The 67455-nt window shown below is 37.4% G+C and overlaps 2 protein-coding genes and 1 pseudogene across 2 annotated transcripts; 2 read left to right on the top strand and 1 right to left on the bottom strand.

Annotated features, from left to right (window-relative positions):
• Positions 1-301: 301 nt before the first annotated feature.
• LOC137048677 (junctional adhesion molecule-like) lies at positions 302-7926 on the bottom strand (annotated as a pseudogene).
• A 6105-nt stretch (positions 7927-14031) lies between these two features.
• Positions 14032-23681, top strand: sstr5 (somatostatin receptor 5). Its single transcript, XM_067456336.1, has 3 exons — positions 14032-14600; positions 18258-19363; positions 22829-23681. The coding sequence occupies exons 2-3, from the start codon at positions 18284-18286 to the stop codon at positions 22907-22909; spliced, it is 1161 nt and encodes a 386-aa protein (XP_067312437.1). The 5' UTR covers positions 14032-14600; positions 18258-18283; the 3' UTR covers positions 22910-23681.
• Positions 23682-38612: 14931 nt separating this feature from the next.
• Positions 38613-46959, top strand: LOC137050444 (lipopolysaccharide-induced tumor necrosis factor-alpha factor homolog). The gene is made up of 6 exons (XM_067428760.1): positions 38613-38717; positions 40326-40587; positions 41850-41882; positions 42013-42045; positions 44046-44193; positions 45992-46959. The coding sequence occupies exons 2-6, from the start codon at positions 40338-40340 to the stop codon at positions 46095-46097; spliced, it is 570 nt and encodes a 189-aa protein (XP_067284861.1). The 5' UTR covers positions 38613-38717; positions 40326-40337; the 3' UTR covers positions 46098-46959.
• Positions 46960-67455: the final 20496 nt, after the last annotated feature.

A 67455-nucleotide genomic window follows, 5' to 3' on the forward strand; every position in this document is an offset into this window, starting at 1 on the left:
CGGGGCTACAGAAGCAGGAGTACACATTTAACTGTATAGGCAGCGTTTCTCCTTGTAATACAACACTGATCCTTGTTTTTGAGCCTGGTGTCTATAAAAAGGTTTTCTATTACTAACAAGGACGTTTTCAGCTCCGAAACTTACAGGATATTCTTATATTACCATGACCTTCTATATATCAAAGGCTCAAGGTAAAGTTGATTTCTCAATTCATCACCCCTATAAAAAAATGTCCTCGGTTCTGTGTCCTGGGATTTAGTAAAAATGTATACTCAAATCGCTTGGGTTTTTGAACCCTATGCTATGAGTTGATCTGCTCCTCTTGCTCCTCACAGTTCGCACCTTCGTCCAGAGTTTCCATTCCATTGGATTCACCTGTCCTCTGGTTCATGCCTATACTGGTGTACTCTGCAGGAGGCCCATTCGAATCTGGTGACTTTAGAATAAAGAATAAAACATGTATTTATACATGTATTTATTTTAACAATATCTGCAGGACTACTTTTGATAATTGACCACGTAGCCTACTTTTTTACTTGGTTCACTTTCAATCCCAGTGTTTTCAAAAATTGTGTATTCATGTAATTTATTGCTTATGAAAACATAAATACTCACCTGAGAATCCTTCTCAGACTGTGTGCTGTCAGATTTCCCTGAGATATGAGAGAGGAAAATATTTTAGAATGAGTTACAATTGATTTGTCTCAGATAAAGCACCCAGGCACCAAATGCAAAAGTCAGTGTGATGAATGAATACTATTTTTTACAGGCTCTTGGGTCTTATTTATATTATGGGAATGTACAGCACAAGATGTGTTGATCTCGATGTGAGAATAATGTCAGCCTTTACATTCTTTATCGTCAATGTTTGTTCAAAGTTAACAACCTTAACACAGACGTGCACAAAAAAAGCTGCGTCACATATCAGACTTTTGACACTTTACCTACAACTACCTTAGTAAAAAGCTGCCTGTATAGAGATGGGTCACACGTGTCCAAATTCATTCTCAGCCAACATAATGAACAATAACTTATTCATCAAATGTGCAAATTAGGAAAAATAAAAGCAATAACATTAAGAAGCAAGAATCAGTGCCACAATACCAGTTTTCAAGTAGCAAAACAAAATATTAGTCTGCTATAAGAAAAAAATCAATTGCAGGAAAAGGAGATGTTTATTTATTTATTTATGTGTAGCCTACACATTAAATGACATCACATTGATAGTATGATAGACTGCTTTTTTTATCCGATCGACCAAAGCACATCTTAAAGGAAAACTCCACTGTTCTTGAAAATAGGCTTATTTTCCAAGTCCCTTAGATTAAAACTGTTGAGTTTTAACGTTTTTGAATCCATTAATCCGATCTCTGTATCTGGCGGTAGCACTTTTAGCATAGCTTAGCATACATCATTGAATCAGATTAGACCATTAGCACATGGTGCACCATCGTGCTCAAAAAAAGACCAAAGACTTTCACTATTTTTCCTATTTAAAACTTGACTCTTCTGTAGTTACATCGTTGTGGAAAGGGGGGCGTGGTTCAGCGAGGTCTGCAGCGGGAGAGAGAGCCGCAGGACGAGCGGTAAGTGAGTGGGTTGGACGCAGATTGATAACACCTGTATCTTGTTCCAGTAATGGGCGTGGGGAGAGGATAAAACGCCTGTGGAATCGGAGGCATGGGAGAGAGAGAGGGACTGCTGACGCGAACCACATGACCCTGAGTAAACCCGAAAACGGAAACAGAGACCGGAACCCGGAAGTGATCTGAGACTGAGAAAGATACACTTTGATGTGTTCATTTGTTTTGAGTTTATTGAAGAAATAAAGATTGAGCATCAGCAGTCACGCCAACCCCTTGTCCTCTTCCTTCCTTATCTAAAGAACTTGTTACAATCGTGTACTAAGACCAACGGAAAATGAAAAGTTGCAATTTTTTTAGACCGATATAGCTAGGAACCATTTTCTCATACCTGCAAAAGAATCAAAGAATTTTGCGGCCATCCTATGGGTGCAGAGGCACAATGATCTTACACAGCGCCTGAAAGTAGGCTAACTTCCGTCAACATAACCAACATGACAATCTGCTTGCACAGAGAGCGCCTTGTAACCATGGAGACGTTTGTGAGAGATGATTCAGAAGATATTTCTTGAACCGTATCTATTTGACCCAGAAAAACAATTACACTCAAGATGAGCTTTTGAAACGGGAAAGGCAAGTAAGTGTGGCTGAACAGACTTGGGCAGAAAGGATGAGGAGAGCATATTCTAACTGGTGAGTCAGAGAAGAGTCAATTCACACGCAGTGGAAATTCAAGGAAAAAATAGTCCAACATGGTTTCGGTCTTCCGACCTTTTGATTTTGACAAACGTAATATGTCAATGAAATATACTAAGACAGAGAGAGTCCGCGCACGCTCCACTCTTTCTCTCTGTCACTCAGTTAACATGCGCCCTGTCATCTACATCAATCATAAATCACAATAACTGATCAAAAAAGGCTTTGACGGGACAAACATTTTTTTGCCGGCCGCAAAATAATTTTCAAAGCAGAAAACCGAAGCTCCGAAGCCTCGGCACAGAACGTAACTATTTTGTACCATAGCAACTGTGTAATGTCAATGTCAATGTCAATGTCAGCTTTATTTATATAGCACCATTCAAACAACACACGTTGACCAATGTGCTTTACAACATCTATATATAAAAGAAATAAAAACAATATTAGTAATGACAATACACATATTAATAATCATAATAAAAATATTCTCTATCTATGTATTAATATCCATTTCAACACTAGGGATACGCCATGGAAAACAAGTGTGTTTTAAGTTGTATTTTAAAAACGTGTACGGAATCAGCATCCTTGACATTTATTGGTAAGCTATTCCAAAGTCTAGGTGCTACTGCCGCAAATGCACGATCCCCTTTCCGGCTTAATTTTCCTTGGAATTTTAAGCAAATTTTGAGTTGTTGATCTCAAAGTTCTTCCTGATTGATGTTTAATTAACAGGTCTGATAAATAAGACGGTGCAAGGCCATGCAGGGATTTGTATACAAGTAGAAGTAATTTAAAATCAATTCTGTATTGTACTGGGAGCCAATGTAAAGAGACTAGCGACGGAGTGATATGTTCATGTTTTTTAATATTCATTAATAATCGCGCAGCAGAATTTTGGACCTTCTGCAGCCGTGCAATAGAGGCTTGACTAATTCCTTTATATAAAGAGTTACAGTAGTCCAATCTTGAAGATATAAGAGCGTGGATTGCAATTTCGAGACTCTTAAATGTCAGGCAAGATTTCATCTTTGCCAAATTTCTCAAATGAAAAAAGCTAGACCTTACAACATAATTTATCTGTTTGTTTAGATTCATAGAGCTATCAATAAAAACGCCCAAGTTTTTCACACTTTGGTATTGTGTAGATAAACAATACCGAAAATTCCACATTCTATGTTAATCAAACTATACACTACCTCACCAGAAATCTACAACAAAACTACTAACGTTATATACTGTTTAAACCAAATGGCTGCGCAAACACCCACACTTGCATTTAACAAGTAGCTAAAGACAACAGCAGTGCTTTTCAATCTGGTCGTTCAAGCTAACTAAAAATAATAATGTTATACTTACAGCCATGGGAGATGATACACTTCGCCCTGTCTGGCCAGGACTTTAGACACCGTACCGTGGTAACACTGTCCATGTTTTCCAAATAGTAATCTGGTCCCAAATGCTTTAAGCAAACACAAAGTTTCTTGTTTGAATCTACCGGTGTTTTGATATCTATGGCTCAGAGCAGTCAACCACTAGCCTGACAAGCCAGACCCATATCAAGATGTTTGGTCTGGAAACTCACCATTGACAGCTCAATCCGAGAGGCGGGATAAACGGTTGCCTTTCAAACTCCCTCTGCACACGATAGGATAGAGCTACCTGTGCTACAACCAACCACAGCAATGAAGCAGAGCTCGTTGATAGATTAAACATTCACCGTATCCGGTTGGCGGACACATCTTCCCTTCTTAAGAATGACTTCAGTGTCGTTCTTTGTTCTTTTCCCAGAGAAAAGCTTAACTCCAAGTCTTCCAGAGTCGCGGTCAAAGCTGATTCGAATGACCGCCATTCGCTAGTTTCTGTGTTTACTAGAAGCACGCAAACGCAACTCTGGTGTCATTATGTTAAGCCCCATTATGTTAAAGGGTCAGTTCACTCACAAAGGAAAATGATGTCATTAATTACTCCCCTTATATCATTCCACACCCATAAGACCTCCATTCATCTTCGGAACACAACTTAAGATATTTAAAATTTTAGTCTGAGAGCTTTCTGTCCCTCTATTGAAAATGTATGTATACTGTCCATGTCCAGAAAGACCAGAAAGGTAATAAAAACATCATCAAAGTAGTCCATATGTGACATCAGTTAGAAGTTTTTTGAAGCATTGAAAATACATTTTGGTCCAACTTTATTCAGCATTGTCTTCTCTTCCGGGTCTGTTGTCATCCGCGTTCATGACTCCGCAGTGACGTTGCCGACGTGTTATCTTGTGCGCTCGTGTATTTGGGTTCAAATAAATATGGCTGGGCAAAAAAATGCAAGTCTTCCTTTGTGTGGAAATCCTTAGACATGTTTGCGAAGGTTGTTTTGTTAAGCGCGCGTCTCCCTCAGACTATAAGTGAAGCTCGGGCGCACCATATAACGTGAGCAGCGTCACTATGGAGAACAGGGCAGGTGTCTCAGTGAGAGACCAGTGTTAGCTAATGATATACGTTATATACGCTAGCTAACGTTATAAAAACTGTGCTCAGATTACAATACTGTACAGATTATTATCATGTATCAGGCAATAGCAAAGCTGGTATTGGTCATCTAGGAGTATTGATTCTTACCATAAGTAATATTTTGGTTATGGGTTTTGGGTTAATTTTGCATTAATTAGTTAACAGTCAAGTGCCTCAACAAGTCATAACATAATGATACCTTCATTACCTTCAAATCATTAGCTAATGATTCATTCAAACTGGAAGTTGAAATGCATGGCTTTGACCTGTTGTGATAATTAACACAGGAATTTACACTGTTACATTGTGACATTTAACTAATGAGAATTTATTGATTACTTAATCTATTAATCATGTAGAGCCTTCATTAGTTGCTGATGCAGTAATCATTAATAAATGAGTTGGTTCTGCATGAGTCATACATTAACTCATGATTATCTGTGCATTAGTTAAGCATAAATTAATGAATTTAGTGGTTCCTGTAACATGAGGTGTGTGATCAGTCCTTTTGAGTGATCAGTAACCATTTCTTCAAATAATATTTGTTACTCACCCAGTCGCTCCAGTTGTACAGTTGCATTGGCTGATAAATCTCCAGCAAACACTTGACACATGTAAACTCCTTTGTCTTCAGTTCTGACACTCTTCAGTCTGAGAGAGAAGTTTCCTTTGGGGATTTCATCAGTGAAGAACTCAACTCTGTCTCTGTATTGCTCATCTGATGAAGTCTCATTGGTTTGGTAGAGCAGAACCAGAATATCTTCATCTTCATCTGTTTTCTTCCATGAAAGCTCTTCAGTGTGTTCAGGTGTGATGTGAGAGTCTACAGAGCAGTTCAGAGTGACGTCCGCACCATCATACGCAGAAAGGAAGCGACTCAATCCTGATACTAGCAAGTACTCTAAAAGAAAGAAGAGTTGAAATAACAGAATGATATTTTACATAAATTCAATAGTTTATGTTTTAAAAATAAAAATAAAGAATAAAAAGATTCGCACTCACCAACATCTTTTATTTCAACCAAAGTTTTGTCAGCAACCTGCTGACTGTAAACTTTACATCTGTAAATGCCTTTGTCTTCAGCTCTCAGATTGTCCAGATGGAGGGAGAAGTTTCCGTGTTGAATCTGATCAGTAAAGAAAGGAGCTCTTCATGATAATTTTCTTCCTGTAGTTCTGGTCGACTTTCACCATCTTGATACAGATGAACCAGAGTCTCTAAGTCTGTTCTTCTTCATTCAACATGCAGCTTCTCCATTGCTAAAGGTGTATCAGTATAACAGGGCAAAACCACTGAAGATCCCAGACGAGGACCAGAACCTCAAACAACAAACTCCAGGGTATCTAGAAAGAAAATAAATAAATAATAATAATTATTATTAGTATTATGCATGCTGTTGTTGTTATCATCATCATTATTAAAGGGGGGTGAAACACTCAGTTTCAGTCAATCTTGAGTACCTATGGAGTAGTATTGCATCCTTCATATCTCCGAAAAGTCTTTAGTTTTATTATATTTATAAAAGAAATATGGGCTGTACCGAGTCTTTCCGGAAAAAAACGAGCGCCTGGAGGTGTATCGTGTGGGCGGAGCTAAAGAATGACGAATGCGCACAAACCGGTGACGTCCTCAAGCGTGGAGAAACTCATGGCTATCGATCCAGAATCAGATTCGGAGGCTGAAATAAATTGAACAGGAGAAACAGCAGCAGCAGGTCGTCAGTCTCTGTGGTATGTACTGTATTTAGTGGCCTGTCAACATTTGTGTGTCTTTACTCGCAGTTTATGAGGACATGATTCGGTTTATGGACTATTGTATGCGACTAAACCTTAGCAGTAGCAAGCAAAACGGTTTCGCACGTCAGACTAGTGTAACGTTATACAGAACAACAATGGAGTAACGTTAGCGCATTTGAATGACGAAGCACGCGATCGTGTCGTTTAATGATGTTTACTCACGTGACGATAGCCAACAGCACAGACATTTTTACTCAGTTTTTCGGCAGTTTTACTCACCGGCTGCTTCCAAAGCAGGACCGAACCTTTATCGCTGGGACCGCTCCGTCAAAAACACACTTCTTTGGTATGATTTGGTGAAGTCCTGTGACAGCAGTGGCGTGGAAATCCACTTTGCGATGCGACTGAAGCGATGTTGTGAAGCTTCCCGTCATTTCTGCATTCAAATCGGTTCAAATGCAGCTCTGCCTTCCCCGAATGCTGTGCTGAAGCGTTGAAGTCGCTCGACGTCAACCATAGGAATAAAGTGGAGCGCGGCATGGACTATAACAACATAAGTGTTCACGGACGACTGGATCTGCAGCTTGAGAGCAGTGTTTACGGGCATGCATTTCCTCTCTCGCTCTAGTCGCGCACGCGCACCCTACCGGGAGAAGAGCCCGTACGGCCCATACAAGGACCTTCCGCTCTATTAACGTCAAGCCGACCCATACTCTAAAAAAACTCTCCGAAACTTGTGAGAAACCGGAAGGAGTATTTTTGACACAGAAATACTCCATCAAACGTCCAACATTAGTTTTTGAAACTTTGTCTATGTTTAATAGACAAAGTCTTTAACAGATCCAATCCAAGTCTTTAACAGTGGAAAAAGCTCAGTATGCATGAAACAGCATTCCCCCCCCCCCATAATAATCATGACATAATATTTCAGAGATTCATTTAAATAGACATTTAAATAGTCTACAATTTATAAAAGATATAATCTGGGTCTGACCCCATTAATGAATTCTTCAGCCCCTCAGACATTGTCAAAAGTGTCTTGTCCTCAATTTCCGGAAACATGAAGGACATTTAAACATTTAAAAGCCTTAAATGTTGTGGTCTTAAATGCTGAAAAGTCAATTGGAGAGACGCCTATATAGAAAATACATTTAAAAAAAGGCAAATAATTATATATATAAAGAGAGAGAGAGAGAGAGAGAGAGAGAGAGAGAGAGAGAGAGAGAGAGAGAGAGAGAGAGAGAGAGAGAGAGAGAGAGAGAGAGAGAGAGAGAGAGATTAAAAGTGAATGCAATTTTCTTTAGGATACTTCCTGTTAAACATAAACGGATAAAATGCATATAGCCTACCCTCAGACACCACGAAGATAAGCATGAAAAAGCTGTACAGAAAATGCATCTTCAAAAGTTTTCTGAGGAAACTCTCATATAATTTGTGCTGTAGCTTAAATATAGATAGACCTGATTTTAAAGGGATCAACAGAAAAGATGTGCGCAACTTTCGTAGGATTTTTTTCAAAGATATTAGGAAGATTAAAAGTTCACTAAAACTCCTTAAAACTGTGTTCAGTTAGTTTTAAAATTGGAATATTTCAATTAGTTATCACAATAGGTTGGCTTGATAATGTAGCCCAGCTGAGACGTTATAAGAGCGTTAGTACATTGATAGAGAGTTGTCTAATAGTGCCATCTAGTGGGTAACAGAGTGGAACTCATCTGAAAGTTTTTGGAGAAACGAAAGTGGAAGTCTGGGAATGCCATCGAAGACCAAACCTTGAGAGACCCTTATCTACGACAATGAACCTAAACCACAAGAAATAAGAAAATTATGCTATTACAGTAGGACCTACCTGTCAAAAGTTTGGAAACATTACAAGTTTTTAATGTTTTTGAAAAAAAAAAAAATCTCTTCTGCTCACAAAGGCTGCATTTATTTGTAAAAAAGAAAAAAGAAGAAAAAAAAGTGGTATTGAGAAATATAAGTATAAGTATTGAGAAATATAATTGTTTTATATGTGAATATATGTTTAAAAGAAATTCATTCCTGTGATCAAATGTAAATTTTCAACATACTCCAGTCTTCAGTGTCACATAATCTTCCAGAAATCACAATAATATGCTGATTTGCTGCTCAAGAAACATTTATGACTATTATCAGTGTTGAAAACTTTCAGGATTATTTGAGCAAGTTGCATTTTTTAAATATAAAATTAAATAATTAAATAAATTTTAATAAAATTAAAAGCATTTATTAATAGACATAATTTGTAACATTATGTCTTCAGTGACTTTTTATCAATTTAATGCATTCTTGATAAATAAAAGTATTAATTTCTCTCTTTAAGATTTTTTTTTAATGGTAGTATTTTTTTCCGCAAAAATTTACAAAAAAATGTTAAACTGCAAACTTTGTTTGAAACATTAATAATATTAATCATAAATGTTTCTTGAGCAGAAAATAAGCATTGCGATTTCAGAAGGATTATATGACACTGAAGATCAGAGTAATGATGCTGAAAACTTTGATCACAGAAATGAATGACATTATAACATATACACATGGTAAACAGTTATTTTAAACCTTGGTAAGCAGAAGACACTTAGAAAATGTATGTTTCCAAAACTTTGACATGTACTATATATATGTGCAGTTCTATTTAATAAATTCCATTCAAATTGATTTTTAAATATTTAACTAGGCATTGAATCATATCAATACTCTTATCAGCAAAAGTAAAAGAATAAACTAGATGTCTGCTGTCATCCCCATTCTACCTTACAGATGTCATTTAGGTTTCCTGAGGTTGGGACTGAATTCATTTAAGCGACATTAGCATCAGCCAGAGTCCAGAGTTTGGAATGATGCGGGACAAAAGCAGCGCAGCATCCAATGAGAAGGAGGAATAATGCAATAAAAAAACTGATAAGCTCAAAATGGCTCTAACGATGTTTTTATGCTTGTGTCAACATGGTCAAAACTAGCCTGATGTCACATATATCTCAGAAGAGAGATACAGGGACGAGTGTATTGATGTCCTTCACTAGAGGAATAGAAAGGCTGATGAGGAATTTTTGCCACATCCCTTGCATTCCTCATTCTGCAGCTTACCTTAGTGCACTGCTGTACTAAATGATGGATGCCTGCCGTTTGGACTATTGTAATGGTTTGGTGTTAGGCTACTCTGAAAAAAACAACAACATTTAAAATATTTTTTTATAATTTACCATGCCATAAAAGGTATTCATTTACATAGCAATGCAAGTTGAAAATGTTTTTGAAAAAGGATTTATGCATTTGGTTGATGTTTATATACCTATATTATACATTAAGTCTATACCCGGCCTTCAGCTGTGACTTATACACAATGCAGCCTCGAGTACCTTATTGCTTTTATGGTTACCACACAATACAAATATTAAAGCCAAAAAAATATGTATCAATGCAACTTTCATAAAGTAAAATCACTAAAAGAATTCCTTCTGTTGAAAAAAAAAGTCCCTGACCATGAAACGCATGGCGTCAGTTCTGGCAGGTCACGTTGGTCAAGCTCATATCAGCTGATCACGTCTACCAATAGGAATACGATGTCTATCACCGCATACATACAGGTGCTGGTCATATAATTAGAATATCCTCAAAAAGTTAATTTGTTTCACTAATTCCATTCAAAAAGTAAAAACCTGTGTATTATATTCATTCATTACACACAGACTGATATATTTCAAATGTTTATCTCTTTTAATTTTGATGATTTTAACTGACAAAAAAGGAAAATCCCAAATTCAGTATCTCAGAAAATTTGAATATTGTGAAAAGGTTCAATACTGAAGACACCTGGTGACACACTCTAATCAGCCAATTAGCTCAAAACACCTGCAAAGGCCTGAAAATGGTCTCTCAGTCTAGTTCTGTAGGCTACACTTGCATGGGGAAGACTGCTGACTTGACAGTTGTCCAAAAGACGACCATTGACACCTTGTACAAGGAGAGCAAGACACAAAAGGTCATTGCTAAAGAGGCTGGCTGTTCACAGAGCTCTGTGTCCAAGTACTTTAATAGAGAGGCGAAGGGAAGGAAATAATGGCAGAAAAAAGTGTACAAGCAATAGGGATAACTGCACCCTGGAGAGGATTGTGAAACAAAACCCATTCAAAAACGTGGGGGAGTTTCACAAAGATTGGACTGCAGCTGGAGTCAGTGCTTCAAGAAACACAACGCACAGACTTATGCAAGACATGGGTTTCAGCTGTCGCATTCCTTGTGTCAAGCCACTCTTGAACAACAGAAAGTGTCAGAAGCGTCTCGTCTGGGCTAAAGACAAAAAGGACTGGAATGCTGCTGAGTGGTAGAAAGTTATCTCTGATGAAAGTAAATTTTGCAGTTCCTTTGGAAATCAGGGTCCCAGAGTCTGGAGGAAGAGAGGAGAGGCACACAATCCGCGTTGCTTCCTGATCTCTACTGCGCAGACTCAGATCCCAAATCAGTGCAAGATGTCAGCGCCATATTCAGACATTGGTTTCCCATCCAGGTACGGACAAGGCTTAGCCCTGCTTAGTTTCAGTGGGAAACCAGCCTTAAGCTACAGGGTGATATGGCTTTTCGTAGCCTGGAAGGCATGGACGATGACTGAACGCAGTTCTTGCATTACCACAACATAGAGAAAACGCTTCACAAGATGACTTAAAAAAAATTGAATTTGAATTTGAATAATGAACTTCCTTCCACTATGAAGAACCTTTTGTGGAAAAGATTTGGAAAGATTCCATTGATGTAAAAACTTCTTTACAGATCCAAAAATGAACCTTTATTTACATGATCATATTCAGATACTATGACCATTTACATCATGATTTTCTGTAAAGCACCTTAAAACAATGTGTATTGTGAAAAGCACTGTACAAATAAATTTGACTGGAATATGAGAGCTGTGTTGTGATCATACATGCAGTCAAAATCATACATGTGGGATAATTTAGATTCTCATGTGTGTTTGACCTTTCTTGAAGCCTCATGCTGGGTAGGAAGGAAGCTTATCCTCCTCTTCCTGTAGTTGTACATTTCCCTTCTTTCCAGATCATCCTGCTTTTTATTTTCCCATCTTTATGATCCCCATTCTCTATTGATCTACAGATGTGTCTGTCTTTCTGTTTTATATTAAACAAAACATATTCAGATCTATGAACATTTGCAGATCAGAAAATGAAATAAAAGGAAAATTTTACTTTGATAATGCAGCTCTAGTAAAGTAAATTATGAGAGAATTTTCATTTTTGGGTAAACTATCCCTTTAAGACTTCCAAGTCAAGCGCAGACTGATTAGAAACCACAGTATGTATGATATGAAACTTCCATTTCCTCCTTAACTGCAAGAAAACTACCATTGGAAACCCATTTATGCCCACATAAGAAATTGGTCATTCATAATTATGACACAAAAAGTCAACATTATTACATAAATAGTGTAAATTTTGACATTCCAAATCAAAATTATGACATACACTGTAATAAATAAGTTATGGAAACATATGTTTTTACGTTGCTTTAACTCATCAAAATAAGTAAAGCAATTTTCAACTTTTTTGTTATACAAGATTCAACACATTTTTTGTCCGTTTAATGTATTTTAAGTTGCAATTTCTTAAAAATTCAAGATGTTTGTACAAAGGCAGATTTTTTTACAGTGTACATCGTAATTATGAGATAAAGTTACTTTTATGTAATAATTTCAACTTTATATCTCAAAATGATGTAATATTTGTGAGATAAAATGTCATATTTGTGAGATAAGTCATAAAAACGTCAGTTAAGACTGCTATAATTATGACTTTTTCCCTCATAATTATACGAAATTAATAAATCATAACTATATGACTTAAATTCCACTTTTTATCTCTTAATTTTGATATTTAATTTCATAATTGTGACCTTTTTATAAGACAATAAAGCTTGCAGATAAAATGTCAAAATTAAAGTTAATTATTGGAAATGATGACATGCAATAGTTAAAAAAAGTCAAAATTGTGATTTTTTTTTAATCTTAATTTCTTGTCATTTTTCCCCATAAGTTTATAAGAATATTAGTAGGCCTAGTATGACCTTTTCACATGCCTGACATAATTTAGAATTTTTTTTACTCATCCAATTTCATAATTTACATTTATTTTATAATTTTGACTGTTTAGCATATTTTCAGCTTTATATCTCATAATTTTGATGTCATATTTATTCACCAAAACATAATTTTTGGCCTTTCATACTTTCACCAATTTACATTATATAAATAAAAAAAGAAGGAAATAAATTTGCTAAATGTCTAAATATGTCCTTTACAGAAAGAAAGCACCTCTGATGGACACATTGTTGTAAAATGTCCTCTGCCTCTCAGATGTATCTTGCCTTGTGGGATTTAAGCTCAGCGTGTGACTTTTATTAGTATTGCTACCTGTAGATAGTACCACTTATATGTAATTTGTGCACTTTCACGGAAGTCACTTTGATAAGAACGAGTCTGAATGGACCACTGATGAAACTGTGCTTTCAGAGTCTCACATCACAGATCATGGGGTTCAAACTGTGAGGAAAATGCTCTTATAAAGCCTACCAATCACATCCTATAGCCTACATTAGCCCGTTCTTTCTTTGCTGAAAAGGGAATAAGTGTTATCAGATATATATATATATGTAGTATATGTAGTATATGCTGGTTTCCAAGAAACCAACAAGTCCACATCAAAACATCAAAACAGCAGTTGCAACAATCACAACAACTACAAAATTATTAGGGAAAATGTCTCAAAATGAATGATCAAATTCAGAAACGTTCAAAAATGGCCTTCCGTATGCAAAAAAAAAAAAAAAAAATGCTATTGCTTAACTGACATCAAAGCTTTGTAAACTAACAAAAATACAAAGCATTTATCTTTTACTGTACAATAAACATCATATTTGCTATTAGATCTGTAGGTCTATATTGTGAAACTGGAATGCAGACATGCACACCCTTGTCATTTCACGATACCAGTAAAATATGCCCTTAAAGTTCACAGACAATAGAGGTTTTCACTGGTTTTGCACACCGGGCCGTTCACCCTGGCAGTAAAAATTTACTGAGACATTCTACCTTCTTAAAAAAAAAGACAATCACTGAAGATCTTACGAAACGAAACCCAGCAAGAACTCTAAATACTCCATCATAACTCCATAATAGACTTTAATTAACGTAAATAACAAATATTAAAGTCACTTAAGTACAAACATTTATATTTGAAACAAAAAATATGCAGGTTGTATTACATATCATTCTTAATGCAGTGAATAACACATTTCTCGTGTAGCCTAATTCTGGTGTAATTTAGGAGAATGCATTTTTTTTATGTGCTGCGCAGCACACATGTACAGTAGTGTGTTTTCAAAGGCGTAGGGGTCATAAAAAGACAATAAAATTTTACACCGCAACGTTTTCGTGCAAGACAGTTTATGAGCTGTCACAGGGAATGATCCTGACGCATTAATACTCCAATCTAATCAATAAATCCAACATAGTGTAGTCCGTGTATGACTAGGATATAGTGTAGGTCAGAAAAACAGAAAGTCGCATGTGCCTGTGTGACGTAAGAAGTCCTCTGCTCTGAGTCTGGTCCTGTTGCGCGCGGGGGACCGGCCAAACCCATTACAAGCGCGAGCGCATGGAGAGAGCAGCACCTCTCCACCTGAACCGAGCTGGATAATCCAACCTTCTCACTGAGGAACACACGACAAGCATACTTTTACATTTATAAGGTACTTGGGAACCAGTATCCGCGTGAATATTTTGCCGTATGTCAACGTTTTATCCATAAGTTGTGAGGTTTCTCCTGGAAAAACAATGCGGATTGTGTGTGCGCCGCAACATAACGCGTTATAGTGCAGTCGTTTCAACTGAAAACGGGGATGAAGGTGATGTGCTGGCTCTTGATGTTGGATCTCAGACAAAGAGACATTCAGTCATCAAATCTTTATTGATTACTGAAACTGGGAAGAGTCGATTAGTGGAAGCGCGCCTGGAAACCAGAGGACGATGCGTTATGTTTGAGGTAAGATCACACACACACTATTACCAGTCAAAACATGTGGTTACTACTTAACAAGACAATTTCCACGAAAAAAGCTTACATTTAATCGACTACAACTGCAACCTTCCAAAGTTTTTTTTTTTTTTTTTTTTTTGAAAACTTCATCATCATATTTAAAAATCTTAAACTTGCAGTTAAATCTGCTTTTGTTAGTTTAATTATTATAAATAATCAGTTAGTTTGACCATGAGGTATTTTGCCTCATTTGAACAGTGACATTATATAGTTGGAATATGAATATATTATTTTAAAATGTTTAATTCCTTATGGACTGTTATATTATTAAAAGTCCAGAAGTGTATGAATTTCAATTGGTCATTTTTTAGGAGCACAACGGAGTTGTTATTTGGTAAAAATAGCCGTTATCTAAAAGCCAATTATATATATATATATATATATATATATATATATATATATATATATATATATATATATATATATATATATATATATATATATATATATATGCATTTAGATTATGTAAAACTCGCGGTGCCCTGTTGCTATGGCTACTAATTTATCAATTCACTGTCAAGTAAATCAGCAGGTAACTAAGTTAGCGAAACGTTTGAAACGCTTGAAACGATATATATATTTATATACATTTATATAAAATGTGTAATATATATATATATCGTTTGTATATATATATATATATATATATATATATATATATATATATATATATATATATATATATATATATATATAATATACACTAACGATATATATATATTACACATTTTATATAAATGTTACCTTTTACACCTTTGTACACATTGTACATGATGATATTGTCATGGTGTACATGACAATATAACAAAGATGTTCTGCGGACAGGTTTGATTCATAAGATGAGCAACAGAGAACAAGGGCTTGTGAATATATAAACAGTCTGTATACAGTTGCAACATTATTTGTAATTCGTCAAGTCTCTCAGAGACTGTATTGGAAAGCCACATATTTATATAATATGCCCGCATCTGACTGTCAGCTACACACTCAGGCTGCTGCAGCATGTGAGCACATTATGATAATTAATTAGGTATGTACAATTTGAATAGACAAAGTCAAATGTTGCAATTGACCCCATGACAGGGGCGGTGTCAACATTCATTAAAATGTAATAAAATAATACTTAAACATCTAAGAAAACACTCATTAAAATGATATTACTTCACAATGCTTCATAGTTTAGACAGAATGACGACATTTTCATTAAAAAAAAAACATTTTTTAACTTGAAATGTATCTTTTGCAGAAGGAATGGTCACATGTGTCTGCTTTCTTCGAGGAAGAGGGGTTAACCAAGCAGTGTAATATGAACCCCGTCTCTCTAGCTCATTCCTGATTGGAGTAATACGACATGTTGCAACCGTCCACACTCTCCCCTATATATTACAGCTGTCGTTTAGGGACTGGAGACAGAAGATGGAAAATAAGTAGATGTGTCGGGACATCAACATGGCCTTTTGTCATGGTCACGCACTTGCTTAATGAGAGCGTGTGGCATAGAAGGCCAGTTAAATATTGACCGGTGCGGTGGAAATACAGACAGTTCATATGAATGGTGTCCAGTGGACTGTTTGTACTCATAACAGTGACATCGTTACCCTTTGTTTTCGATTTATGGTTCAGAGCGTTTCTGAGGCAGAGCTTTATTTGTGCAACACATCGTGTCGCTGCTCACTTTGCACGCCTCATATCCAGCGCGAGTGCCACTTAAAGTCAAGGTCATGCTCCACACTCAGGGGTGATACATTACCTAGACAGAGATTAAACCTAGTCCTAGATTTAAATGGTCAGATTAACAAAATAATGCTTTCGCTGTCATTGCTTTAAATAGTCCTAATTCAGAATTTAATAAACTGATGTCCTGTAGGAAGACTTGCGCGACTAAATTGTGGCTTATATTAAGCCTACCTGACCTGCAGGTTTAACTTCAGTTTAATGTTGTGATTGAAGAAGACATATGGATTACTTGAAGATCAACACACACACACACACACACACACACACACACACACACACACACACACACACACACACACACACACACACACACACACACAAAGCACGCACGCACACTTTTATTTTAGGTCAATAGTCCAGTTTATCCATAGTCCAGGTGTAAATAACCTGTATTTAATCCGTGTTTTAACTCCGTTTACACGGCAATGATTGTATTTTTCGCATACAGACAAGCACATTGTCAAAATGATCCCTGTTGGGTTCACGACAATGGCTATTTATTATTAGTTTATTATTATTAGTGTAGAGAGAGTGAGTGGGTGAATGTGAGGCAAAGTGTAAAGCGCTTTGGATGGCCATGGGTCTGTTAAAAGCGCTATATAAATGCAGTCCATTTACCATTGCGCATGACATCACTATTTTCACAAATTTGTGTTTTTGTCGTTTAAACTTTACACAGAGACAGTGACTGTATTGTTTTCAAACCCATTTTCAAAAGTTTGCATTTCCATTTTTGGTTAAAAAACGTATTATTATTATTTTTTTACTTTTAGTATGAATACGTTAACCTCACTGATATCTATATACTGGTGCGCTCTAAAACAATGACACAATTCACATTTATAAGATATAAGCCTTTAAAGCTCTCACTTCCACCAATGTGGATCAATAATGTTGATGACATCACTCTGCACTTCAACGTCTCAGATTTTCTGTCCAATCAAAAGCTCTCTAGAATCTCAATACCCGCCCCCTACATTATAAATAGATGCTAAATCTGCAGCCGAAATCGGTCACTTGTTCACACATTTACTATTTTCTACCTGGTGAATGGCACATAGTGCACTATATAGGGTATAGGGAACGATTCAGACAGAGAAAATATGCTTTTCATTCACGTGAATGAAGTCTGGTTTCACGTTAGTGTCCGTTCCAGAGACACGATAGCACAGAGCGGATCATATGCGTGACTCGCCGCAGATGAAAAACATGCATTTGAATTATGCACAAGGTACTGTATTTTAAAGCAATATGGATGAGATTAGGAGGAGAAACGGTTCGAAATTAGAGGGAAACTGCATCTTTACCAAGCTCAACGGCTCTGGCTGAGCTGTGATACAAACAAAACACTATTGGTTATTTAAAAAAAGGGGGAGGGGCTGTTTGATATGTCCCGCCCTGTCTTTCTGTTTCAGTGGAAATTATAAACGCATTGAACAATGCTGCGCATTTCAAGGCACTTTAGTGGACCTTTTCTTGTCCGGGAAACCGGCCATCAGAGTATTGCTTGACAGTGTAACCAATTGTTACACGGCAACGCGGTATGAATTTGTTTTTGTTTTTTTGTAGCAATACAATACAAATTAATTGAGAAAAAAAGAGAGAAGGCAGGCAAAAAATTATGAGAATAAACAGTTATTGTCCAAAGTCTTCACTACACCAACAACATGCTGTTGCCTGTGTGTATGTTTTATGTGGGGAGATTTTCATTTCCAGTGTTCACCTTTAAAATCCACAAAGAAGAGAGGGACACTGCAGCATTAGTGTGTGCAAAAGAGTCAAGCATACACGTTTAATGTGACATTTTTAATGTTGTGCATTTGAGATAACCCACTATTTTGGCACTCTCATTTTCTTGTTTTTTAGCTCTTCAGTGACTCAGTAATCTAAAAATGGAAACCCATAAGCCCATGTGGAACACATCGGTCTTGAGCTACGCAAACCAGTCTAATGAAATAAGCCATTGCCTGAATGAAAGCTCGCTGGCCGAGGAAGACAGCACGAAGGTGATGGCCGTAATATACCTCCTCGTGTTTGTCGTGGGTTTGACAGGAAACTCCCTGGCCATTTTTGTGGTCCTGCGCTACACCAAAATGAAGACGGTCACTAATATGTACATCTTAAACCTGGCAGTGGCCGATGAGCTGTACATTCTGGGACTTCCATTTCTCACCACCCACAACGTGCTTAGCTACTGGCCATTTGGAAACTTCCTCTGTCGTATTCTGATGTGGGCGGACTCCATCAGTCAATTTACTAGCACATTCTGTCTGACAGTAATGAGCATTGATCGCTATATGGCTGTGGTGCATCCTATCCGCAGCGCGAGGTGGCGGCGACCCAGTGTTGCCAAGGTGATAAATAGCATGGTATGGGCACTGTCCTGTCTGCTGACACTGCCAGTCATCATTTACTGTGACGTTCAGCCCGAGCTCAACACCTGCAACCTGAGCTGGCCTGAACCGCGAGACGTGTGGTCGACTGCCTTTATCCTCTACACCGCCATCCTAGGTTTCTTCTGTCCGCTGCTGGTCATCTGCCTGTGTTACCTGCTCATCGTGATCAAGGTGAAGTCCGCCGGGGCGCGGGCCGGACTCTCCCGCCGCAGGTCCGAAAAGAAAGTGACGAGAATGGTGGTGATCATCGTGGTGGTGTTCGCCCTGTGCTGGCTGCCGTTTTTCATGCTCAACATCATCAATTTGATCAGCACACTCCCGGAGAACGGCATCATGACCGGCATCTACTTTCTCACCGTCATCCTGACCTACGTCAACAGCTGCGCCAACCCGCTGCTCTACGGATTCCTGTCGGACAACTTCAAGCGGAGCTTCCAGAAAGTGCTGTGCATCCACAGGGTCAACGGGGTCAGTGACGGTCTTCCTAGTCGCGCACGCCTCAGCAGGAACCAGCATAACGAGCCCTTCATCCCTCCGAGTAGCTTTGACTACAACGGCCATGTCCAGGGCTATCAAGTAAGCGCTTTTCATTCAATATATTATCATTATTAAGTTTCTAAAACACCTAGGCCCTGTTTACACGTGGTATTAAGATGTGTTTTGGTCGATCGGATCGCAAGTAGACCCATTCCTATCTACATCTAGACTGGGTAAACCCAGCCTGATCTGCCGGCAAATTGATTTCGCCCGGCAACTCAGTCTGGAAACCCCTACATTCATTTCTACTGCTTCTGATACACTTTTGCGGGAACCAATCACAGACTAGCTTATCCACCTAGTGCGCTATTGGCGGGTTTAACATGATGACATAGAGAAACGATGGGTCGTTCCATGTTGATCACGCCTCTTGTGGTCTGATTAGTTGAAGCACTATCCAATTGCGTACAGAGTCATTTGAATAATGCTCGTTTATCACGCCTCTTGTGCAGCAGAAAATATAGAGCAGACTCTACAGACTAATGTTCAATCTTAAATTGAGCTTGGTCTGGTGATTGCCAGACAAATCTAAACCTGGTGTTTTAATCCTCTTTTGACTTTTGTCCACTATCAACCACTATGGGCGGGTAAACAGTGGGACACTAAAATTATGATTAAAGTTATTCAACTAATTATACAAATAAAATGTATGAATTAGGTTTTAATTAATTCTATAAACTGTAAAACAGATCTGCCAAAATTGTTGCTAGATGATAAATTAAAACGAGCTGATAACATCACTGTTTTCTCCAGAACGACTGTACAGCCAAATCTAATTTTGTTGCAATATTATCCTGTTTGACACTGTGAAGCTGCTTTGACACAATCGTGATTGTAAAAGCGCTATATAAATAAAGTAGATTGATTGATTGATTGATTGTAAAGGTATGGGTTTTTTCAAATCTTTCAATTTAATGAAAGAGAAAACAGCTTGCGTGAATGGAGACGACAGAAAAACATACGGAGAGAATCAGCTTTCATTTCTGCTTTGATATCCACACAAACGAACTGAACGTGGAGAACGTGCGTTAAAAATCAGGAATGGTGAGAGAACAATGCGCTTGTTACGTTTTTTGTCTTCAAACGAAACTTGGGTCTCCATCCGAAACTTGGGTCTCCATCCTAAAAAGTTTAAATCCTGTCTGGCTAGCGCTTGTCCCGTAGTGTTTCCGCATTAGGTCAGTGGACAGAGAGCAGAAGGTCTTTTGTGGCTGTTCGAACACATTCGACCACATGAGCATTTATACTATTGAAGCAATCCGGTTGAATGTGTTTTCGACTGCCTCTGGATGTGGTCGAAAGTGGACAAACTCAAACCTCGTTTTTTTGTTAAGACCCCACTTGTGATCTGAATCGGATCAACCATAATGCATTTTAATGCCAGATGTAAACACGGCCTAAGAAACACCTTCTTAGTACATAGCATTTCAAAACAATGCATATTCACATATTATGAAGTCCAAGTTCAGCGTTGTTATTGTTAACTTAAACTACACTGTAAAAAATGTTTGTTGGTTTTTGTTGGTTTAACTTAAAAGGGTAAGTAACCTGGTTGCCTTAAAATTTTGAGTTTATTGAAATTAAAAATTTGAGTTGATACAATGAAGGAAATTTGTTTAATAAATAGAAACTCAAAATATTTTTGTATCTGAAACATAAAAAAATTGATAAATCATGAAAATAGCACTATTTGGCATGTTTCACTGCGTGATCACAAATAAAAGACACACAATTACCCAATATGCTTACAAAATCTTTTAACAATATTTTAATAAAGGTTGTCGAATCTCAAAAAATTGTCATTGTATTAACTCTAAATTTTAATTTCAATGAACTCAAAATTTTAAGGCAACCAGGTAACTTTTTTTCTAAAGAATTTTTTACAGTGTATTAAAAAACTTTTTAGTTAATTGAAATAAAGCTACACTGTAAAAAAAGGCAAATTTTTAACTTTTGCAGTACAATCGACTTGGATGTTTAATTTATTTTAATTTAAATTATGTTAAACTGACTTTAAAAAATGAGTTACATCTTTTATAACTAATAAAAAAAAAGTTTAACATTTCTTAACTTAATTTGATTAGTTAAAACAATGTAAAAACATATGTTGCCATAACTTATTGAACATATAATTTGTTACAGTGTATAAAGTCTGAAAACACCTTGTGGATTACTTACAGCTGTAAGAATTTGATGCAGATTTACTTTTTTTATGTGTTTGTAATGTTACCTGAAAAACCAGTAAGGGAATTAAGGGAAGCAGGTGGCGGGAACCGGCAAACGTTCAACGTAAATTTGAACCCAAAAATAAACAAACAACATAGCGAAAGTAAAGAGCAGCCCCTCGCTCCATTCCCATGGTTCTCGGCCCTTCACTGCTTGCAACACAATCACTACAATTATTCAGTTTCTCTATAGACCTTCATTTTATCACTCATTAGCGATAGCACTGTGAGTGAAGAAGGAAGGATGCTCATTGATTACGGTCATAAACGTCAGGCTTATCAGAGCAAACAGCAGAGAACATCACAAGTAGAACATCACTAAATCTTCTCGAATCACACCGGTCTGACCCATTCACACCTTAGTCAACAGATTACGAAACACTATCCCCAAATAAAGCCTCTTTCACACTGCGATTCCGGCAAATACACGGATAATGCGACCCGGCATTTGTTTCCGGGCCGCTAGATTTGGCCCATTCACACTGCCAGCGAAATACCGTAATATGTGCGCTTTCACACACAACCCGTAACGGTCCCGGAACGAGTTGACACATGACATCCTGATGTGACGTACAATGGCGAGTGATCTCAGCTTCAGCGCGGATAGTAAGGAGCTCCGTGGTCTCGACTTGTGTCCAGTTTGCACACATTTCTGCTTGTTTAATTTTAGTTTCTTTTGTATACGAACACTCTCTGCGTTTAAAACACTGACTAGCTCTTCTGGCACTGCAGGGTTGTATTATTTTGGCTTTTGTTCACACAGCGCTCGTCCCGGGTCGAATCCCGCAATGTTACTAGGTCCCCGACCCGGGTTCAATTCGGTAATCAATCCCGGGACGTGGTTGCTTTCACACAGAAGGCGACCCTGCAATGTTCCGGGAATATTGCGGGTCCGACGTGCAGTGTGAAAGGGGCTTAAGTGATTCGGCATAACACAAACCAGGGACAAACCATGTTAATTTTTCATACAGCACCAACATTCAAAACATGGAAGCTGGAACTTTTGAAATTTGGTCTTTGTATGGACCTTAATAAAGAATATTTCGGTATTAAACTTTTGACCCTACAACTCTACTGAAGGCATGCATATTTCACCTGGTTGTTCTGTAAGTACATCCCCCTCAAAAGTAGATCTCAGGGAAAACAAATCCTCAGATTACATCTGAACTGCACTTGAAGTGTCCAATTCTTAGAATAGCTGCTATGAGGCAAAAACGCTTTATTCTTACCATTGTTTTTTTTGCTTTCTGTAATTCTACACCTACCTTTTCCTTTTCAGTGTATTGGTTTGGAGACCGAGCCCTGTGCCAAAACGGAAATCCAGCGACCTGGACCACAAATGATCAGCCAGTCCATATAAAAGTTCTGTGGCGGGAACGTTGGGTGGATTTTACACACATGTACGCTTTTTGTTCTGTTCAAGTATGTCGTCTAAGTGAAGTCATTTCTGCATACAAAAATACTGCATATATGGCTTTATGTGTCGTCTATGCCTAGATCAAACACTCTGTGGTGCACAAAGACAATACATTTACATATAAATACAATTCTTCTGTGAGAAGAAATCTGTAATGTTATATGTGACTGTAAAAATCAGTGATGTTATACGTGACTGTAAATATGTATTATATTGGCTCATCATTTAGTTCAGCATGACTGAATGAAACTGGGAAACTGTTCATCCACGACCTTTGGACCAATTTGGACGGTTAAGAGAGGAAGTGTGCCTTCTGCTGTTACATTTTGATGGATCACTGATCATTTGGTGGCGGTTCTGAAAATATTCACTCTCAAATATTTTGGTGTATTCCCCCCTCAAAGCAGAGTGATGCACAAAGAGACAAAGCACAGACTTGCATTTCATATGAATTTGGTGGAAATGCCAAATAGCTTATTTATTCAAGTCTGTACACAAAGCTATTTATGATGGATGAAGAAGTTCCCTAGTTGGAGCTGAAGAAATGCCCCAAACATCCTCAGAGCAGTAGAAATCTGCACAGACAGAAACTGAGATGCCTTTCTTTAATTGGGGTGGTAAACGTGTACCTGTATTGTGCTATAATGTTGATGTTTGTATCATTGTTAATAAACCTGAGATACAGAAACACAATCAGTTTCAAATCCAAACATGGGCATTTTATTACATCATAATGTGTGTAATTGTAGTTAAATACTGTTTGATTATTATGTGCTGTATATTGTAAACAATCTTGTAAAGTGAATTGCTTGACATAAGAGTCATGGCAAAATGGTGGGAGGGGCTTATGTGTCTAATCACAATGCAAGCACGTCTAAAGGTACATAAACATCTGCTTACCTTCCAAAATTTCAGCTTAAAGCTACACTGTGTGATATTTTCCCCCATCTAGCGGTGTAAAGGTATATGACCATCCAGTGAATAATAGTTTCTTTTCCTCTCAATTCTGATTTCGTTTTAACTTCTACGGTGGCCGATTTAGTCCAAGATTAACATGGCAATCCCCCTCTTCACATTCGACACGGTGCCATTGAGTGTTAAAACGCGAAAGGCGAAGCTTGAATTTATGGGTATGTCCCTCTTTGGCTAATGTACTTTCAAGATGGAGGAGCAACATGGCGACCAGCATTTGAACCCCTCACCCGTATGTATTTTCAATGGCATATTATAAACTTACGAGAATACTTTATTACTTGAAAGAAGTAACTATACATTAATGAGCACATGTTTTTGAAAGAACTAAGTGTTTTTAGCTAAGAATAAGCTAAAAAAAGTTACACAGTGTAGCTTTAAACGTTAACACCCCATGACTCATTTTAGCTTTTTTTTTAATTGCAGACAGATCTTATTTTATTTCTGACTCAGCTCAACATCATCCAATTCCAATTTTGTGTCCAGGGACAAAAAGGGCAGCTGACTTTTCCGTACTTTATTGGCTTTAGATTTACAGAGACTGTACACATTAATAGACACTTCTGTTAATGGGTCAGTTTAGCCAATTTTCAACTATAATGCCCCAGGCTGGTGCAATGAAACAGAGAGGCACACAGAGGTGAGAATACTTAAAACATGAAGCATACAGACAAAATGTTACGTAGATGAGACAGTCAACATTCACTAAATACAAAACAATGGTGAAGTGGAAACATTTCCACTTAGAAATGGCTGGTGAATTTAACAAACAATTACAAATAAATTACATGTGACATTATATTAAACATTACATTTTTAAGTAGAGAAAAAAATAGTAGCCTATTTCTTTTATCATAAAAATATTTTATTTTATTTATTTATTTACAAGGGTGCACTTCACACCTCATAGACAAACAGTGTTAGGAGTAAGATGTGGTCTGTAACATGAAATGGCCATTTCAAACGGTAAGCAGCATAACTGTGCTTCATATACACTATATTGCCAAAAGTATTTGGACACCGCTCCAAATCATTGAAGTGATGTTTCAATCCCTTCCATGGTAGAGGTGTATAAAATCAAGCACCTAGGCTTGCAGATGCTTCTACAAACATTTGTGAAAGAATGGGAGCTCAGTGAACTCAAGCGTGGTACTGTGATAGGTTGCCACCTTTGCAATACGTCCATTTGTGAAATTTCCTCACTACTAAATATTCCACAGTCAACTGTTAGTGGTATTATTACAAAGTGGAAGCAATTGAGAAGAACAGAAACTCAGCCACGAAGTGGTAGGCCACGTAAAATCATAGAGCGGCGTCAGCACATGCTGAGGTGTACAGGGCGCAGTAGTCACCAACTTTCTGCAGTGTATAGTTACAGACCTCCAAACTTCGTGTGGCCTTCAGAATAGCTCAAGAACAGTGTGTAGAGAGCTTCATGGAATGGGTTTCCATGGCCGAGCAGCTCATTCAAGCCGTGCATCACCAAGTGCAATGTAAAGCGTTAGATGCAGTTGTATAAAGCACACCACCACTGGACTCTAGAGCAGTGGAGACCTGTTCTCTGGAGTGACTAATCACACTTCTCTGACTGGCTATCCGATGGATGAGTCTGGGTTTGCCGGTTGCCAGAAGAACGGTACTTGCCTGTAGTTCCAGTGAAATAAACTCTTAATGCTTAAGCATACCAACACATTTTAGACAATTTCATGCTCCCAACTTTTTGGGAACAGTTTAGAGATGGCCCCTTCCTGTTCCAACATGACTGCGCACCAGTGCACAAAACGTCAGTCCATAAAGACATGGATGAGCTAGTTTGGTGTGGAGGAACTTGAGTCCTGACCTGAACCCGATTGAACACCTTTGGGATGAATTAGAGCGGAGACTATGAGCCAGGTCTTCTCGCCCAACATCAGTGCCTGACCTCACAAAAGCACTTCTAGAAGAATGGTCATTTCTAAACACACTCCTTAACCTTTTGGAAAGCCTTCCCGGAAGAGTTGAAGCCGCTATCGCGTGGGCCAACTCCATATTTAACCCTACACTCTAAAAAATGCTGGGTTGTTTTAACCCAATGTTGGGTCAAATATGGACTAACCCAGCAATTGTGTTGTATTAACCGAGCGATTGGGTTGTTTTAACCCTGTGGTTGGGTTAAATATTTGCTTATAACAACCCAATCGCTGGGTTAGTCCATATTTGACCCAACATTGGGTAGTTTTTACCCAGATTTTTTTTAGAGTGTACAGATTACGAATTGGATGTCATTAAAGTTTTTGTGCATGTAAAGGCAGGCGTTAAAAAACTTCTGGCAATATCGTGTATTATTTTGCCATATTCTGGGCCTGATTGATATCCCTGATCTTGACATTTTTTTTATTTTCCACAGAAGAAATGACATGAGAGTCGACAGAGACATATTTTTTGTTTGTTTTTTGCCTGAAGTGACCCTTAAAGATGGTTACGCAACTTAGATAATGTATTTTCTCCAACTAAAGAAACTCCAGCAAGATCAGATCTGGTTACATCCCCACTTAGTAAGATTTTCTTTAAAAAGCGCACAGATCATGTTCACTGCTTTTCTGAAATGCTATGCTCAAAAAGCAACCTGTACAAGGGTTTAATACATTTCTATTAAATGGTCACCATTAAACTTTGGACTCTATAAGACTTCTGAAGGAATGCAACACAGTGCCCTGGCCCACAGGTGAATTCCTGCAAATCTACAGATCGTACCGTCTTTACAAGTGCATAGCTTTCATTATATATTTTTTACATCTCTTAAAATGTTTCATTATGCTGAACAATGAGGCTCAATATCAGTGTTTATTGTTAATGGATCATCAACAGGCTGTGGCCGTTAGTGTTTCTGGTCATATGTTTTCTAGTGTTTGTTTTGAGTAACTCATTTGCAGATGGAGATTCTAGCTTGACTTGTTAATATGAAAGACATGTTTACCAGCCAGTCTTGACAAACCAGTTTGTAAGCTTCAACACAGTCTCCACTTTTATCTCTTTGTCCACACGCCCCCCTTTCTTCTCTCAATTTTGCCTTCTCTACCCCTATCATCATGTTGTTTACTGACAATCCCTGTCTCAGGGTGCAGGATTTTGCTTGTGTCACTTGTCCTTTTTTTTATATGTCCACACATGTTGTAAACAAACTTTCAATGTCAAAGCAGAGGACAGTACCCAGCATGCCCTGAACAAAAGTGCTTAAAATGTACCGTTTACATAACAGTTCATTACAGTTACACAAATCAGTGAAATAATCAAGCTATTTTTTTCCTTTCTCAGAAAACTATTTGTTTGCAAAAATTCAATGTACTGAAAAAAAATAATTATAAGTGACCAAGTTAGTGATTCTACACAGTAAAAAAAAAAAAAAAAAACTTTTCTTTTGTCAAATCAACTTAGATAATTGATGTGGTTCAGATTACATAATATCTTGAGTTTCTGTTGATGAAACCAATCTCCTACATTGTATTAACTCATTTTTTTTATTTCGTTGAACTCAAATTTTGAATTCAAGGCAACCAGGTAACATACTTTTTTAAGTTCAAGTTTTTAACTTCTTTACATAATCTTCCATATATATATATATATATATATATATATATATATATATATATATATATATATATATATATATATATATATAACATTTAAACACAATATATTGTGAAGATTAAGATTAGTGAAGATTAATGAAGATTAATGAAGATTAAGGGGAAGACCAGAATAATCTAATCGTGATGTCTCAAGTCCACCAATCACAACTTCTAAATCTTTACTTAAAAAAAACTGAATATGCTTCAGCTTTGACTACCAATACATCTCAAATAGAAAAAGCTTCCTCTAATTACAGCACAAATTTGTTTATCAAATAGTAAAGATTCAAAGATCACTCAAGGTTTTTTTTTTTTTCTGTAAAAAAAAAAAAAAAAAAAAATGTTTTTTGTTGGTTTAACTTAAAAAAGTAAGTAACCTGGTTGGCTTAAAATTTTGAGTTTATTGAAATTAAAAATTTGAGTTTATACAATGAAGGAAAATTGTTAATAAATAGAAACTCAAAATATTATTGTATCTGAACCACAAATTTTTTGTTTGATAAATCATGAAAATAGCACAATATAGCATGTTTCACTGCGTCATCAGAAATAAAACACACACAATTACCCAATATGCTTACAAAATCTTTTAATAATATTTTAATAAAGGTTGTCGAATCTCAAAAAAAAAAAAAAAAAAATGTTCATTGTGTTAACTCAAAATTTAAATTTCAATGAACCCAAATTTTTAAGGTAACCAGGTAACTTTTTTCTAAGTAATTTTTTACAGTGTATAAATTGATCCAAAGTGCTGTACAATGTAAAAAGCAGGTGTACGCAATAAGAACAGGCTAAAGTCCCTCTTTTTAGACCCAGTAAAAAGTCTTGTGGCTACATTTCGAAAACAACAATTGTGATAATGAAGATTAAGGGGAAGACCAGAATAATCTAATCGTGATGTCTCAAGTCCACCAATCACAACTTCTAAATCTTTACTTAAAAAAAAACGAATATGCTTCAGCTTTGACTACCAATACATCTCAAATAGAAAAAGCTTCCTCTAATTACAGCACTAATTTGTTTATCAAATAGTAAAGAGTCAAAGATCACTCCAAGGTTTTTGATTTGTTTGCATACACTGGTTGAGAGAGGGCCTAACTGGGCTTCCTAGAATTAAAACCTCAGTTTCATTCTCATTTAGTTGTCATCCACCCCTTGATATCAATTACACATTTCAATAACACATCGAATGAAACAAAATAACAGTTTAATTCGACATGAAACGACAGTGATATGACATGTTATAAAAAATGTGTGCCATGGGAAACAAAAAAGGTCCCAAAATTGATCCCTGGGGCACATCTCACAAAACAAGTGCGCAGATGATGAGGGGAAAAAAGAAGGAAAAATGCCTGCTAACTAATAACACAGTAGCATGTTAAAAAGTAATTTCTCAACCATTAAGTCAGAACATGTCATACTGTTCATGTGTCTCCTTTCTCTAATGTACATAAAATAACACTTAAATTCAATGCTCACTTTATATTCAACATACATTCTCCCCATTAACTCTCAAACAAATCATGCTGGGAACGAAGGCTTCCCTGCCCGGTTTCACTTAATGCAAAAACAAATTAATTTGTTTATAAGATGGATAAAGTGAACTTCTGTTTTACCTATTTGAACAGATTGCATGCAATGTGATTAGTTTTCATTTCATTTGACTAAATTCACGGAATGCATTGCATTTACTCTTTTTAATTACACTGAAAAACAGCCAAAAGAAACTGATATATTGGCGCTAAATATCACTTTGTTTGCATTGCATTTTGCATCAGGCCAGCCTCGTGCTAGATCTATTCAAATTTGGTGTGACGTGTTTTTGTTTTTTGCCTCTTCTTAAGGGTTATTCACACTGGTTCCTCTCATTGGAGTTGTGCGATTATACTTTTTTCATTGATGCAAATAAACATGACATTTAGCACCTATAGAGTTTACTGAAAATATTGTTTTTTAAATTATGAAATGTATATGGATACCTACAGAAATAATGGTCAAATTACATAAAAATAATGTATGAAATTCCATTTTATCCGGTGCATTAACAGTAAAACAAATCTCTGAACACACAGGGTTTCTCTTTACATATTTCTCTGTGAGAGGTGAGTCATGTGGTGACATAATTTGCAGTTAAAGTGTTGCTGAGTGAAGCAAAACAGTTGGTGGTGTACAAACAGCATGAGCAGAATTAAGAGAAATAGAGTCTTTCACACGAATACTGGATGAACAAATAGTGAATTTGAGGATAATGGCATAGATAAAAGCAGAGAGGGAAAAATATATAGAGCAGATCTAAAATTATCGACAATAAACTTAGTTTAAAAAAAGTAAATGTAATGTAGGTGAAATGTAATGATAGCACACACATTTTAAACATGGTTTATAGATCAGTGATTGAGATATCACATATGGTACAGTAATTTCTGAACACAAGCAACATTGACTCCAGCTCATTTTTTTATTTTATGAAGAAAAAAAAATGCAATTGCGATATTTAAAAATATCTTACTAATCCCCTTTACTCTACTTTTGAAATGCATCCATTTGATATATATATATATATATATATATATATATATATATATATATATATATATATATATATATATATATATATATATATAAACCCTACTGTTCGGACCGGGACTCGAACCCAGGTCCGCCGGCATGAGAGTCGGACAATCTAACAAGGAGACTAAAGGCTGCAATCTCTAACGTCAGTCGCTAGAGTGTCTCTTGAGGTCAGAGGAGTGAGGTTTACTTGCACAGCAAATACTACTAGCTGGCCTCTGTTACACTCACCCCCCTAAACATCACTCCTATCCGGGTCACGGCACCAATGTAACCCCTTCTGTTCGGACCGGGACTCAAACCCGGGTCCGCCGGCATGAGAGTCGGACGCTCTAACAGGAAGGCTAAAGGCTGCAACTACTACTAGCTGGCCTCTGTTAACATTTTGTCCTCAAAGTTAATGTGTTAGAAGCAGGAAAAATGGGGAAGTGTAAGGATTTGAGAGAGTTGGACAAGGTCCAAATTGTGCTGGTTAGACGACTGGGTCAGAGCATCTCCAGAACGACAGCTCTTGTGGGGTGTTCCCGGTCTGCAGTGGTCAGTATCGATCAAAAGTGAAGGAAGGAACAGTGGAGAACTGGCCACAGGGTCATGGGCGGCCAAGGCTCATTGATGAACGTGAGGAGTGAAGGATGGCCCGTGTGGTCTGATCAAACAGACGAGCTACTGGAGCTCAAATTGCTCAAGAAGATTTCATAATGACCAACACAATCTACCAAGAGCAGCGGAACTTAGCGCCTGCTTTAAGTCATGCTTTTTTAGGCCGGTAAATAATGCTGCAAACACCAGTAACTTGATGAGCGCAAACCTTAGTAACTCAGTTTAACGCAGTTCTTTAAGAACCGGTGAAACAAAACTAAAAAGCCAGTTCTGCCAGAAAGACTCGGGAGAATAAATACTGTGACAATTATCGATTTATTAAAAACCCAGCAAGCAATAAAGTACTTTGGCATAGGCCCCGTCCATAGCTCGCAATCTGAGGGTCCGGACTCTGCATATCCTGCCTAAAGACGAAGGCAGAGGCCCAGCCGACCCCCCCGTGAGGTATGGAAGGGACCGTCCTGGTGGCGGTGGGGTGGATGTAGGGAAGGATTTGACTTGGAGGTGGTGGGGACAAGGGGGTAATCTAGCACTCGAAAAGCTTTCCACCCATAGGGGCGGCCATTGCTATCCAAGCCATCACCTGCTGTTAGCATCCCATTGACTCCCATTCATTTTTGAGTCACTTTGACAGTGAATACCTTTACATCTGAGGCATTTAAAGACTCCATTGGTCCATTTTTTATTTCTAAAGAAACACGACAATGCATAAAAGGCTCCATTACCTTGTATCTTACACTATCGCCCCGTAGAAGCTGTATTTGTAAAAATAGGCTAACGATTGCGTCATAACCAACGCGACTCTGTCGCACAGTTGAGAAATTACTGTATAGACAGGAGGAGACGCTCAGAAGCAATCTTTTACTGTCTATGAGGCAGTCGGGGGACGTGGAAACATAAAGTCCGATAAAGTCAAGGGAGAATGGGGAGAAGCCGATAGTGAACCAAAAGCAACGGGAGAAAATATTTAAACAACGTGATTCAGATTTCACTTTCCACGACTACTAGAAGACCTACAGCTGTCAGACAGGTTGCTCACGTCACATCTACGTCCTCAAGCTCAGTCATCTGAGCCTGCGCAGTTCGCTCAGCCATCAGGAAGTGAGTGCCTCTGATTGGCCTCATTTTCGGCCGTTGAAGTCAATGGGATAGCTCTGTCCATTTCTTTTACTGTCTATGGGTGGGGAGGATGGCGGTGAATTGGAGCGTCAGCATCTGCAAACTCAAACATGAGTAAGTACCAATCTTTTATACCCAAGTATTAGAATGTGATTGGATAGATAAAAGTTGAAGTGACATAACAATTAAGTCTTCCCGGCAGAACTTATGCTAAAGCTTTCATTTACTTTACTTTATAAAGTTTTAAAGTGGATATTTTTCTCACAAAAACACATGGCTTCGCTTCAGAAGGTCTCTATTAACTCTCCGGAGCAGTGTGGAGCACTTTTGTGATGGATGGATGCACTTTTTTATGGACTTTATGGCCAAAACAGAAACCGCCATTCACTGCCATTATAATGCTTTGAAAAGACAGGACATTTTTTAATAAATTAAAAAAAAAAATTCTATAAGCACATGGAGTCTTACTGTTCAGAATCGTTACGGTAATTACGACACAGCGTGCGTGAACGCACCTTTAGTTCCTCTAAAGTGGACGAGGGAAACGCCCTGCTGGAGAAAATTGCATTCGGTCACCTGAAACCCTTACACACACACAAAGACAAATAGATGGGAGAGCGAACATAACATTGTCTAGTGCCCTTTAAGTCCCATTGTATTTAAATTGGACAGTTTAGTGTGGTGTTAAGCCCCATTGATAAAGGTTTATGAGAAAATGCAATTTCAGGTACTATTCAACAAATAAGACATTTTACCTTCCCTTCATTTCATTTGAATAGAGATGGATTGTAGGTTATTTTGGGAAGCTGTTAGCAAATTGCATTTTCTTGAAGGGATTGAATTGGAAAATCAGTCGACTTGCCTCAGACCCTTCAGCTCAAAATCTCATTTGGTATTCGTTTTCATGCTGACGGCTTCACTGTGAACTTTACCTAAAGGGCAGAAGATCGTATGTTTGTCTCACATTTATGTTTCTGTATTGACTATTGATAATATCTGATACACGTGTCTCCACTTATCAAAGCAAAAGATCAAAGCGGGTTTGAGGACTGCTCATGCGAATCATTCCGAGAAAACATTGATATTTTCCAAGAAGCACCTGAACTCATTAAAAAAGTATCAAATATAAGGAGGCCATACATCAATATGTCCGTCAAATGGCAAGACATTTCCTGGAAACAATTTCCCCTCATAGGAAATAATCATAAATTGTCTGTCATTATTTCACCTGTGCATCAAGGTCCACATGCAAGGGATTAAACTGTTATGGAAAATGACTGCAGGGTTGCAAGGACAAAGAACAGAGCATTAGAGAGGGGGGAAAAAAGAACTAAATAATTGGCTTGGTAGGCGCACTTTAAACGAGGAGACTTGGAAAAACAAGGACAAAAACATATTTTGATAAATTCTATTTCCGTCTCAACAAAAACTGAAAGATAATATGCCACTGTTTTGACCAAAATAAAATGTATTCAAGCAAGCAAATGTGTTAACATCCAACTGCAAGTCAAAAGACATGTCTGTTTACCACACATGCACTGTAACGGAGCCCCTATACATGTAAGCAGAAAAAAAACACACACAAAAATGATGTAATGTATGTAAACAAAACTTACAAACACATCTGAACATTCATGGATTTAATCTCATGTTTGCTTTGAAGAAAAGTAATGTACTGTTCGAAATATATTTTTTGTTTTAAATGCAGAAAATAAAGAGAAAAAAAAACTTAAAAAAAATTATCATTGTCATTGTCTGAATTTCATTTAAAGGATTTCAAGCGAACACTGTAATCTGTTTGTATAATTAATAACTGAGTATCATTTAATTTAAGGATTTAAAGTGAGTATTGAATGCTGTATGTATATAACACTCAAATAAAATTAAATTAAAGATTTAAATGAGCTTTGTAAACTGCATATATAATAGAAAATAAACCTTGGCCTGCAGCCTACAGACATTATCTGGCAGTGACATCTAGTGGGCAACAGTGAAAAGTGTGGCTGCTCGGGCAACATCAAGGTGCAAAGCTGTCATTTCTAGCCTGTTGTTTTTTATCGGGAAGATTTAAGCAGTGAGACCCAATCAAAAATAAACAAACAAGCCAAAGTTATGTACGGTGTTTTTGGATTGTTTTGCTGATGAATCTTTCCAAGAAACTTCAGTAGACATAAAAGTCCAGACAATTTGTGCAGTGGATCTCACGAAAAATGCGTATAAATATTACGAGTGTGCAATGTCGTAACGTATACGCCAAAACTCATTTTGGCGTGCATATGATACCCTGTTTTTCGCGTGCATATGATGCGCACTTTATGGCATATTATACATACGAACCCCCCACCCCACCACCCTAAACCTACCCAAGAGAGCGTGTCATATAGACGCCATAAAGTGCGTATCATATGCGCGCCAAAATTATTTTTGCCGTATACATTCCACGACATTGTACACTCGTACTATTTATACGCATTTATGTGTGATCGAGTTGGAAATGCAATATAGTATACTGTTTTTTCAGTGGTGTATATCAATAAAGTCCGTAATAAAAGTCTGTATAAATGTTTTTATTACCTTAGACGGAGCCATTTCTATCTCCATACACTATGGGTCCTGCGTTCACACCAAATGCGAATTTGGAGTGAGTGATTTCCATGTTAAGTCAATGTAAAAACGCCTTGATGTGCGTCTGGAGGTCCTGCGGCGCGTTAGACGCATTTAGCCATTTTCGCCTTAGTCACGTGTCCATTTTGTGTGAAAGAGGCGAATTGAGTTAGCCTGACAAGCCAGACCCACATCAAGATGTTTGGTCTGGAAACTCACCATAGACAGGGCTCAATCCGAGGGGCGGATAAACGGTTGTCTTTCAAACTCCCTCTGCACGCGATAGGATAGCGCTACGACCAACCAGAACAACGAAGGTGAAGTGGAGCTCGTTGACAGATCTTTCGCCGTATCCGGACGGCAAACCTCCGAACACATCTTCCCTTCTTAAGAATGACTTCAGTGCCGTTCTTTGTTCTTTTCTCAGAGAAAAGCTTAACTCCAAGTCTTCCAGAGTCGCGGTCAAAGCTGATTCGAAAGACCGCCGTTCGCCAGTTTCTGTGTTTACTAGAAGCACGCAAGAGCAACTCGGCCTTCATTATGTTATGCCCCGCACATCGAGAGTTAGGCGTTTACAGCTCAGAAGTGTATTGAGAGTTGCTAGACGACACTCGCGGCAGATTAGATTTGTTGCCGCTAGGGTGCGTCTAGATTTCTAGGCTAGAATTGTGTCTTGCGTGTGTAAATTTATTTAGTGCTTTTTGTGCATTCACACATTTGAAGTAAATTTGAGTTGGAAATCTGAACTTTGAAACAGACAACCGCCAAGCAGCACTTGCCAGTTTAGCCTCGAACATGCTACCAATTCGCTTTGGAGCGTGAATGGATTCAAAATGTTCACGCGTCTAACGTGTAAGAAGCATATTTTGACACTCAATATATGTTCGGTGTGAACGCAGCATTACAATGAAGCCGCCATTTTGCACCGTCATGTTTCTACAGTAACCCCAAACAGACAAACTGCTCTAAAGAGAACTAGCTACTCTCTGCTGTCTCAGATAACGACATAGCTTCTCTATGTCCTTCGAATGGGAGGGGCGAGGGGGGAGTGGTGGGCGGTTGCAATTCATAACCTCGCCACAAGACGAATTTTGATACTGAGTGTGCAGGAAGAGTTGTTTAATAACACTTTGAAACTTAGCAAACTGGCAGCTCCAATAGTAAGATGAAAAGATGTATCTTGAACTCTTGGCTGTCCTTAAATAATGGGATATATTGCCTTATTTAAGGGTAAATATAGGGGTGATATCAGACACAGCCATGTAGCAACACTGATGAAATGAGAGGTCACAGGTGTGCGTTTAATAAAGCAATAAGCCCTGTGAAGCCATGGTTTACAGCGAAGAAAGAACAGCTGGGGCATTGTTAAAACCCACTTGTTCTAACTTCACTGTAAACGGCTTCGCGTAAGCTACAAGACTCTAATAAAATACCGGATGAAGTAATACTGATAGGTCACAGGTGAATATTTGTGGCTCAACCAATCAGAAACAAGGACTGGAACCGTCCATTTTATAATATCATGGACCGGTTTCACAGACAAGATTAAGATTAAGTCAGGAATTTAATGCCGTCTTGTTTGTGAAACCGGAGGAAAGAGTATTTTACAACGCCTTCAAAAATGAATAAGTCAAACATAAATTAAGGACTGGAAGCAACATCGTGTCATATTTCTATTTCTTATGGATCTGTTGATTATTATTTCTGGTTAGGGCTGTCTGACTGGAAGAGATTGGGAAAAGAAATCGCTTCTTTCTGCCTGTGGTAGCAGAGAGGGTAAAGAAGCGGACTCAAGAAAGGGGAGGCCCTGCGGGGCAAAGGTAACGTCCCCTACAGGAGCCTGTCTTGTCCCCTACAGGAGCCTGTCTTGGACCCACTTGTAAGGTCCAGGAGACATTTCGAACCAGCTCCATCTCAGATAGGGGTACCCGAATTTACAGAATCAGGCAGATAGGGATCTATTTCTCACCATTTTATTTTATTTTTTTAATTATCCTGTTTTTTATATTTATATTTATTCTTACACATGGTATTCTTATTTTGTATGCATATGTATCACTATTTTAATTGATTTCTATGTAAAGCACTTTGATTTGCCATTTGGCATGAAATGTGCTACAAAAATAAACTTGCCTTGCCTAGTGTCACCCAGATCTGGGACGCGTGCCATCCACATCTTGCTGTTTGGGAACCGTTAATATATATATATAAAAGTAGAACAGTCAATTAGTGGAAGCAGGCTGGTTTTAGAGGCCAATGAATCTACATAAATACCAATTAAACAACAACAACTGCCGGTCATCCACTTTACAGAAGACATCCTACCTCAAAGTTCAAGAGAACATTCTACAGCTAACTCTAACTGCCCATTTTTTAAACCCATTATCTTACTTACTTACTTGCTATGATTCAAAAACATTTTGAAGGTAGTTCTTAAGAAAGGTTTTGGTCATTGCTTTTTAAGGCGCCTATGTTTTTGTACAAAGTGGAAAGGACCCTGAATATTTAGATTGATTGTGTGAAATGTTAACATATAACATCTACAAGCTGGTATAAAAAGGAGGTGTCATACATTTTAACAATGGAAATTCTGTTTTATCTTATAGTACGTCCAATCTTGCAACAACAATCATCAATCTTGCTGACCGTGCTGGAATTCATTAGTTAGATAAATGGACTGGTGTCAAAAAACAAAACGAAAGCTTAGCAGCCAGCAAGAATTAGGAGAGAGAGAGAGACATCTAGTGGTTAAAAGAGTGGAAACATTTAAAGGGTTTGGTTCACTTTACAATGGAAATTAGCCCATGATTTAATCGCCCTCAAGCCATCCTAAGTGTATATGATTTTCTTCTTTCTGATGAACACAATCATATTTATATTAATAAATATCTAAGTTGTATAATGGCAGTGAATAGGGGAACATGCATTTTAATTAAGCTTAAAAAAGTGTGATCCATCATAAAAGTGCTCCACACGGCTCCGGAAAGGCCTTCGGAAGCGAATCAACAGGTTTAATTTTCTTTGTAAGTTATGGAAGGTGGTCTGGCGGGGGATAGATATTTTACTTTATAAAGTTTGAAATATGGAGATTTTTCTTCCAAAACCCATCAATTTGCTTCAGAAGAGCTGTGTGGAATACCTTTATGATGGATGGATGGATGGATGGATGCACTTTTTTGAGGTTTAAATTTGTGGGCCCCATCACTGCCTTTATAAAGTTATGAAGAGCCAGGACATTTTTTTTATATAACTCTGATTAAATTCATCAGAAAGAAAGAAAGTCATATACAACTATGATGGCTTGAGGGTGAGTAAATCATGGGCTAATTTTCCTTTTAAAGTAAACTAATCCTTTAAATTCCATGTAATTTGTTTCTAAGTCATTGGCTAAAGGTTAATATAAAACGATTTGATTGTGGCTGTGAGGAAGAGTTTAATCATAACATCAGTTATACAATAAAAAATACAGACTTTTGCTTTAAACAAAATATTGCCGACAAGATAAATTAAATACCACACAAGTCTGAAAACAGTTATTTGAACCACACACACACACACACACACACACACACACACACACACACACACACACACACACACACACACTAATATTTTCCATCATCTCAAACACAATAACAACTACATGACTAAGCGCTATATTCACTTCTTTTAGCAATTTTGTCAAACAATTTGTGAATGCAAAGATATTCAAACAACTCTGCATGCAGTAAAACGAATGGCACGGCAAGAACAGGAATCAGAAAGATCAGGAAAAACAAAACAAAACTAATGCATAGAAGCATGAATAAATAACCACAGAGCACAGGCAAATCATATAGAGCATAAATATCAAAGGTCAGGGGTATGTAGTACAAATGAAGAAAATTAAATAAGCAACAACAAATAAGCACAAAAGCAGATGACCCAGAAATACATGTTTATTATGAGACCTTCTGGATAAAATTCATAAAATATTCCAGGCCTCTCGTCTCCAGAAATAATGTCCAGGCCTACCGCGTTCACCCGATTGAGTATGTTGATTGAATTAGAATTCAGCCACCAAAAAACAATCTCAGAGTCATCTGAAGTATCACCGGAAGTGTACATGGAGTCTGGAGTCGGTCTAGAATCTCCTCCCTTTTTTGCTTCCTTTCTTTCTTCCTTTCTCCTCTAGAACTCATACACACCCGTTTCTCCTTTTCCTGAACTTCATTTCTTCTGGTCTCCAAGAAAATACAACATCAACCTCAAATTTCACTGCCCTCTCATTCCCGTAGGTAAGTTGGTCTGGAAGCGGATTTTATCATTGTGAGAAAGAGATAAAGATGAATATACAGAAGAGAGGTATCTGTGATAGTTTCCTTTGGTTGGTCTTGAGATATAATCCAATGACCAACATATAAGTTAGCCAGTCTATATGCATTAATTTTCAATTATTTAATCATTACATTTTTGAAAATATATTCAGCATCTGTGGCTAAGAGCTCAGTTTTCTGCCTTTGTGTGAATGATAACAGAGATAATTATTTGACAAAGCAGGAGAGAAACAGTCTGGAAGACTCATTGTTGGGCAACAGTGTTCTTGAAATGGTAACACAACCAACATTCGCAATTAGATAATTTGTAGCTCACCATTTAGGGTGTGTTCACACTTGTGGTTTGCTTGGCTCGGACCCAAAAAAAAAAAATCTAGTCTTGGTCCACTCAGTGTTTCGTTCACACTGGCATTTTAACACCAGACCTAAAGTTACCAAAACTAGGAATATGTTCACAACAGCAACAGAACTTACCAAACATCTGAAACAATGTTGTGTTCTGGCCTAAATGCGCACGTTGTATGTGTGTAGCTACTTATGATGGTATTTTGACCAGCTGAGAACTCTTGAAGAGCTTATAAAACGTGTAAAGGAGTCAAAACATTACACACAAACCAAGATCTGGAGTCAGGAGACGAGGTTCTGACGCCTGTACTAAACGGTGATGGGCAACAACGTGACTATTGGTACAGGTATGATTGAGAATTCTGTTCTTTTTAGGGTCTCATCTTCCTGTTTTTGGTTCTTTTACATGTCTTTGGTCTGTGTTGCGTTCACATTTCAGTCGAACCGCACCAGAGTTCGATTGAAAGCGGACCGAGATCTATCTTTTCGCTACCATCTCAACCAGGGCAGCGTTCACAATTATTCAAATGAACCGCACAAATAAAGCAATCTCACCAGGGTTCGTTTTAATCCCACCAAACGTGTGTGAACACACACTAAATCAGTGTTGCATGTACATGTATAATGTAGGTGAATTCAATGTGATTGGGAAACTATTTGCCCTTGAATGGAGTGGGGAAAAGTCTGTAAAGAAGGAAAATTGATTATTGCTGTCATTCTTTTGCATCATCTAGTATTTACTGTAGTCACTAGTTTAGCCCCAACAACACAAAACTAGCTGGAATAAGTCTAACTTCTTCAAAACAAAAACAAGTTTGACAGAAAACAATATGTTCGTTTTTCAGGACACAATAACCTTAACCATAAATGAGGGGAAAATTCTGTGTAACTCAATTTGATTTTCAAATGGAAGACTTACAGGTTGTTTTTTTTACAAGCTATACCTCATATGTCTTCCTTTTCTGGTCTTGACGATGTGGTGGAAAACTAGAGTCTATTTCCATGACCAAAAAAAAAAAAGGAAAAGCAACGCAAAATACTTTACAAACAGAACATTTCCATGTCGGAAAGAAATTTGGATGGACTGTGGAAATTTGAATGGGTCTTGTCAACATTTTTTTTGTTGGCATTTGCATTGATGTGTGTGTAGTCCAAGCACCTAAGAACTAGTGAACCTCACTTGTGACTCATTTTCTGTGTCATTCTGCTATGACTTATCTTTAGGGAACCAAGAATATGGATAAGAACGAAGATGCCGCGTCGGATGACTTGGAAACGGAGGAATATCTGGAGGATTTGGAGGCTATAGAAGCTTTGGAAGCCATTGGCACTCTTGAAACTGCTCCACCCTACCCAGGTCCTCCAGTTGATTACGGAGGAAAGGATGCGACCCATAACCCAGGTTGCCACTCATCTCTATATCCCAATATTAATATGGCATACACCTCGTACCCAGAGCCCGGAGTCAACCCAAACTATCAGGGAGGTATGTTTCTTCTGATAAACCTCAGGGTGCTTGTTGCATGCTATAATTGGTGTAGTAAATTACACATTGAATTAAACATGAAAGACTGAAAGAGTATTTCCATGTAAAATGTGTTTGATTAATATTTTTCATTTCCAACTTTTTTTTTTTTTTTTTTAAATGACATTTCACTTTTTTTAACAATTTGTGCTGAGCACAATGGAAGACAATGGTAGCACATTATTTAAAGAAAATACAATTCACTTTTTTCTTAATGAGGCAAGGATAATCTATGATTTCAGTTGTGAATATTATGTACACACATTAGATTTGCACCAGACACATACATTGGTGGAAACAAATTATTATTCATGAGAAGGTGTGGTCAAGCAAGTGCTTAAGCGCCACTCGATCATTTTAGACGTATGCAAATGTGAAATGTGAACGTTTGTTGAGGAAGTGTGAACCAGCTTTAAGGCAATGTTTTTCTTGTTTCTACCCCCTCCTGCCTTCATGAGAACTGAATTGAGCTGATGAAGATCAGTGTTTTTGTCAGAACCGAATCAACAATGAACTGTCTTCGGCTGAATAATAACTGTTTACTACTGTCTTTTTAGATTTGCTTTACGGCAGAATAAAACTCTGTTTGTATCGCTGAATTTTTCCTGTTTATTCCTGTAAAGCTGCATTAAAACAATCTATATAGCATAGAGAGCTATACAGTGCTGGGTTGATTTACTTACAAATAGTAGTCTGATACCAAACTACATGACACAAACTGTGATTAGTATTGCACATTTGCGGTAATATAATTGGACTACTGTTGGATTACTTTTAGATTACTTTTGACTAGTGCTGCCAAAATTAGCAAGTTAACGCATGTGAATTTTTTGTTCATCTTAGCCCGTTAAAAATATTTAACACAATTAACACAGCATCCTTTTTTCTTCTTTTTTTTTCGCATCCTTAGGTTAGCGTTACATTATATGATCATGCTCTTATTCAGGCAACTTTTAAACCATTCAAGCGCAACAAGCCAAAAGAGAACGTGCTGACTGTGAATGTTAATATTTTAATTAAATAATAATTTGGTTAAGACATTAAGACATTTCTTCTTATAATCTGAGCTCAAAGATAATAGTGTGCCTAACGGTCACTTGAGCTTAATAGATACCCTATTTACTACACTGGTACTGACACTGGTACTGTGGTACCCTAGTTACTGAACTGGTACTGACAATCTTTCAATCACAGTAACAATCTTTTTTAATGTTTTTCTAAAGCTCCACACCCTGGGATGTACCCTCAAGCTACCGGTAAATTACAGTTTTCGATGATCAATCTAAAAAAGTTATTTTAGTAGATAAACTACCAAATTACTCAATATTATATACTGTGAATCATTGCTCTTAGTGCAATAACACCTTTTTTAAATATTTCTAAAAGGTCCAAACCCTGGGATGTATCCTCAAACTAGAAGTAAGTAACACTTTTCAACTATCACTTCCAGACAAAAGCATCTTAAATTATTTGTAATGTTTTAATGATTTTTACAATATGGGAATTCTACCATTTAACTCTCTGGTATTGTTTGCTTGTTAGTCAAAATTGACAGAATTTGTTTCTGTTTTTTTCCAAAATGTTTTTATTTTATTAAATATTTTGTATTTGTAGGATTTTTTATGATACTAAATTATATTTATTCTGTAGTTATAATCCATTTATTTGCTTTCTGAAAATGGACCTGAAAATGACATGTCCAACTTTTGCCAACAGTTTTGATTCTTTTTAGAGACGTCACTTAGCAGAATATTGCTATAGTGAAAAAAGTTAAACAATTAAACTCTTATTTATTGTTAAGAAAAATTCACAAAAATATTTATTTTTATTTTTATATGAAACATTTTCCTAGACACAATTTACTTTCACAATTTACTTCCATTAATTTCCAATGCACTCATTTTTGACTGCAAACTATTCAAGTGTGACTATTTTTTCAGGACAATTTAACCTTTTTGAATCATGTCCATGTTTGTTTGTTATGTGTTCATATAGCAAGTGCCAAAACCTTAAAGGTCCCGTTCTTCGCGATTTCATCTTTCAAACTTTAGTTAGTGTGTAATGTTGCTGTTGGAGCATAAATAATACCTGTTAAATTATAAAGCTCAAAGTTCAATGCCAAGCGAGATATTTTATTTAACAGAAGTTCCCTTTCAAAGCCTACAGCGAGCGGCTGGTTTGGACTACACCCCTGCACTTCCTGCTGTAATGACGTCACTAGAACCGTTTGTTGACTAACCCTCCGCCCACAAGAACACGCAAAATAGGGGGCGTGGTCTCGTTGCTCTCCCACGTGGAGAAGAGCACACATGCAGCACTTGCATCTCCCCGTTATGGTAAGAGGCGGGACCTTTCCGGGCAAAGTGCGCTAAGCTGCTGTCCAATCACAACACGGGAAGCGCTGGTCCAATCAGAACTCGTTACGTGTTTCTGAAGGAGGGACTTCATAGAAAAAGGAAATCATCAGGTCGTTTTTAGGACAGAGAAAACAGCGCTGTACAGATAAGTAAATTGTGTGAAAAATACTGTGTTTTGAACTCATGTTATATTGCACACTGTAAACATAATCAAAGCTTCGCAAACACGCAAAGAACGGGACCTTTAACCCGTACACACACAATTGCTTGTGACATGATGCACTGCAGTCACAAGTGCTGTATGACTGATCTACTTTTATTTCATTTTTATTAAAAATATTCACAAATTTGTTAACTATAGCATGAAATATCCCATTAGTTGAGATATGCACGATGGGCGCCGCCATTTTAGTTTGTGCCACACTTCAGTGAATCTGATCTGTTGGATTTACAACACGTGAATTCATCCACTTCTCCCGAAAAACATGAAATTAGGTGGCCGGTGAAGTGGGAGAAGAAAAGAGTAAACTTTAAAGTTACTTACATAATAATAAAACTTGTCTAATTATAATGAAAATTAATATTATTGCTGCTTCTATAGACATCAGTTGTATTTTAAAAACTCTAAATGCATGGCTTTGCTAGTACTTGTGTGTATTCAGATGTCTGAAACCATTTGAAAACACTGAATAGTTGTTGTATATGACAAGCGCTGAGCGTGTCTGCCTCAGTGCCAGCCGTTTGAATTTTGGAGTTGATTGTGTGATGCACAGATCATTCTAATCACACCGGTGTGATCGTGCATGCGAAAGGGTTAACCAAGTTTTGTACCATTCAGATTAGATAAAACATTATAATAAACAAAGAAATTTGGTCAAAAATGACCGAACAACACCAGAGGTTTAAGTTGTTTAATTTTTCTAACACATTGTCAATAAATTATTTCCCATAGCATCCGAAACTATTAGGATAAATGCATTCTATGCAATTCTAGAACTAGTTTAGCAGCTGTTTGATTATCAACAGAGAGGATGTGGTTTATTGTGTTTATGTGCATTACAGCTGTAACAACCTCAGTGATCCTGCCTAGCCTGCGTGAATTACCTGGTCAGACCATGTGCCCTCACTGTAAAAACCAGGTGATCACTATAACAGAGCACTACTCCGGACTCATGGCCTGGCTGGCCTGCGGCTGCCTTGCCCTCATCGGGTAAAATTCAACCTTCTTACTTCTTGATAATTTCAAAGAACTTACTACACACTCTTAAAAATAAAGGTTCTTAAATGGCATTGATGGTTCCACAAAGAACCTTAAGAAGAATGGATCTAAACAGTGCCAAATCAGGGTTCTTTGGCTTGTAACAGAACCCTTTTTGGTGCTAAATAGAACCCTTTTTATAAGGTTCCATAAATAACCATGTTTTGAAAGAATTATAGGACCTTAATGGTGTTAAAAATAAAAGTTTATTTTCATTATTATTAGTATCTTAATATCATTGTTATTATTATTATTATTATTATTTTTACCTCTTTATCTGCCTGCTCTTATATCTTATTGCCTCTATTTGGGTTTTACATAAAAAACAGGATGTTTCATGTGTCATTCAGGTACTTTTATTTTATTTTTTATTGATATGGAAATTTGTAGCAAAAATTACAGTCCTCTAACAACAGTTGTTTAGCGTTACAATTAGTCTCTTTCACTTGATTATGCAAAACAAGTATGTTTATGAAGGCCAAAATGAGCAAAAATACCAGTATATGAGCCCTTTATAACATCATAAAAGGAAAACATGATACAAAGTCATTGAATAGCTTTAATTGTTTTTTTGTGAATGGTATGTTTAGGCAAAGTAAAAACAAAGCTAACAATATGGATCAGAAATTCAAGATCTCAATGGAGAAGAGAAGATGAGTATCCTTACCTGAGTAGAGCTGCTGATACATGTTCTGTTAAACTAAAAAAAGAGAAAAAGACATGATTGGTACGCAACCAGTTACAATTTTTATAGTTAAAATTCATAGACATTTTAAGAAAGAAATCATTTACCTGTTGAGTGTGTAGTCTGTATATAGCTGCACTCCAAAAAAATCAGTATTGAGGTGGATTTGACAGTTACAGATATGAAAAGCAAAAAGGCGGGAAAAACGAACCCTGAACTTAAACACAAAGGACCATTTCATGGACTGCATTTATAAAGCGCTTTTAACAGACCCTATGGCCATCCAAAGCGCTTTACATTTTTGCCTCACATTCACCCATTCATACACCGACGGCGGTGTCAGCCATGTAAGGCGCCATCCAGCTCATCAGGAGCAGCTGGGGTTAGGTGTCTTCCTCAAGGACACCTCGACACTTAGTCAGGTGGAACCGGGAATCGAACCACCAACCTTTCACCAACCACTGATCCACTGCCGCCCCAAATTTCATCATATAAGGGGGTTCTTCAGGACAACATTATTCTAAACAGAACGGTTATGAGTAAAGTCTGTTTTTAGAACCTCTCAATTCCACAAAAAGTTATTTCGATTTTTAAAATGGTTCTCTCAGGAACTAATCACTGAAAGGTTCTTAGGGGAAGCCAAATGGTTGTTCTATTGCAGGGTTCCTCAAATCTTGCCCTGGAGTTTAGCTCCAACCCTGATAAAACTCTCTGTTTTTTTCTAATGATCCTGAAAACAATTATCAGCATGTTCAGGTGTGTTTGATTAGGGTTAGAGGCTCTTAGAGCTAAACTCTGCAGGAAAATGGATCTTGTGGGCCAGATTTGAGGATCCCTGTTCTATTGCATCACTACTTTCTAAAAGCTTTTATTTTTAAAAGTGTACTTGGTCTCCCTTATTAAATAAAATAGGCTTGTTTTTAGTTTCAATATCAATGGGACACCGTGTTGTATATCCTTTTGTCTTGTAATGCTGCAAGCAGACACTAAGAGCAGAGCGTTAGAGAGCAGCCAGTACAAGTCAATTAGACAGACTTGTGATTGATTCTCTTGTGTGTTTCGCAGGTGCTGGCCGTGCTGTCTAGTGCCTTTCTGGATGGATTCTTGCAAAGATGTTGAGCATCGCTGTCCCAACTGCAACAACATCTTGTCTGTCTACAGGCGCCTGTGATCGGGATGCAAACATGTCCCTCTTGGTCTTTGAATTGAATGGAATCTAATGGGTATAAGAAAAAGAGATATGTCTGGATTTCATTTCACAGCACTTTACAGCCCATGTTTCTTAGAAAAGTGATTTCGCTTAACTAATTTGATCACTTAACTGCTAAAGCTACAGGTAGTAAGACTATGGTAAGTGTTGATTTATTAAGATATTTACATATTGAACAAAATAGAATATTTAATAACTTTTAAAGCTTTGCATTCAACTGTGCCTGTAAATGTAGATTGCAGTTATGTCTGTTAGTGTTTTGTCAATTTAATGCATCTTTTAAAGTAAATACATATCATTGACGTCAGTCTAATATAGGGTTAATGTTATGAATGTTACAATTATTACATTTATACAGTTATATAATGTTATATTATGTTGCTATTCTACTCAGTTGTACTAATCTTCACCTTAAAATAGTGAGTTCTTCCAAGACAGAATGAGTAAACACAATGAAGCCAACCACTTTTATCAATAGTCAGTTTGTTGATTGTGACCTACATTTCATGTTGTTTGGTTTCCTGTCATTTAGACTCTTTTCCCCAGAGAGATTTACAGGGTAGCCTGATTGAATAAGTTGATTACACTGAAATAATAATGTAAAAGATGAATTTACATTCATACAGAAATGAATACATGTTTCTTAAGCCAATTTCATGGGCCAAGAGAGGAAGAAATGATCTGTATGAAAAAGTATTCAGGCTCTGTGAAATTCTGAAACAACTGTTTCAATGAAGATAAAGACATTAATCAATATTTTACATAATCTCCTCTGTTAATGCTAAAATCAATGAATCATGATCATGACATGCCAGTACTATTGATCTGTGCTCTGCAGGTTTGTTTGAGATTAAAATACATATTTGAAAAAAAATCCACAACTGTTTGCCTGCAATCTTTCAAAGAAACAATAGATGGCGTAGTACGCTATTTCAAAAGCAAGTCACTCTGTTGAACAGACAGAAAACTCATTTAAATGTAATAAAATCAATCATATATAAACACTATAATAATATTCAGTAATTCAAAAAAAGCTGAAATTAAATTAATTATAACATGAAAAATGTTTAAACAAATTAGAAATGACACAAATGCAACTAACTGTAGTCATATTGAGAACTTGGCCATATTGAGATTTCGGATTTTATTTCAACTGTCTGCCAAGAATGCATGTTGCAGAATAAGACAAAAAGTACTAAAAGTATATTAATAACTGTATTAGAATGGACTATATATAAGCTTAACATCATCAGCATTGAATTTTACCAGGTGACTAAAAAAACGTATGGTAAAACTAAGCCCAAGCTATAAGAATGATGTAAAAAAGAAAAAAAGGAAGTGTCATCTTTATCACTATCACTGTTCTTTTTGCATTATTATTACTCCCGCATAGTCTGCCAGAAAATGTTATCATCCAATTTGGTGCCCCATAAAACCTTTATGATAGAAAAAAAGACTAAAAGAGAAATGGCGGGGAGAGCCCGTGTGTGTGTGTGAGTGTGTGTGTGTTTGAGCCGTAAGGGGAATGGTGGCCACCACTCTGCTGTATGCAATACTAATTAATCAAACTGTGTCAGGCAGAGAGGTGTAGAAAAGCGTGAGGTGAGAGAGAGATTAGTGTGCCAACACTGCTGAACTGCATGAACCCAGTGAACCAGAGATGAAGATGGAGCGCAGGTGTAGTTAAAGCAAATGAACGGAAGTGTTAAATACCCTCAAGAACAGAGGTACTGTAACAGGGAGGGAGGACAGCAAATACCTTTCTGGAATGTTCTAGTCAACCAAACAAACACAGGAGCAACCATGCACTCATATTCAAAGAGATTTTAGAATTAAAAACAAAGTCTACTTTTCCAATTTTCTCCTGTGAAATAAACCTCAATAATCTATTGTGTCTCGTAGAGTTTAACAATATAAATCACAAAATGTGCTCAGATTTGCCAAGATGACAAAGTCTGCCATCAAAAGTCAGAGATCTGAATATGAACTCAAAATTGTCCCATCAAATTCGAATGATCTGAGCTTCTTTCCACATTGATTTCATAGCACTGTGATCTAACTGCACATAAACATTCTGACGTGTCTATTTTTACACTGAAAGTAATACAATTCACACAGAAATTGCTATAATCACAAGGAAATGGCCAGCAACACAATTTATTAAATGGGAAAATGTTGAAGTTGGAATCCTGAAAGAGTAGCCTGACGTGGTCATACTCAATTCTAGTCAGAATATGAGTCTGATGCTGCTCCATTTGGCTGTGATTATGGGGCGAGTTTCAACCGAACCAGGAAAGACATCAATTGGATGAACCTACAACCAATCAGCGCAACGAAGCGACATTGTCAAATGTCAACAGAGCTCAACTGCACTGTGTTGCCAAGTCCGCAGGTTGTTTTCTATGTCTGCGGGTTTAAGCGACTATTATGTGATATATAGACCCATGAGTGCAAATTTTAGCAGGCAACCTTGCCAAAATAACACACATTTTACCCCCCAAACGCCATTTTTTTTCCGGAGAAGCTATTGTTTAGGGCTAGTAGTTGGCGGGTTTTGTTGTAAAAACTTGGCAACCCTGTCTGCACGCGTGCTGGAATAAACGATCTTTGCCGGTGTTGTAAAAAAATAAAAGAATTTAATGATACACAGAGTACTTACCCAACATGATCATCATTTTTGAGAGAAATAGTGATGGTGAATGCATATACAAACAAGCTCTCCGTTTAGGATTTAAACAAATATAATCCATGCCCCTTTGATGACGTGTATGATTACGTTACTGTTGAGCATCTGTCCGTCATCATCTAAAGCCCGTCCTGATGATTTCATTGGTCCAAACAGTTTCTGTTCGGGGATAATTACTCCTCTATGGATCGAGGCCAGACCGAACCGCCCGAGCTAAAAATTCTGTGGGCGGGGCTAAATTCGGCTGGCATCCAGGCTACTGAAATAGTATTTTTGTGTAAAAATCTGTTGTATTTACAACTTTTTAAAAATAATTTGTACTTCTAACTTTCAAAAGGTTACCTAACTGCATCACAATCATTAATGTTTTACCATTATGTTTTTTTAATATTCCCTTTCATGCAATGTAACTGTCAAACAGCTAATAATAGCCAATCCGGTTTTTAAGTATGAAGTCATGCGGCAGCACTTCACGCTCTCATATCACAAGAAAACAGCAAAGGGTGCTAATATACACACACAATATGGTCTAATACTACAAAAAAAAAAAAAAAATTTTTTTTAATCATAACCTTTATCTCAATACCAAAATTTCAGAAGGCCAGACAGTGATTCATCTTTTATAAATCGTTAAAATAATAGTGTCTGTGATGCTTTTAGCACAGAGACTGTTTTGTAGACTGTAAAATGTTTAACCTTTGAAAATGTTTGATGTTTAATATGAATATCGATGGCATTCTGAAGTGAAACGAGTCGAGGCTTGGACCCAGAAACGACATTCCTTACATCATGATTTAACAAGCGGATAGTGTTTTGTTTATATCCAGCTTAGCCAGAGCTGTTGAGCTCAGTAAAGCCGCAGTTTCCTCATAATCTCCTCCATATTGCTTTAAAATATAGCATTTTGATCAGAATTCAAATGGATCCGATACGTTTTCTGGTCTGCTCTTATGATCCGCTCTGTGCTATCGTGTCTCAGGACCGGAGCTGCGGCGGTTTGTGACACTAACGTGAAATCGGACTTTATTTGCCCCAAAGGAAAGCATATTTTCACTGTCTGAATTGTTCCCTATACCCTATATAGTGCACTCGGTGCCATTCACCAGGTAGAAAATAGTAAATGTGTAATAGTAAAAGTTCTGAATGCTTATATCTTTTAAATGTGAATTTTGTCACTGTTTTGTAGCTTAGATAACATACTAAAAGCTTTTTGACTTCATTGGGACTTAGTCTTGTGAGCTATGAGCTCTGAGGTGAACATATGAGCTCTAAACGTTCCTCCAGGCGTCCATGCATCTGCAGACAGGTGCTGAAGGACCCCCCGCAGGGAACAGAAGGGAGAGGCGGCCCCACTGACTGATAACCTCTCAATGATCATCCATTTGTGTCTCCCGATTCAGAAAATGAATCAAAGGAAAAGCTGGAGGGGCAGACTTACAGGGCTCTGTTTAGAGTCTCAAATCTGTCAGACAAACCCCAAACCATCTCCTTCACTTTGTAGGAAAGACAAAAGCTGCAATGACCCATTTATCTTTCATTAGGGGTGTTGTTTGCCAAGTTAAGCATCACTATTAATATTGCAACACATTTGAACACATCCTTTAGAAATGATGCATTTTATTCCAATATACCAAGAAATAATATATGAATCGTTTATTTCCACTCTTTTAAGTTAATTTAAGTTAAAGTTAACTTTCCGTCCACTTGAGGGCGCCTATTCAAAACAAATGCTTTGTTTGATGACGCCAACTTTGAGCGCAGGATTTTGGGACATGTGGTCTTTACCTCACAGGCAGTGGAAAATAGGACTCGGACAGAAATCATGTTCATGCATGTGGTTATTAACGTTACTGTAGTATGCAGCCGAGCAGGACCGAGTGTTGTGGAGCTGAGCACGTCCGCTGGAGCGATTGTTATACAAACACACGGCTCACGAGCAGCAGTACTTTTATTATGATGGGACGGGACACGGTCGCCGGGCACCTGCAGTATTTCCGCTCTTCCAATTATGATTGAGGTAATGCAGCTCTGTTTACCATATTAGATACATTTAAGTGTGTTGAAAATGATGTTATGACGTTACTCTGTGCGTTCACTTGTTCACACTGCTAAGAGTAAAGCGCTCCTGCCAAATAAAACCCGAAACCGAGGGTAGCGCAGATATGACGCGATTGACAGGCGACTTCCTCAGACGCCATGATGAAACTTCCCGGTTCATTGGTTAAAATAGCAATTTTCTCACAATTTACAAATAGTTAGAAACATTTGGGATATTGTAAGTACTCAACTGAACAAAATATATAACATTGGCCTAGTGGTTTTTGGATATTTTACTGCAAAAATACTACATAGTACACCTTTAAGTTGGTTTTTGCAGACAATAGTCAATTTCGGGCTGCTTTGTGTGTTTATCTATTTGCATCTGTAGATTTCATTTAGAGTACATATCTTTAAAGGCAGTTTCCTCAAAATGAGTTTTTTTTTCCCCTCATGCAAAACCTAAGAAGTCTAAAACCTCCAAAAATGTTGAACCTGGAACCTGTTCTGGAAATGTATGCAAATCAATGCAGCATATTTAATAGGATAATGCCTAATTTGCATATTAAAACTATTTCAGAAATCTTGTAACACATTGTTTGTGCTGCGATGAATCAAATGGGAGAAGTAATGGGTAATCCCATTTAGGATCTATTAGTTACAGTATTACTGTATTCACCTGTAGTATCTTCCCTTAAACATGTATACGCTTATTTATTCAACTTTATTACTTAACAAGGCATGACTATCCCAATATAGTTTATTATTTGCATTCAGAATTGGTTTTCTCTTTATTTTATTAGGTCACACGACCAACAATTATATAGACTTGAAGGTGGGATGTTTCTGACAAGAGAACGACAACATAGAAAAGGAAATTCTAGCTGTATTTTTTCTATGGAAGATAGGAAAGTCCAGTGGGTTGAGCCAGAAAATGACATACTGTAAGGAAATGAAAGTGCCCTGCCATTGCTCTTTTCCCTTTTAATAAATATCACATGTCCTCTTCGTCTTTGATGTTAAACCGGACCTCGAAAACAAGGCTCCACTGAAACAAACGCCTTTCATGCCTGGCTAGTGTCAGATATAATCACTCTATAATAAAGCCTTATCATTTCATCCCTCAAAGAGTTGCATTGCCGGGGCCTCGCGTGTGGCCAGAGGGGCCCGCGGCTCAAAGTAAACCCCCCGTGGGACATGAAACGGTACGTGTGGAGCTGCACTGTTTTAACTGTAACATCCTCACATGTGGGAGGCGGTGACCTTTAGCTTGCTCCTTTCATAGGGAGGGATTGGGGGCAACACAGAGGTCTTCTTCAACTGTAAACAACACCCACATGATAGCACACACACACAATAAAAATACCTTTATATGTACTGTACTGTACTGAGATATAATGCATGAGTAAAATGACATCCGGCCCCAACCATCTGTGCTGATATGAGCTTATTTATATGCACAATATCAATTAAGTATCTGCACTGACTGTTCATTTATTTCATTTGCACTTTACATGCAATGTCACTGAAAAATAATATTGTTTCCTTCTGTGTTTGCATACATAATCCATAAGTCTCTATCGCATTTTAAATGACAATTCGGCTTGGTTCGTTGGTCTGTTGGGATGCACAGCTTGATTTCTCACCATTAGCCAACTCAAAAATTATTTTGCTGGTGAAATTGGCAACATTCGAAAATGATCTGAAGCAAGGGAGAAAACAAGCCGGGTTCCAGCATCTAAACAGCCTTAATGTGGTCATGTTAGCAAAAAACAGGTTCAGTGTCCATTGTCAATAGCCTATAGGCCCTGTTTACACCTTTTATTAAGATGTGTTTTGGTCAATCAGATCCCAGGTAGATGAGGGAGGGTACTTGAGAGACATAAACTTGGTGTTTTAATCTGTCTCTTTTGTCCACATTTGACCATTTCTGTCCTGTTTTCTTCAAGGAAAGGGTCTATGGAATTTTTTCAGATTTTTCTATCTAATGGAGGCAATAGAACATTTTAAATATGAACGTGATCGGGGACAAATAATGTTTACACATTAAAGGCCAGATTTAATAGCTTTCTAACAGCTTTCACCAACGCAAACCCTCTTTTGCCGATAAAAAACTAGTCAGTATTTACTAAAGACACGCAGCTACAAATTAATGCTGAAAAGGCAGGGATATAGTGGACAGGGTTATTTTTTTGCGGCTGACATTATTGCATACATTTGTAGGAGTTTTCCTTTAAGATGGAACATTTATGGGAGGAGAATATTTACATGAATCACAAGGTGATTTACTAAGGTTTGTGCCATTATTTACCACCCAAAAAAGCTTTTCTTAAACAGAAGCTAGTTTGTGTTCGTCATTATGGAAATGATCCGGCTGCGTCTGTGTTCTTTAACTACAGCAACACTGACAATGTCATATTGCTGTGTTCTTTAATTTGCTCATCGTAACTAGATCACTCGCAGAACTTTCCGCTCTCATCTGAGATTTTTTGGAAATGCACTCTCACACTAGTTTTCCCAGTTTAGTAAATCTAAACTAGTAAAATGTAAAATGGCATTTTGTGGCGTCTACAATCAAAAGCTATCTGGTCAAATGTGTTTCCGACTATCTCAGGAAATGGTCGAAAGTAGACTCAAAGTGTTTTACTTCCCATTTACACATGTATTTAGCACCATTCATGTTGACCAAAATACATCTTAATACCTGGTAAAACAGGACATTAGAGGTGTATGAAGCACTGCTCACACAGAAGTAGCTTTCAGTGGGGGACTTCACTCTCACACATAACTTAAAGGGTTACTTCAGTGATTTAGCAATAAGCTTTGTATTTACACTGGGTCATTTATGTAGTAGAAATGTGAAATTATTTTTGAATTTAGTGCCTTCTAGACTGAGAAAAGACATAACATGTATTTCTGTCTTATGGGGATGAAAGACAACAATTCTTAGAATGCACTTGCGTCGCTGCCCCGCGAGGCCACTCCCAAAGTCATCGCTACTGGATTACTGGATCACTTTCCCACCATATTCATTTTCATAAAAAGTTAGAGAACAGACACTAAAATTAAAAACTGAATGTGTCTGTTCAATATAATGTGAGTGAGCCGAGCGAGTGTCAAGGTTCCCCAGGGTTTCTACTGATACAAACACATATCGTCGCTGCCCGATGAAACTCTCGTATGTCCAAAACGATTACTTTTCAGGAGGTGAAAAAACCACTGTATTTCAAAAGCAGTTGAATGTAGTGTTGTCATACTTGGTATGGCATCTTTACATGTAACCATATTCTTGCCAGTGTAATGATATAATCCACATTTGACCAAAATTGAGTTTAAATGGACATACGGGCATATTTTACAGTAACGGGGTCGATACGCGTTCTTCCGATCATTAATTATAATGGACAAGTCGCGTTTCATATTTCACATTCATTTTCAACGTTTATTTGCGCATATTCTCAGCCTTAAATGCATGACTGTTTCGCCAAACATTCTTACATATTCGGGTCGTTAGCGATCCGGATCTATATTTAACGTGGATAAACCTCTACCTGTCGCGTAAAACTCCTGATGTTAGAGTAACACTTACAGAAGAATAAAACAAAACCTATTACTTTACCTTTTGGAGCTTGGAGGGGTTCAGTGTGAGCAGATGTTTATAATACCATCATCATATGTCCTCGTCAGAGCTCGTTTACCAATGCATTCAGCATTTGCCTCATATTCGCGATCTCAAGCATTTTCTCCAAACTCATTTTCAATGTCTTCAAAATCAATATTTTGATCACTGACAGTGTCTTGACCACATCCATCATCAAGAGACAGTTACACTAATATTTGATTGTGTTTAGTACTTGCACTCTGTAGTAAATCACTACGCCATTTCAAGTTTTACAGATTATAATTATTATTGTTTCGTTTTCTGTCAGAGGTATGAGTGAAACGTCACTTCATCATTGCGTATCAGACATTGCCACCTTGTGGAATAAAGGTGAATTGCGCCCTATTTAGTCATCGTCACCATATTTTATCATTGTGCAAAAAAATATACGTAGCCTACAATCCTACACATCTCGGGTCGTTAGCGACCCTATACAATTTTGACAAAAAAACTAGTGCAAAAACAGGCATTCAATTATAATTATATTATTTTTTTCTTGTTATATTGTTTAAAATGGATTGATTGAGGAATGCTAAGAAGGTTGATGTCTAACTTTAAAAAATGAATGAGGAGCAGGGTAGTGAATGACGTCTGCATTTAAGGCTAACAGCTGCTCTATGTGAAATCACGCACCTGAGAGAATTTACCGCTGATTAGAGAACCGGCTTTACTGGCGATGCGCATTAACGATCGTCCGATCATGATCGGAGCAGCCCTACATTTTAGTAATCTGTAGACTTAATTGTTTGGCTGACTCAATTCTATTTTCCTACAAACCTTCTTCATCATTGTTGACCCTCGCAATCGCCTCAATAACAGGCTCAGCCCTATCATAGTTAACATTCATCAATTCACACAGCTCACAGATACAGACATCCTGAAGGAAGGGAGAAAAATAGATCAGAAAAAAATATAGCGCTATGCCCAGTCAACATTGTTTCACTTCACTTCGGAAATCTGTGCGTTAACATCTTAGTACGATGAAACTTCACAAGACCGGCGAGATGCTTCCACAGCATGTGAGATATGCGACGAGATTGACAGCTTCGACACCAAATGGATATACGTGAAAATCAGATGACATGATTTCACAACTTTCCATTGGTCATTTAGATATCTGAAGCATACTGTATACGGAAATGAACCTGGACATTCAATCAGTCTAAAAATCGGCAAAATGGACATACGTGGTTTTCATCGGACAGCGACGATATGCTAAGTCACTTAAGCAACCCTTTAAGATTGTGTGGCTTTCTATAGGAAAGACTGGAATTGATCTGTGAAATTCACCCAAGCAAAGATACATTTTTAAGTCTAATCACTGTGTTATATATACTGCGTAAACAATAGCACAACTCTCCTCAACAGGCCACAGAATGGGCATAAGATGACTGTCAGGTAAGAAATAGACAGGTCAATACAGTTCCCAAACATAGTTTAATTTAAAACACTCTCAAAGTAGGCAGCCAGGCAATAGCACAACACATCTAACATATCAGAAATTGGACGAGGATAGAGTGAACAGGAGGATACCTCAAATACATATGAGGATAATTAACAGATCACAGCTGACACAAATTAACTAATGATGATGATAATCAGCGAGACAGACTAGTGGTGGGAAACTGAACAAATGAACATGTGACAGATACAAACAAACTGAAAGTCCACTGGACACAGTGGTGACAATGACAAGGTCAAACTCTTAAACAATTCCTCTAAAGACAGTTTTCTAGCTTTTATTCCATGTTATAGAATCCTGCTATGTGCTAGCTATTGTACTCCAACGTTTGGACTTTACTAGCAGATTTTAATCTCTCTCTTCCTGGGAAATTTAATTCAACTTGCACTCATGGGCATGTCTAAAGTGTTGTCCAATTAAATGCTCGCCAAAAATGCTAATACCCCTCCTCCTGATTATACCTGCTACTGACTATAGAAACAGCAAATAACCCAGCCGTTTCATTATGAGGCAATCTGACCATCCAAACCTAGAGAGATCAGCTTAAGGGTTAGAAAATCAGATATATAATCAGACGAGAGCTCTGCAAAGTAAACAAAGCTGTTCCTCTATCCTTGTCGCTCTGACCTCTTTAATGCTTCATTCCGAACACCATTGGACGGTCTGATGCGAAAGACAATGGCAAATAGAAGAAAAGTGAGAGAAGATATTAATCAAAGAGGAATGCAAATACAGCTCGTAATTAAGGGATCATGCAGATTTAGAGATAATCAAACCAGTAAACCATGGGGTTCCCGTGTTTTTAAACATCACTTTTAATCCCATGAATATAAAGCAAGACATTTTCAGATGGGGTTAGCATTATTTTTAACCCTTGCTTTTGCAATCTTAACCCCGCATTGCAGTAGCAAAGATAAAATGATTAGTTGTTGTTGCTGTTGAGGCAAAATAGCCAATTATAAACTGTACACTATTTGCCTTTTAAGCTTTCAAGAGCTTAGAAACTTTCATGCATGTTAATAATTAGAGTGAAGAACTAGAGTGAAGTTTCATTGGTACACAAACATTGTGAAGCCTGAATAGCGAGGATAGCATTAAACAGTGTGAACTATAGGGATAAAAAGATCCCTTAACTCTACTCCCAAACCTAAACATACCAATTTTAAACAGAGTATGAAAATAATAAAACATAATGGACAGAGCTGTGAATGAAAATTAAAATATTAGCAACAACATACCATTAAATCTGTATTTTGAGCCACTAATCCTGGTGTAAACCCCAACGCTTAAAATAATTAACTGGTTTGCGTATATAGCCAAACTCAAATTAAACAAATTAGTTATTTCAAATGAACTTTTATGAGTACTTTATGAGAACTTTCTTTTACTTTTTGAGATCTCAAAACTGACAGTCATCTGAAATGTTTCAATGTTTTGAGTTTTATGAACTTGATTCTTTTAATTTAGACACACATACATTTAAATGAAACTGAGCTGGGATTTCCCAGCATGCTTTACCAACTTCTTCAGGTTTACAGTGTCCTCGTACCCCTTCTCCTACCCATAACAATTTCTTTAAACTACGTACAGTGATGAAGAAAAACTTAACAGGGAGATAAGTGTAATCACAATCATTTATTTATTGCGAAAATGTAAAAAAAAAAAAAAAAGTTTAAATGACCATGTGTTGCAGTCGCAGTCTTCTCTGGCGCTATATATAATTTTTATGAGCCACAGAGCAGAATTTAAGTTATTAATCCATGAAAATCTTCTTCCGGGCATAATTTTTGAATTTGAATTCATTAAAATGTGCGCAGGGTTTGACGTTTACAGTCGTTGCTGAGAATGGAGGAAGATCGCTGGATAAAGGGCTGAATTTGGATCTATTCCTCGCAAACACATGGATTTGAAAGATTAGTATTACAGCGGAAAAAAAAATGTCATGTGAAATTATGTTGTGTTTTGGGAAAATGCATGGCTCTTTTGACAGTCACTGTAAAGGAGAAAACAGCATTTTGTTTCACGGCAAACAAACGAAATATTACAAAATGGTTAAACGACAGAAATGTTTAAGGTTTTAAAGTGTAGTCCTGTTTAACATTATGTTTGCAACAGAAGTCATAAACTCAGTGAAATTATATTATTTCTTAAGTAGAGTATGTTTAATAAATGCGACTGAAAACATGTCATTGACATGACAATTGAATACAAGAGTCAAAACATTAATGCCACAATTATAAAATTCATAAATAGGAATGCAGACAAATTTGTAAGTGCGTAAAGTTAGTTAACGTTTTAGTGCTGTCAATCAGGGCCGGCGCTCCGCACACGCACATCACGCACTGCGCGTAGGGCACCAAGTGCTTGGGGGGGCACCAAAAAATCTGGGTCGTGAAAAAATCATGACAATAGGCTACTAGTATAAATGACAAATAAAATATTTCTAAAAGCATGTTAATATACAAAAGCAATACAAAAGTAATATAGGCCTAGACCAAATTAGTCGAGAAAAAGGTAAATCTCTGTGCCAGTCTCCCTCTGGTGCCCCCCCCCCTTCCCCACCTCCCAGTGGTCTGTTCGATTATGCCTCAATCAATGTCAAATTTGACAGACACCGACCTCAGACATGGCCTCGAAAAGGCACCAAGAGTCGGGGGCGGAAAAAAGAAAAAAGAAGAGACAGCGGGATGATGCTCGCGGGTCGCTTGCAGGTAAGACAATAGCCACGTTTACATGCACGTTTTTGAAGTAAAAAGTGCTGGGACAAACGCTGTTAATATGAGAGGGTGTTGCCAAGCTGTCTGTGGCATTATGCCAACATTATCTTAATAACTTCTAACGAAATAAAAAGTTTACCCCTCAGAAAAATTAACTTTCCTCTCAACATTATAACCTGGTGTGAGCGCGCCGCGGCGCGCACTCTTCAGTGGTGAAGGCGCGCGCTGTGTATCGCGTCATATAAGGACGCACACTCAAAAGTAATCGGGTCAGGTCGTTTACATGGTGAAACTTTTCGTTTGATCAGTTCATGAAAAGGTTTATCCCACCCCTCTCAAACCGATTACAATTTCATTCGGTTTGGGCATTTTTATTCCGATTACAGTGCTCCATTAAAACACACCTAATGTTTTAAATAAAAATGTTAGTTTTGTAGCTTCAATACAATGTCTATCTGCCTCAGTCTGAACTTTAGAAAAACCCTGCAACTGAACGTGATGTGATTTTGCCAAATTAGACCGCTTAGATAAATATTTTTCATTGTTGTACTATGGCATGCGGTCATTTTCAAGAGGTTCGGCCAAGGGCGACATCTGTTGGTAAAACTGCAATTAGAAGAAAAAAAAACACAATCTCAGTGTTTGTATATTTTCATATTCACAGAGTTGTTAAATTATTAGGGCTGGGAAAAGATTAATCTCGATTAATCTCATCCAAAATAAAAGTTTGTGTCTACATGATATATGTGTGTGTACTGTGTATAATTATTTTGTATATATAAATTATATATACAAAATAATTATACACAGTACACACACATATATCATGTAGACAAACTGTTATTTTGGATGTGATTAATCGCGATTAATCTTTTCCCAGCCCTACAAATTATGTACAGAATTATTATATTGTGCCTCATCAGACCTCTTTTAAAGGTAAAATAGAGTTTTGAATTTTAAATGTTTCAGTGACACAGAGGCCTATATAAAAGACTTTGGCTTAGGGCACCCAAATGGCTAGCGCCGGCCCTGCTGTCAATACATCAATATATTATGAGTATGGAAACATAACTAAATGTACCTGTGGTACTACACTTTATGTAAAAACCCTCATGTATTCTCATGGGATCACGTTGTAAATGTGGGAAACCCTTTTGTCAAATGAACAAATAGCTGCACTTGGTTCAGTCTTTCTTTGAATGTTTTACAGTGGCCTCCACTCAGGTTCAATAGATGTCAGCCTGACTTTGTTGTTTTGTAGATGCATCCTCAGATTAAGCAGTTTTTTTGTCTGGGGTGTTAAAACACTATTTATTCAGTCACAGCTCGCACAGATCAAGGCTGCGGGGAGAGAGATGAGCAGCTCAGAGCCCAAGAGAGACAGAATACATTAAACAATCATTAATAACGCACTAACTAGCAATAAATGGAGATGTGAGGAGATGAATGGCTTAATAAACACTTCTGAAGGTTTATAGATCGAGGTTTGATGCTCCTCCTTTTTAATAAAGGGAAATAAAAGCTGTCCAACCTTTCCTGTGGTTTTTGATGCTTTTGAAATAATAGTATTAATGAAAGAGGCAGATGGGCAAGTGTTTGAAGTGCAAAGCTCGTCGTGATCACGTCACACGGACTCTGCGCATTGTATGAACAAAATGGAGCTCTTAATTGATCTCTGCATATTCATGCGGTGTTCAGCTTTTCAAATTGATATATGAATCAGGAACAGCCCCTGGAAATCCCTAAATATGCACCGACCCAACGATTAGGATGTTGGGAAAATATGTCAAGCATCAGCTCTGTACTTATAGGGGTCCTTTAATGCCCCATTTTACAAGATGAAAAATATGTCTCCGATGTGTGTATGTAAAGTTTTAGCTCAAAATACCCCACAGGTCATTTTTATAGCATGTTAAAATTGTCACTGAAGGTGAGAAAAAAATTGCAGTTTTTGTCTGTGTCCCTTTAAATGCAAATGAGCTGCTGCTCCCAACCCCTTTCAAGAAGAAGGAGGAGCTTCAAGAGCTCATGTTAGCAGCTCAGATTCCCTCACGCAAACACACTGAAAAGGTCAGAAACTGTTCAGCCTTTTATGTTCAAACTGAAGTCGACAATGATGGAGAGACTCAAGAAGAAGTGACAACATGTAGAATGAGACGGGACATTTCTGAATGGCTAGTTGGAGATGATGGAGTTAACTATCTTCAAGTCATTGATTAGCATATTCTGTCATAATTGATATATTGCTCATGTAGGAACTGTTGTAAGATACACAGAGCCAGAGAATATCTGCTGCATGAAGAAATAATAGTTTAGTTTAATTGCGGTTATAACTATTTGTGAAATAATAGTTAATATAAATATAAATAATATAACTATAAATATAAAAAAAAAAAAAAAAAAGTTGTGTACTGTGACAATTAATTGAGATTTATTACAGCTCTTACAGGTTGTTGGCCTTGTTTGTTTCATTGCTTCTATTGCTCTACCCTTTTTTGTAAGTCGCTTTGGATAAAAGCGTCTGCTAAATGATTAAATGTAATGTAAATGTAAATATAACTATTAATATAAATAATATAAATGTGAAAAGATGGATGTGACAGCTTGAGCAGACTCCCAAATGTGCTCTACTACTAAAACTCTTCCTCTTCTCAACAGGGTGTTTGTTTCGTGTTCCCGGGGGTGTGATTTATGTAAATGTTAGGCTCAGTGATGTCACTAACATGTGAAGAAGCTCTTTGTAGTTCCTACCAGCTGGTTGTTGTAGTCCTTAAAAAGGGATTTAAATATATATATATATATATATATATATATATATATATATATATATATATATATATATATATATATATATATAATCTCCCTTTGCTTTGAACTTCTTTGAACTTTTTTATGCTCAAACAGCAACATTACACTACAACAACACACTAACTAAAGTTAAAAAAGTAAAACCATAAACCATTAATAAAAATTTTTTTTTGCTGTGAAGCAAAAATCAATTCCATGTGTTCACATTATATATCCATTTATATTTCTTCTTTAAGTAGTCCAGCAGGGGCTTGGAGCACTTCATTATTTACATTCATGTCTATGCATTTGGAAGATGCTTTTGTAAAGGTGGTTTGCCTACAGTGATTCAGGCTGCAGGACTGCAGAATGATTAAAAAACATTATCAGTATGATTGGCGTAAAACTAGGCTACATTTCTTGTCTATTACCACCCACTGCTTCTGATGGAAATAAGTGCAGTTAGAATACCAAAAATAGCCAAATAAGAGTTAGACAGAAATCTTTCAGATTTCATTAAAAAGATCTTCATCTGTGTTGGGAAGATGAACGAAAGCATTGGTTTGGAACGACATGAGGGCGAGTAATTAATGAGAGAGCTAATTAATGACTATGGCAATAATGTAACCACATTTTTTTCCCCGGACTCATTATATTAAACCCATGTTAGTTGAATGCTAATCTGAATAGCCTACTGGGGGTATTGGTGGTGCTGGGTTACAGTCATGTGGTAGCATCTAAGGTATCTATTTTTTTTTCCTCCAAAAATAACATTTAATGTCTGAATCTACCTGAGCACATTAAGGGTAATTAGGGTAAAAATAAAAGTCATTTTAAGAGCAAAGACAGGCAGAAATAGCTTTTTTGACAGTGCATGATATGATTTTCAATAAAATACCATAGTTGTTGACAAACGGTCTGAATCACTGTCTACACTAGTAAGACCTCTGTTCATCTTCAGAACACAGATTAAGATATTTTATATTTAGTCCGACAGCGTATCTAAGTGCATGCACACTATACTGTCCATGTCCAGAAGGGGAATAAAAACATCATCAAAGTAGTCCATATGTGACATCAGATAGTTAATTAGGATCTCTTGAAGCATCGAAAATACATTTTGGTCCAAAAATAACAAAAACTACGACTTTATTCAGCATTGTCTTCTCTTGCGCGTTTGTTTTCAAACCTCAAATAAAGATTCAAACAGTCATGAATCAGCGTATTGATTCATGATTCGGATCGCCAATGTTACGTGATTTAGTGTCATCAGGACTTCTCGTTTTTGTTTGTCCTTCATATGTGTAGGTCAGATGGTGGTTACCTGAATTAAACAGATGGGGGTGGGGGGATCCTAATTGAAGTGGGCCCTGTATGATGTCATAAAGGGCGGAATTCTGTGTATGGGTACTTCTCCCGGGTGAGCGCATGCCCATACCAACTACAGTGAGAGCAAGAGATCTTCAGAGATATGAAGGATGCAATGCTACTCTATAGGTACTCATGATTAACATGAGATTGAGGGAAACTGTTTACCGTATTTTCCGGACTATAAGTCGCTCCGGAGTATAAGTCGCATCAGTCAAAAAATGCGTCATGACGCGGAAAAAAACATATATAAGTCGCACTGGACTATAAGTCGCATTAGGGCAGAGCTGGAGCCGCGCGCATGCGAGCACGCGAGCACCCGCGCGCGCATGCGAGCACCTGCTCGCGTGCACTCGCTCGTGCCCGCTTCACTGCATAACCCGAGCAGAAGAAAGAAAGTTTGAAGTGAGTGAGAAACTTGTAAAGGACTGGCGAAAAGCAGAGGTTACTTTAATTGTGATGAAGAAGAAAAATAAATCTACTTGCGGACTGTAAGCAAGATGGCCAGAGCTGAAGGAACGAGTCCACAGAGGCTCTGCCGCGCGAGACGAACGCTGTGAGAATCGTTCTCCGCTGCATGTTTTACTACATGCTGTTTGTATTTTGCAGAATAAGATTTTCTTTATGGGGCATTTTGTTTGTGTTCAGTCTTTCTAAGTTGTTGTCTATAAGTAAATATTAGGCTACAGGAGCAGCATAGAGCGCATTCTCGCGGCTATATGTTTATTCTTGTCAGTCAGTATGAATTAAATTTGATATATAAGTCGCACCTGACTATAAGTCGCAGGACCAGCCAAACTATGAAAAAAAGTGCAACTTATAGTCCGGAAAATACGGTACGTGGATTTTCAATCATTGTTCTGAAATGCGCTAGCTGTATGCTCTGATTGGCCAGCAATCCAGTGCACTTTTATTGGCCAGAAAACCTTTAGCATCTGACTGAAATTTTGCGGTTCATAAAATGATTGTAGAGCCACTGTAGTGAGATTTGTAATGATGTCTTTAGTGCCTTTATAGGTCTTGAGAGAAGAAATGACATTGGTGTCAATGAAGGCATTTCTGAGCCATCGGATTTCAACACAAATAACTTCATTTGTGTTCTGAAGATGAATGGAGGTCTTACAGGTGTCGAACGACATTAGGGTAAGTAATTAATGACAGAATTTTCATTTTTGGGTGAGAAAGGAAAACAAGAAATCACATCATATGACCCCTTTAAAGGTGCCCTAAAAGGAAACAATGTAATTAACCTTGCCACAGTGAAATAATAAGAGTTCAGTACATGGACATCACATACTGTGAGTCTCAAACACCATTGCCTCCTACTTCTTATGTAAATCTCGTGCATGAAAAACACCACGGAAAAATAAGTGATTCTCAACATAAACCCAACCGTGACGCAAGCGTTGGGGATCATTTATATGCACGCCCCCAACATTTGCATCTGTCCAAACATGTCCATTGTCAGGCGGAACTGACGGTAACTGGGACTGCAGGTAAAGAGGATAGCAAAAACAGCAGCTTTCGGACACACGTCATGTTCCAGGCTGTGCAGGAAACGTGAGGACTTTTCTACCTTTCCCACAGATAAAAAATGTCAACAGTCATGGTTGATGTTTATAATCAGATACCACAACAATTTAATTCAAGATCGTTTGTTTGTTCGGCCCATTTCAAGCAAGCTTCGCTCAGCGTCTTAAACTGAAGAAAGTGGCGACTATATTCCTGCAAACAGTAAGTAGTGGCTTATCCACTTATTGACTATTAAAACAATTTCTGATTACATTTAAAGTTTCTTAGAGAGACAGCTTTGTCTAGATAACGCAAGATGTTAGACCAGTAACAATAGGAAACACCAAGTACCATACACAACTAAATAGTGTGTCTAATGGCAAAGGTTAATATTATTTTGTATTACAAAATACAACTGTAGATACTTTGCTTACAGATCGTTCACTCTATCCTTCTAGCAAACATCACCTTTTCCACCATAGAAACGATAGTCATTTGACAAGGCTATTCATTTTGTAAAAATATATATATTTATATTTTTGAGAACTTAAGTATGATGTTTTTGCATGCTTGTATTAAGAGTACATCACAGTCACTGCGTAACGTTAGCCTACATTGTGACTAACGTTATATTTTTTGACGAAAAAAGACCAGTCATCACTGGTTTTGTCTGAGGGAATGAAGTGTGGTTGCCAGATTTCAGTCATTTAAATCCCCCAAACATAGCTTTTCGGTGAAAAGAACATGTATACTATCCAGTGTTTTACCTAAACATGTACAATCTGGCAACCATATGCACGCAAGCGCTCTCTCTCAAGCACCAATAAACAAGTAGGCTGCATTTTATCAATCTCCATTTGAGATGTTCTGCTTAAAGTGTCATTCAGTCGGTCTGTGTTCTGTCAGGACGGTCAGAGTCACGAGTCACAAAACTTGGACACATGCTGTGTGCTGTGAGCTGCTGAAATAAGCCAATCAGAGCAGAGCTCAACATTAATATTCATGACTCTTCCAAATAAGGCAAAAACAGAGCATTACATCCTAGGGACAATTTATAGGCTTGTAAATGGCCCTGTGAAACTGTATCTGGACAATTTTTGCTCTTAAATAAGCCACATACCCTCTATGTAGATATCAGAGAACAATTTAACTCATTCTAGGGCACCTTTAAAATGTTGCCTACATAATCAGCTCACTAAGTTTCGGAGCAGGGCACGAGTATCACAATGGATTCTGACAGGTCCAGGCGTGTCTGTTTTTGAGTGATTACTCTGAGCTATTGAGTGGGAAAGTATTCGCTCTGCTGATTTAACTCAGTATCAGGTGTGGTGCTGTTCTCCTCACTGTCCATTTCGCATTCCCCCATTTTTGTTATTTTTTTCTGACTGGTATTCTAATTTATCATCACGTTTTTCTTGTAAGGGTGAACACAAGCGAGAGAGCGACAGCAGACAAATGAAAAGGCTTGTGTGAACTCCCTCACCCCTTTACCAAAATCAAACATCTAATTTAACAGTTATGCATACCGGGCTGCTATTAAAGCTTGCGATTCATTATTAATACAGTCTGTCGCTTAGTGCCGAGCTGATGGATAACGCTGTTAGAGATGAAATCTCTTTCTATGTCTTTCTGAAATGAACTTGAGCCATTATATTGAGGCTTTGTTAGAGTGATCCAATATAGTCTCATCTAATGATTAATATTCAAATCCATATATAAAAAATAAATTCATACCAGTTATTATTGTTTTTAAAGATCTGGTCTGCAGACTAAGAAGCAATGAGTATCAGTAAAGTAGATCATTGAGTGTAGAGCAGTGTTTGCTCCATTTAGCCCCAGGCCTGTATGTGAACATGAGGAAAGACCTGCCATTCTGTCGCTCTCTGTAATCAATGCGCGTCACTGAGCTATATTTTATTAAACGGACCGTGCTCTCTCTATCCCTTTACACTCATTTACTGGGCTGTAGAAAAAAATTACTTTATGAGAGGGACGACATGGAGAAAATCAGCCCTTTCCCTTCCACATCACACATATGACTGATCAAGTATGCAAAGGAAACAGGTGCAGAAGAAATGCACCCTGTGACCCAGCAGAGAGCATGTGCTTTCCATCAATGTCATTTAATCACTGCCTCATTTTATTAGTATCTAAATGATTATTTATGCAAAATTAATGTGTACTGTGTTGTTGTTTAAGCTATCATATATGGTTTTGCTGCACCAAGGTGGTTCATTTATGTTGGGTTTGAAGATAATTTATTCTTCATATTCATATTATTATTACTGTAATCACATTTTGTTCAGACATGTAAAATACTATCATTAAAAACTTTTATTATTATTATTTAGATTTTTTATGTTTCCTTATTTTAAAGACTTTAAAAATGTATTTTGGAAAAATAATAATTATTGTTATTACAGGAAACATCATGTGACTACTTTAACTGCAATGATGTAGCTCAAATTGGCACTCTGCCATTTAAAGGGGCCATGCCATGAGAAATGAAATTTTCCTTGATGTTTTGCATATAAGAGGTCTTTTTACCATTAAAACATCCTACAAGCTTCAGAGCTTAAAATGTCTTTCTCGTTATATAAATAAAGCATTTTTATAATCAAGCTCCAAAACAGCTTGTTTTGATATTGTGGGTTTTGTGATGTCACATGAGTAAACACATTTGCATATGACTGCCTTCAGGGCAAGACATCAATGAATAGTTTTACATCATCGCACCATAGGCCCTGCCCACTTGCATTTGGTCACTTAAAGACCCCCTGTGGAAAAAAAATCTAGTTTTTAATGTTGTTTATAAGTCTATGTGGTGTTTTTAATATGCTTTCAGACAAACCATGTGTAAATATATTAGTCAACACCATTGCTCAGTATTTTCTCTAAAAATCGCGGTTTGAAATCACTGGTGTTTCTGACGTAACAAACCACCTTGTAACCAATCATGTCAACGCGTAAGCGGGCTTTAGCATATCATAAACTATGACCGCTCTGAAGCAGTGGAATCTCAAGAGAAGCCAATTTATCCCAATATATTTTTGTTGATATGAAAAATCGGGTACTTTTAGCAATATAGC

Source organism: Pseudorasbora parva, chromosome 2 (assembly GCF_024679245.1).
Source record: "Pseudorasbora parva isolate DD20220531a chromosome 2, ASM2467924v1, whole genome shotgun sequence".
NCBI classification, from domain to species: Eukaryota; Metazoa; Chordata; class Actinopteri; order Cypriniformes; family Gobionidae; genus Pseudorasbora; species Pseudorasbora parva.

What these genes read in the sequence shown, in the direction of transcription:
- sstr5 (XM_067456336.1), top strand. Translation starts at nt 18,284, where the DNA reads ATGGAAACCCATAAGCCCATGTGGAACACATCGGTCTTGAGCTACGCA. An exon ending in GCCATGTCCAGGGCTATCAA is followed by an intron (nt 19,364 to 22,828) that starts GTAAGCGCTTTT and finishes TTTCCTTTTCAG; the next exon opens with TGTATTGGTTTGGAGACCGA.
- LOC137050444 (XM_067428760.1), top strand. Translation starts at nt 40,338, where the DNA reads ATGGATAAGAACGAAGATGCCGCGTCGGATGACTTGGAAACGGAGGAA. An exon ending in GATGTATCCTCAAACTAGAA is followed by an intron (nt 42,046 to 44,045) that starts GTAAGTAACACT and finishes TGTGCATTACAG; the next exon opens with CTGTAACAACCTCAGTGATC. An exon ending in GGCTGCCTTGCCCTCATCGG is followed by an intron (nt 44,194 to 45,991) that starts GTAAAATTCAAC and finishes TGTGTTTCGCAG; the next exon opens with GTGCTGGCCGTGCTGTCTAG.